Source organism: Dunckerocampus dactyliophorus, chromosome 13 (assembly GCF_027744805.1).
Source record: "Dunckerocampus dactyliophorus isolate RoL2022-P2 chromosome 13, RoL_Ddac_1.1, whole genome shotgun sequence".
NCBI classification, from domain to species: Eukaryota; Metazoa; Chordata; class Actinopteri; order Syngnathiformes; family Syngnathidae; genus Dunckerocampus; species Dunckerocampus dactyliophorus.
Genome location: NC_072831.1, coordinates 24,611,380 through 24,683,357, shown reverse-complemented (window position 1 = coordinate 24,683,357; position 71,978 = coordinate 24,611,380). Strand labels below are relative to the sequence as shown.

At 40.5% G+C, this 71,978-nt stretch overlaps 1 protein-coding gene and 1 long non-coding RNA gene across 2 annotated transcripts in view; one reads left to right on the top strand and one right to left on the bottom strand.

Annotated features, from left to right (window-relative positions):
• Positions 1–2,045, top strand: part of ctsl.1 (cathepsin L.1) — a 4,626-nt gene extending 2,581 nt beyond the window's left edge. Inside the window, exons 4-7 of the mRNA XM_054796049.1 lie at positions 1–109; positions 183–288; positions 1,837–1,940; positions 2,017–2,045. The exon at positions 1–109 is cut by the window's left edge and continues 57 nt beyond it. Of these exons, the coding sequence (XP_054652024.1) occupies positions 1–109; positions 183–288; positions 1,837–1,936 (315 nt within the window). The 3' untranslated portion in view covers positions 1,937–1,940; positions 2,017–2,045. The remainder of the gene's footprint in view (positions 110–182; positions 289–1,836; positions 1,941–2,016) is intronic.
• A 26,016-nt stretch (positions 2,046–28,061) lies between these two features.
• On the bottom strand, positions 28,062–68,256 carry LOC129192534 (uncharacterized). The gene is made up of 6 exons (XR_008573438.1): positions 68,061–68,256; positions 61,224–61,319; positions 61,059–61,129; positions 58,503–58,559; positions 33,809–33,913; positions 28,062–28,742 (listed from the first exon to the last, which is right to left on the bottom strand). It is a non-coding gene; the product is annotated as an uncharacterized LOC129192534 (long non-coding RNA).
• Between the last annotated feature and the right edge of the window lie 3,722 nt (positions 68,257–71,978).

The following is a 71,978-nucleotide window of genomic DNA, read 5'->3' as shown; positions in this document are numbered from 1 at the left end:
GATGTGAAAAAAGGCGATGAGCACGCCCTGCAGCAGGCCGTGGCCACCGTTGGACCAGTGTCCGTGGCCATCGACGCTTCACACGAATCCTTCCAGCTGTATGACTCAGGTGTCTGACATTAATTAGTGTTACCAAATATAAATACAGGAGTTTTGCAATCCATCTTTGTGTGTGTCGACAGGAGTGTACGACGAGCCCCATTGCAGCAGCTCCGAGCTGGACCACGGTGTGCTGGCTGTAGGTTATGGCACTGACAATGGACAGGACTACTGGCTGGTCAAGAATAGGTACATCCATGATGTGGTTTCAGATTTAGGGGCTTCCTCGACAATATTTTCAACTGACAAAAGAATATAAAATGTAGTTGTTATCATATATCTACTTTTTCTTACGTTTGTTTTGCACCTGACTAACAAGGTTGCGCTGTGCTCGACACGGTATAACGGTAAACACGGTAAACGTGATCATTCCGATCAATGCACTTTGGAACAATACAATAACTGACTGAAATGTTATCATAGTTCATCCGTAATCTGTGTACCTTTTTTCTTCACACATTTTTTGAGAAAACGTTTTGATTTCTTGAAAACTACGCTTTATTGTTATAGCGGAAACACTGAAAACGAGTATTTGCAAAAAACAGAGGGCACATTTTACATTTAATACATTGTATGTTTACATGCACTAAAAAAAATATTATTGCATGACTTAGTGTAAAACTAGCATTTAAACACACATGTAGACACCGTAGTTAGATCATGTTTGGCTTTTTAAAAGTCAAACAATCATGCCTGGATTATGCGATTGGAAACTAGTTCTCTGCATCATGCATGTGTGTGCTGCTGGAGCGGAGCAGGCGTTCTGTGCATGCGCCAGTCTTCACGGCAGGATGTAACCTGGAATTAATTGTGGCCAAGTGGGTCACAGAACAGCTTTACACTGTGGACCCATTTGGTGGTCCCTGAAAAAGGCCTTTTTGTATACTTCTGAAATATACATTATTTTTTGGTTTTGGGTAACTTCCCCACTTACTTTTGATAGCAAATGCTAACTGGACGTAATACATGAAATGTATGTACAGTAGTACCTCGCATAACATAAACCTCCTTTTACGTAAATTCCACTGAACGTAATTATCGTATTATTTAAGAAATTCCATGTAACGTAAAGCGTCAAGTCGGTGCAAGTTCAGAAATTCGATTTGAATAGCTCGCGCGACAGAGAGAGGGAAACATTTTCCATGACTAACAGAGTACACTTGGTGACGCCTTCTGATGCTTCACGCTCTCATTGGCTGATTATCGGGGCACCACCTACGCTCTCATCTCATTGGCTGACTTATACAGCGCGTGAGTTTGTGTGAGAGACAGGCTTCTCCCTTCAACCTCCCTTCCTCTTCGTAGCCGCCCTTAAACTAGTTGATTGTTTTTGTTTTTCAGTTTTATTCATTTACAGTAATCTCATTTATGACCTTATTTTATATTGGAATGTTACTCTACTCTGTTTATGCTAACGTTCTCTTATATTTTCCCACCATATTTGGTGGACTTTGAATATTTTGAAGGGCCAAAAGGGTGAGTTTGGGTAGATCTTGGAACGGATTAGGCTATTTACATGTATTTTACGCTTCGTATAACTTAAAAACCCTATAACGTAAACGTTCTCGGACCTGATTATTTACGTTGTAGGGGCGTCTACTGTATAATGAAGACTACACTGTATACTTTCTATGTTGACAGTAGGAGGTAGATCTTTGGGACTCGGTCATCATAAAAGTAGCTCGCAGGCTGACAAAGTGTGAGCACCCCCGACATGAATAATGGTGTGTTTTCCAGCTGGGGTCTCCAATGGGGCGACAAGGGTTACGTCATGATGAGCAGGAACAAACGCAACCAGTGTGGAATCGCTACTGCAGCTAGCTACCCCTTAGTGTGAACAGGTATGGAAGAAACGCTGTTCGTTACTTCCTTTCACTTCCTTTTCATTAACTATTTCTTTGTTTGTTGAATTTGCAGGACCAGAATCAGATGAAAAATCATCGGGATTTGAAGTTGTATTGTTGTATTTCAGACTTTTTTTTTAAGTAAGATTGTAAGTACATGTAATCAAATAAATAGTTTAACCAAAAAACTGGTATTAGATGGTCTGTGGTGCATAAATATCTTCTATTAGAATAGAAATTACAGATGCTACAAAAAACAGCTGTAATCGCCCCTTAGAAAAACAACATGCTTTGATTTCCTGTAAATAGTCTCAATGTTTAAAATAATGAAATATTTCATACTTCTGATGACTACAGGAGCAGCCACATTTCATAATAGAAACACATAGAGTAGACTCGAAATAATCCACAAAGTCAAAGCCCACGGCTTTTCAATGACCGCTGCCAGCGTGCACAATAAACATAAACAAGGAGACTCAGAATAAGACTGGAAATAATTCACAAAGAACCGCTTTGTTGGCACAAGCAAACGAGCCAAAGTATAAAACATATCTGAAGTAGCAAGACATAAAAAGAAAGAAAAAAATACTTAAATTGCTCAAATTGAACAGCTTGAAAAGCATGTCCTTAAAACTTCAGGCTTCATATACTGTAAACTGTTTATAGTTGAAAAAGTACTTAGGGAATATTCTTTTGTTGGTGATTATTCCATAATTAAGGTTTCAAACACAACTTCTTTATTTAAACTATATTTAAACCATATTAACCCATTCTTTACCTTTCAAAATGCAGCTATCACAGATCAAGGAATATGACATATTTTAAAGTGCAGTGTTCCCTCGCTATCGCGGGGGTAGGGTCCCAAAATAACACACAAAAAGTGAAATACGCAAACTATATTATATGTTTTAAGGCTGTAAAACCGCTCAAGATACACTTTATACATTTTCCTCAGACAGACAATAACATGTTGTCACATTTCTCTTTTGTTTAAACGCTCTCAAAACAGTTCACACCTTTGTTTGAATTTTAATGGTCAACCTACAGGTAGGAAACAAGAAATTCACTCACGCGCATTTCGCTCCTGTGACTTTGGGTCCTGGCGCCGTTTCGCTTTTTTGTAGTGTTTTTGTATCCCTGTTAAAACATATTAATAACATTAATATTAATATTAATAACATATTGCTGCAGTACTCTTCCTGGTGCAGTCCTCCTCCTTCGAAACAAACATTCATTTACAAGCTAGCAAGCAAGCTAGCAAGCTAGCTATGACACAGGAGACACGGCAGGGCGGCACGAAGGAGATTGATTGGTCTACAGCCAATCAGGACGCAGAAAAGAGAGAGAGAGAGACACTCAATATCCCATAATCAATTCTTCTTAAAGGGCCAGGCTCAGCCTGTAACACACAAAAAACAAAATCAGTGAACAGCAAATCCGCTAAAGGCGAACCGCGATAGAGCGATGGAACACCGTATTCATAAATATTAAGCATTTGCCCTGCAATGGTACTGAATTTGAGTCATATATATTAATAATGTAATTAAATGTCTATCGAGTGATCTCCTTCCTGCTTTTTTTTTTGTTTTTATGGGTAATCCAACTCCACAGCATCCCTTCAAGTGCCATTATTCTAACTGTACATGGCGCGCTGCATCACTCATCTGTGCTCTATAAAGTCTCCACAAATAAAACCGCAAAAGCTTGAAAAGGATCCAGCTCATTTGTCACGGGCAATTGAGCTTAAGTGTCTTTGATTTTACTGCCTGGCCATGAAACCAGAGTGCACATCAGACCATGCTGAGAACAGTAGTAACACATGATGTTGCATTTCTCAAAGGCTGAGAGGAGCGAGGAGATGAAATGCAATTGCGAATGCAATTTTGTTTGTTAAGACAGCAGGATTACACAAAAATTACTTTACTGATTTTCATTTTGTCAAAATGGTACATCAAAAGTCAAGAGCCCATCATATTCTGATCTGGGATTCATTTTTAACTTAATTACCGTAAGTTCCGATGTATAAGCCGCACCCACTAAATTTAGAGGGGAAAAAACGCATTAGTTCTTATATAATCCGTACCAGTGTATAAGCCGCACGTGTCCACGTCATAAAATGACGTATTAGGGTGTGCACAAGGCCGTGAGGACCAGGCGGCTCTTTATTTGACAGGAGTCAATCATGAGCTAAGAAAAAACTCACGGCGAGCTTGCCAACCCATTGGAAATTGCAGGAGGTCATTACTAGTTTGCGCCAGCTAGCCACTAACTAGCGTGCCTGCTAGCTAGTCACCGCAAAAGATTTTTTAACACATCAGTAAAAAACAAAACAAAACAAAAACGAAGGGTTGGAAGGGCTTTAGATTTTACAAGAAGGGCGCAAAACCTGAGCAGCCTGACCAACAGAGGCGAGGATGGTCACTTCTTTGCTTTGTAACTTGGTTACAGTACTTTGAAATCTAGCATCTTGGTTACCTTCCTTTGTACTTGTACTTATATAGGCCCCTTCTCTAATAAATGCCACTGTTTGAGGGAATACATTAAAAACCGCTTTGTCATTTTGTCATACATAATGCATTTATCTTGTTGACCGAGTTTGGTCCATTGCAGGAGCTACGCTGATCCCAATTAGGATTATTTGGCCTTGGCGAATATCTACGCTCTCCTCGGCGTCGCTGTCATTTTCTCATTCTCTTCTCCCCATGAGGTGTTTGACATCATTTCTAATCACACACGATATTGTAATTACTGGAATCACCTCAAGTGCACATCGCATCAAATGTCACATTGGGTCTGTTGGCGATATGATTGAAATGAAAAATGGGGCGACGACAAGAATTTCAGCAACTTGTTTGACAAAGCGGGACTTTGACACCTCGGTGTGTCCTCCCCGCCTCCATTTGCAAAGAAAGCAGGCCCACGCAGTCAAGGTGATTTCAAGAAAGACTGAAAGTTGTTTGTCAGTTGAGTGGCTTGAAAAAAAAAGATTTTATCAGCAGCGCATGTGACAGCATCGAAGCAGCCAATTAGACATGAAGATCGTTGGCAGTGATCAGCGGCGTCACATTTATTCTCCAGAAGAGACAAAATTAGATAGGAACTCAAAAGGCTTCCAGGAGGAGACAAAAGGAGGACAGGAAAGTGGGCGCGCACCAGGGGAGGCCAAGAATTGGTCTTACTAAATCCCGATCCTCGAACATCACAAGCCAACGTGCTCTCACAAAAGCTCGTTTAGTGCTAATCAATTGAAATCAGCCTGAGCCTTCTCAATTAGGTCGTTAGATGCCGCTTCTTGATTCCCAGCACGGCCGTGGAACGACATGTGGAGTGTCCAATTGGCCCCCTGCAGCGAGGGACACTGCGGGCGGTGTGCGGTGGGGGCGGGGGGCCTGTGTAAACAACAGTATTTGATCAGACAGAGGACACAGGTGATTGGCTGAACGATGTGTGACATGATACCAGCCAATCACCTTCCTCTGCCCACACTGGGGGAATCCAACCTGTTCCACTTCTGCTATGTTCTGCCGGAGTTGCTCTGCCGCCTATCTGCTTTCTGTTGCAGTGCACTGCTTGTCCTGCCGGGGCGGAGCCCTCTGAGCACACCTGTTGCCAGATTGTTACCTTGTCCTCACTCACTCGCTGTTCAACCGCAGCTTCGCGTTGTGCTTCCGTGTGTGTAGCAACTCTGGACGCCTGCTTCTCTAGCGTTTTTGCGTGAGCACTAGTTCCGCTTGGCTTACTCCAGCAGCTCCTTTTGTTAGCTTGTATTTTTGGTTAGCCTTTTGTGTTTTCCCTCTGTTAGCATTTTTGTTAGCTTCTGTTCCTGCTCCGCTTTTTCCAGCAGCGCTTTTTGTTATCCTGTTAGCGTGGCTTCGCCCATTAGTTGGTTCTGTGTTTTTCTATTAATTCTTCCACTCCGTCCGAGTGCGCCTTGTGTGTTGAACTTTTTATATTTACGCCTCGGTTGTGTCGTCTCTGCATGGCGGTACAATTACCAGCTACGCCGTTCCTGACAACGTCTTCGTTAGGCACATGATCACTCTGTTTCCACATGATAGGACCACAGGATGAATGCTTGATTGCGTCAATAAATGTGTTGTGGTAATTAGAGTTAATAACACTCAATTCATTTCGAAAAAATACCATTTTAATTAATCTAATAAAAATAGTAATAATGATAGCAGTAATAACAATATTCTATATGACTACAAGTAAAACTGAATTCAAGCACATTAACAAACCTGCTCCAATAATCAGAATCAATAATTAAGAATTATTCAACTATATTACAATTAATTTAATCAAAAATAATTACATTAATAATAATGAACGATCAAATTAAAATGAAGCACTTTTTTAAAAAATGTCAAGAATTATTTTCAACCTTTTTCAAACACACAAATGAGATTAAATTACCTATTAAATATAGTCTGCTACATACCTTCCCGGACACAATTTTGCAACAAAGAACACTAAGCTTCATAAAACGCAGCGAGAGAAGACATTTCGAGAACTTACCTAAAATTTTAAAAATGTTTTTACCCCCCAAAAATAAAAGATTGGCCCGCCATATCATTTTATGTGGCCCGCGAAAGCCTTGAAATAATGCATGTCAAAAGGACACTTCTTTTAATATTATTTTAAAAAATATTTGTGTATATATATATATATATTGTCATTTTGTTATTAATATTAATTTTGTCTTTACTTTTTTAAGCTTTATTTTTCATTATTTTACTTTTATACTATTGTCAAATTATATTTATTGTATTTTTATATGTATGCTGTAATTTCATATTTTTTTTTACTTCATATAAATATATTTAAATAAGTACAAATTGCAAAACATAAAAAAATATTTTTACAATAATATAAAAAATGTAATATTTAAAACATATTTTTACAATAATTTAATAAACATTTACCGTTACATTTACAATAAATAATAAAATATATTAAAGTAAAAACTAAATTAATATTACTAACAAAAACAACTTAGAAGTATAAATTTTTTAAATCCAAAAGACAATCTTTCTTGCTAAATGTATTTGTAGTCAATATTGACATTATATATATTTTTTTTGTCAAATCCAATTTAAAATGACTATTTTTTGTATTAGTTATTAATGAAAAATTAATGTAATAATTAATTAACAAATTTCTAAAACAGGATTATAAAAAGTGGCCCTCTGAGGATAACCACAACTGCGATGTGGCCCACGGCAAAAACGAGTTTGACGCCCCTGGTTTATATGATCAAATATATTTTTTAGCATCCTCATCAGTGACTGTGCACTTAGTGCAGTGCAGCATGACCCCCGCTAGGTGCCAGCACTTGACTGCTAATAAGCATCCCAGCATCCTGGCCTGGTTTCCATCACTGAAAGTGCTTCTTCAAAGTCACACGTGTTGCTTTGATGATGAAGCCTCTCCAGTGCTCTGAACGTACCCTCGCTTGGATGGCAAATACAACAAACACACAAAAAAACGTGCTGTTTTTTTGTTGCAAGCCAGAGAGGCCAGCGCTCCATTGTTAAGAAGTCACACATCAACACAATGCAAGAGAGCGTCACGCACCATTTGAACAGAATGGCTTGGAGGAAAGTGTCACTCATCACAGCGAACAACCAGGCGCTGAATTTCTGCACCAGTTTTCTTTGCTCCACAATATGCCTTTGGATGAGAGTATTTGTGTAGCCCCCCGAGGTATACTTTTTCCGTAAAACAAGGCAATTCAGCTGGCGGCCCAGGGGCAAAATATGGCCAGTTCAAAACTTGGGAAACAACTAAGATCCGCTCCCGTCAAATGAAGCACTTTTGACAGGTTTTTTTTGCACTGAGCCGTTAAAGACAGAGTGTGCCTGTCATACAGAGAAGATCTTTGACTTGCCTTTTTGCCTTCCTAAAGCACGGGTGAAAAGAAAACTAAAAAAAGACAGCACAAATGGAAACATTAGCAGTCATTTTACAAGAATAAAGTCAACATATTACGAGAAAATGTTGTAATCTAACGATAAAATGTCAGGATTTTACGAGAATATCGTTGCAATATTATGAGGAAAAATAACGTCATGTTAGTTGCATCAAGTTGTGATATAAAGGAAAAAAATGTTTTTGTTGAAATGTTACGAGAAACAAAACAACAAAGTAATTATTTTTGTAAGTCATTTTTGGGGGGGAAATTAGGTTGCCTGAAAGTTATAATGTCATGAGAATAAAGTGAAAATAAGTAAAAAAATCACAAGAAGAAAGTTGAAATAGTTGGAAAATTTAAAAAAACAACAGCAGAAATGGAAAAAATTGTTGTAATTTTACGAGAATAAAGTAAAAAATATTAAGAACATGTTGTACTCTAACAATAAAAAGTTGTAATTTTACCAGAATAACGTACTGTTATGAGGAAAAACATAATTTTAGTTGCAAAAAGTTGAAATATTAAAGAAAAAAAAAAATTTTCTTTAATATTTCGACTTCTTTAAAAGAGTTGTAATAATATGACAAACAAAACAATGGATAAACTTGTAATTTTTGGAAAATCAGGTGGCAGAAAAAGTTCTAACGGCACAAGAATAAAGTCAAAATATTATGAGACTAAAGTCATACAAACATTTACAAGAAGAAAGCTGAAATAGCTGGAAAATTTAACCCAACAGCAATGGAAAAAATAGCTGTGGTTTTACGGGAATAACGTGAAAATATTAAAGACAAAAAAAGTCATATTGGGGAAAAAAAAGTCACAATTTGGACATGCGTGTCCTAAAGTCTTTTAATTCCCTTCGTCATCCTACTGTATTATCTTTGTATCAGACTAGGGCTGTCCTAACTAGCCAGACTAGTGTTTGTCCCACCTAGTCAATGAGCATGAACTGAGATGAATGGATGAGAGGCGAAACGTTTTCTAAGACAACCTGAACAGTCCAGCTGCCGTGGATTCAATGCCCTGAGAATACAATGACCTGGATGAATGGGAATATTCACAGACCAATTACTATTATCTGTGTGTTTCAGGCAAAACGAGATATTCACACAAACAAGCTTTGACTTTGGAAAACAGTGATGGACATTTTTGCCTCTTTTCTGATATGTTGGGGACCAAACCACTAACTGTTTGTGCGTGGGTCATATTGATTTGGTCCGTCTCGGGCCTAACAGATTACTCAATTAATCGAAACAACAAGCTTCAGATTAATCACCAAAGAAAATAATGGTTAGTTGCAGCCCAAGTATCATGTAAATAAAAGATGGAATTCATGCTTGCTTTCATCATTCTGTACAGGTACTTTATGCCACCATGATTTCCAAGGGATTATAGCTCGGTATTGTAGCTCATACAAAGGCTTGGAGGAGGATCAGAGCGGAGGGCTGGCCAGCCAACTTGTCAGTTACCCCAAATGTTTTCTGGGTGCGTCGCCCACTGGGTGCTCTCACACAAACATCATAGCTGCTCTAGCAAGCGCCTCAGAAAAACAGATCAATCCATTTATTTATTTAGATATTTAGTTATTCATAATCTTCCATCCATCCATTTTCTATACCGCTTCTCCTCTTTAGGGTCGCGGGGTAACGTGAAACACAAAAGCACTAAGTCCTACTCTGGACCGTGGAACATATTGCTTCTGTTTTGATGACTTTATGACTTTATTTAGGACTGTATTAGCCAAAAACAGTTAAGAGTCTTACACTGACATTATATGCAAAATAATATGGGGTCTCGCCCCAACAGCCGCCAGTACAAATGACTTTAATGGCTGCCTTGCAAATATTTAGCTGAAGTCTGAAAGGTATGACCTCAGGAACCTCCACTATACTTGCTTGTTTTCTCTGCTTTTGCCTTTTCTTTTCAGCAGGACTAACAAGTAAAGTCCTGCTGTGGAATCAATAGTCTTATCTATCAATTCCGTCCCTCCTTGCTTGATCTCTCCATTGCTGAATTTCTTGGACAGAAACTACGCCCGGCTGCGATCTGAGGGAGTGAAGCACAGTTTGGGGGGGACGACGACACAAGAAAAAAGACAAATCAGCTCTGGAAAGGCCAATTACACCCCGACAAAGCACTTTGCATGTCATTGTGTTCAGGATTCACGCTTGATTGACTGAATGGGTTCTAACGAGGGCTGGCGAACAACATGCGGGGAAAAAGGAAGACTCCCCTGATGGATTGATTCAACCGCGTGCCAAACAAACAAAGACACACACATGAAAGTACAAACACACTCTTCGGCAGGCTGTTAGCGGTGCAAAGGTGTGCAATCACATTAGCATGCATGCACGGAATGGAGAAATACTTGCATACTGATTTCCACACTAAATATAAACTGTGTGCAGAGTGGGTGTACGATGAAGAGGGGATATAACGCAAACTGTATATTGTCTCTGCAGATCCCTGCTAAGTGAACGCCGCACTCCTACTTGCATCCTTTTATAGTATCACTTGACTAGATGGAGTTGCATATAAAAACAGATGGATTGGTAAAAAGCCTCGGCGGGGACGACAACGACGACGCGTTATGTTAATGACGGGCCTCTACAACAGATGTTAGTTTTATTTCTGTGATGTGTTGTGCGCTGGGCTTTGACTCTGCAGAGATTCACATCTTCAAAGTTGCTTTTTTTTGTTGTTAAATGACATTCTGTCTTGTCTATGAAAGCCACAAGCTAACGAAAAGGACGGATTCTCTGTGTGGTGCTTGCGAGACAAGTGAGCAAAATATACTAGAAGAGCACTTGGCGCATGCAGTGGAGAAGACCCAAAGCATTATTGCTGTATTGGAAGAAACTGCAGCGACTAATTAAGACATGGCAACTATTGCAGTAGTGGGAAAATACAGTCTGTGTAGGGCAGGGGTCACCAACGTTTTTCCTTGTGAGAGCTACTTTTACAAAATGAAAATGGCCAAGAGTTACTCGTTTTTGTAACATTTATTTTCAGAGCTTATTTTAAACCCAAACAAAGCGAATATGCTTGTTTTACCAGAACATGAACAAAATGCTGGTGTCCACAACTCACATGTTGCATTTCAGAATGCATTTCTTTCTACTGTTCTTTCATTATTAACTGAAAACCTGAATGAAAAGCAGGCTTGCGGGCACCTCATGTGGTCGTGGGGGCTACCTGGTGCCTGCGGGCACCACGTTGGTGACCCCTGGTGTAGCGTAACAATTCCATTTACCGTGCCTGAAGGAATACAGTAGTCAAATATTTTCATGCTACCACATAGCGCAGTACACTCGATAGAATGAATATATTGATTCTGCCCCCCCATATTTGTGCACGCTAACTATTATATAACTCGGTGGTGGGCGGTGCATTTCGTACTTAGGCCTTCAGTGGGGACTTAATCGGCCAGAAATGTTGTCGGCAGACACTGTGAGGGCCAGTATTGTTAAAAATGACCATATTGCCATCTGTCACATGCCATTCACCCTGACTGGGATTCAAACCCAGCTCCCCTCTACCATGCCGCAGTATCATTACCCACTTGACCATCCAGCCACCTGGGTACAATCATCTATACATAACAGCCAGGTGCTACAGAATATTATCAAAAAGCAAGACACCCACTAAGCCCTTATCTTTGAATAAACACCGACACACCTGACTTGCTTTTCTGCTAGCAACATCGAGCATCACCAGATTTGGCACTCAGCCAATTGTAACAAGCGTAAATAGAACTGTTCTGTGATACATGGCTCAGAAAACCCCAAACCGCTACACGACGTCATCATCTGGATCAGTTCAGAATCAATATTTGTCTAAAAATCATGACATAAAACCTTTAAAATAAAATACCTCTACACACCACAGGTGTCATTTTCTCCTCCTCAGTCAGCCAATGTCTGCGTAAAATGTTTGCTGTGATCAACCAATCAGTGCTGATGCTTACTGTAGGCCAGCTAAGTGGCCCTGTGAGGTAAATCTCAAATCTGATTGGTCAGACTTGCTAAGTCGGCACTCCTTATTCTGAAGGCAGACTAGATTGATATGGCAACACTTAGAAGATGACATCCGATTGGAGCACAAAAACCATCTAACATAGACATACCTGCACACTATTGGAAGCAGTGCAGCCAAGAGACACTCTACGAAATGAAGATAATAGACTGTTGGGAATAAATTAATATAATATTATTAGGGGTGTCACAAGATCTCGCAAGATTAAAACGTGACAAGATTTCTCATCCGTTTCTCGTGGGCACGAGGCCTGGGACACTAATAAATGAATCACTCCAGAAATGAAAATGAACAGGATCATTTTGTCGCCATGTACCCGCGTGTCTCTTTTCCTCGTATCTCGCCTCCAAACAGGCAGGAAGAAAGTTCACTCTGGGCACTGGCTTCAATGCGTTGGCCCGTTGTTCCACAGAACAACGGCATTAATGGAGTGAGCCCTTTTGTCAGTCAGACAGTCTCTTTGTCTCTGTAGGTGGAGGCGGGGCTGCTAGCATACGCAAGGAGTGCAGAAGAGTATAATGTAATAGAAATTAACTTACCAGATTGCAACATATTGTCACATATTTTTTCATTGTACTTTTCTTAAAGTTAAAAGTTAAAATCTTGTCTCACCAACCTCGTGTACTGTCTCGTGACACCCCAAGTGATGATAAACCCCCAGGAGGAATTTAAGGACTTCATCTAGCTTAGGACGAGAATGTTCTCATATTTACACTTGTTAGTAGGTAATAACAGCAATGTCTAAAATTGTTTAAAAATAATAAAAGAAATAATAATAAACAAAAATAAATACATAAATACACAAAATAAAATAAATTAACATAAAATAGAATACATGTTTTTTTCTGTGCAGTACAAGGATGTGGACGGCATCAATGGCTGCGTTTACCTTGCGCCCCCACCTCGACTAAATATGCCCCTAAATATGTGGATTTCAAGAGTACTCTCTGAACATGCAGTGAAAGGTGCAACTCAGCTCAGCACCAAGAAAAGAGGCCTAAGCAAGGATCAAACTATCACAACCCTAATTTCCTGTGACCTTTCATCCCTTTCCTTTCTGTCATGTAGCCACCATTCTCTCATTGCCCTCCTTTCCCTTTCACCGCCCACGAACTGCTGTACTTTGGTCCGACGGATTGTTTAACTCCACTGCTGTACCTCATTGTTTTCTATCACCTGATGACTCTTTACCTGCCAGATGTGACTTGCCCTTTTATATGCAGCAACCCTCGCCCTGCCCATACATGATTGCACGTTTGCACGCATGCATTTCCACCTTGTTACCTTCTCCTTTTTCCTCTGACTTTCCTCCTCTGTTTGACCCTTTTTTTCTCTTCTCCTTTTGCCATCAATAGCACAAGCTAATAAGGCAATTAAAGCCTAATTAAAGGAGCCTTCAGATGCGGAGGGAAGGTCTCGTGCAACTTCATGAAGGGATGGTAGCGCTGTGTTTATTTGCGCCTTGCTCTCGTTCAATCTCTAAGGAGCGACAACAAAGATGTTAAATAAAATCATGCAAGGCTTGAGAGTTAATTCCTCGTTCCTTCATGCGTCAAGGATAGGATAACACAAGGCTGTTTAGTTCAAGTGTGTTTATCCAAGCAGCCCACTCACTGTTGTCCAAAATCAAAGGGCTCGGTGCGTGATGTCAGTCAGGTTGCTGTGGCTTGACGTCCTGAATCAAAGTTGCGGATTACGAGAAGAAGAGAGAGAGAACTGTGTGGTCATCAGTCTTCTTTTGGGATGTGGGCAGCATGTCGCCAAGATTTGTCAATGAATCCGTGCATGTTTTCGCCCACGATGTGTACGAGGTGCATTTGTAGCCTGAAACAAAATCTTTACCCCTGATTTAGAAGGCACTTACGATGCATTAGCCTCGCGGTAATTACTAGAAACTCAATTAGCAGAAGTCGCCCAAGACCACGACCAAACTGAAGGGCTTAAGCTGCAACGCTGGTAAATGGATTGGGAGTTAATTTAGCGAGCCAGAGGGTGAAACAGCCATCGGTGACGCTTGGGGCTGCTGAAACGCCGATGCTCTGTGTGCTACGCTTCTGTTCTATCCGATGCCCCCGCTTTGCTTTTCAAGTGTTTCAATCAGATTTATGTGGAAGCGATCCAGCAATATTAACAAGCGTTCATTCGTGTCTTTTTATGTATGCGATGTTTCGGTGAAACGCGCGTCGGTGGAGGGATTGTGTTTATGGATAGTATTTTCTAAGTTCCTGAACACACACCGAGGCACATTTTAGTGAGTGAGCAGCCACCGTCTGTATCCTGATACATTCAGTATCTACTTCGCTGCTGTTGTGTTGGCGTCAGGTGACATAGCAACATGTGTACTCATTTAACTACAGTGGACATTCATAATAGCCAGAATCTGAACAAAAACTAGCATAAACATGACAAGAGGAAAATCCTGATGTCGATAAACCATAAAACTAGCCAAAAGGCGTAAAATGTCAAAATAAAAGGTAGCCTCGCTAGAAAACCACTTACCATAAATTCCAGACTACTGAGCGCACCTGATATACAGTAAGCCACACCCATCCGTCCATCCTAAATATAAGCCACACCCACCAAATTTAAAGAAGAAATCACTCGTTAGCAAGCAGAAGCTGTAGTAATTCTACACTTGATCAAACTGAGATATAAGCACAGAAAATAAGTCATTTAAGACAAATGCTCGTGTGTTTCAATAAATAAATCTGAACAGGAAGTGATGTCGGGGATTGAGAACTGAGTTTTAGCTGAAGTCAGTACGGCTCACAACAGTAGCCCGTGTTATTATAATTGTGATGATGATGATCCATCCCTCCATTCTCTATACCGATTGTCCTCACGAGTGTCACAGGGGTTGGAGTCTATCCCCAGCTGAGAGGCAGGGTACACCCTGGACTAGTCGCCAACCAATCGCATTGATCAAAGTTACTTAAGATTTGTCTTACTTAAGATTAGCTCAAAACATGATCCCTGCTTGAAAACATGATATTCACGTGCACTTCACTACTTCCTGAATCTGCAGTCTAAGCATTATGGGAACTGCAGTTCTTTCAGCCATAAATTAGCTGCGTCATTGTTTAAGACGCCGGGTTCAAAGTGTGTGAAAAAATAATGAATGAGGAGAGTGTTTGCAGGTCACTTCTATTGAAATTGTTGAATTTTAAAGAGCGTTACATTTGGACACCAGTGTTTCCCATGGGGGCCACTATAAATAGATTTGATGCTACCTGTTTGACCTTGCTCAAAACACATCATATGCACCTGAGAATAAGTTGCAAGAGAGATCAGTGTTGCCGACTGAGCGACACTGTCGCTATATTCAGCGAGTAATCAGACTCCTTGAGATACTCTTTAAAAAAAAAAAAAAAAAGTGACAAATCTAGTGCAGAGACTTTTGGAGACTAGTCTCAAAAGGGTGAGATGTCTCCTGGGACTTACTGGTTTAGAGTGACAAAGGTGTGCGTTCACCGTGAAGTTTGTCTTCAAGTTGGTGCTCTGGCAGCGTTGGAGAACGTTCTGTATAAGTTTCACTTTTGCGTCTCACTGCACATAACTGTGGTGCGTTCAAGGAACGCCGAACGAAGTGTGAAATCTTAATGCTTGACAATAAACATTATCAGCAAAACAGACATAAACATGAAAGCAGCAAGCAGGGGGTGCTAAACCCACAGGTGGTGACGTCTTGTTGCTTTTCATGTTTTTTTACTTTGTCCTCCACAACTTTATCCCTCTGTCCTCCAGTGTCCATCACAATTGAATGCAAATGTGCCAATTATGCAAATTAGACCATCACGCGCCCAACCCACCACCACAAATAGATTGCAGTCCTGCGGGAAACACATTTGCATGTGTGAGGTCTCCAATGTTAACTTTAGCTAGCGTAAAGGTTCATTCTTAGTAGCAGTTAAGGCACTTATTGTAATTTTTCAAGTTGAGCTACATGCCTGTGTGTGGGCGTGCATCATGAGAGGAACGCTGTGGGTGCCAGATGGAGATGGAGTGAGCTTGACCACTTAACTGTTCTTACATCGCTCTGAGAAAGAGAGGTTTTTTTTAGCAGTCTTCAATGCACTATTGTTGTTTTTTCTTCCAAAATCATACAGAAATAGGGACAGGGCATTTGAATATTGGTAAATTTTTAAATATTATGTTTAAAAGAGATAGGAGGACCTCTCTCTGAATGTTCTGGGCAGAATAAAGCTACCTGGAGCTGTGTGGATGCATCTCAACATCCAATAAATTGTCTCCAGACAGTTGAGACTGAATTGACAGCGCCTCTGCTGGTTGCAGCCAGTTACTCAGGTTGCCAGGTACTCCATTTTGCCGCAGGTTCTTCGAGACACAATTCATTGGCCACTTCTAAAACGTCGCACGATTTGAAATTCAAGCAATACATTTGAAAACGTATATATAGTCGTCCCTCGCCACTTTGGGGTTCGAACATCGCTCTCTCACGCGATTGCGTTTTTTCAAAAATTCAATAATTAATAAATAATCGATGTTTCGTGGTTGACAATGGCTTAGTATTAGTCAAAAAATACTGAAAGACATACGTCATACGTAGTATTCTGGCCACTAGGTGTCAGTGATGTTACATTGATGAGACATGACATGACATTACACTACCTTCACACTTTCACCTTCACACAAAATTATCCTCCCATTCTGTGTGGAAGTGGTAAGTTTTTTACTTTTTACTTTGGCCCGCTTCCCCACTCCGTTGGAAACCCTTTCCAAGTTTAGCGCGTTTAATGTGCTTCCAAAGCAGTACGACGACGGTGTCGTCATACGTGTCAGTTCTGCCTTAACTTTTGCCAGTCCGGCGGTTTTTCCGTTTTACAGAAGTTAACTTCTTTTTACACCAGAATTAAGAATGTTAAAAAGTGAGACGCGCAAGACACGCCTGCACCTTGGCATTGAGCCATTATCAAGTAATTTTTTTGTGCGTTTTTGATGTTTGTCTGTACATATAATAGATCTTTTACGATGGCGAGAGTTTGACTATGGAACAGATTATTTTTATTTCCATTGTCTAGTATAGGAAATAATTTGACTAAAATGGTATTATTTTATGTTTAGCAACACAGACACACGTGGAGATCTCCATCTGCATGTACCGTTTGTGCGGCTGTGGTACACGTGCACGCCAGGTGAGTGAAGAAAGCATACGCTGAAGTTTAAAGACATCTGGCTGAGGGAGAGTGGCGCATATTTATGGTGATGTTGTCAAATGTCTGCGTAAAACAAGTTAAGTGCTAACAGGGCCAACTGAGAGGTAGCAGATGCGGTACAAACTGTTACCTTCAAGAAATGACTCGCTCATAAATCTACAAATCGACTTCTTGAGACATTCCCATTAAGCATAAAAACCAGCCACAAAACACTAATCAATCTTTCACGCTTGTATATAAACAATGCTTTTTTTTGCATGCACCCCAGCGTGATAAGTAGTCCCTGAGAACTGCCTCATTATTTTACAATCATTCCAACATCACCTGGCATTTATGTGTCCGCTCAAATCCTGCTGAATAGGTATTAGAGCTTGTTCCTCATTACTTCATAATTGCCGACTTTTTTGTGTGGCCCTTGACAGGAAACAGAAAAATGCTGAGTTAAGCGTGGATTAAGTGTCACTTGGTGAATGCGAGTCCAATATTCCTCCGTCCCTCAGCTCTTTTTTAGTTCTCTATCAAAGGCCTGAGGGAAATATGCGTCCGCTCAGCTGCTAAATGCTACGCTAGGTTGACCAGAGAGTTGCTAACGTTGTTGTTTGGTGCCTTTTACGAGGCCCGAACTTTATTATTTTTCATACAAGCATAGACACTATTTCGTGCAATAAAATGTTAAAATAATCCTTTGATCGCCACACTTGGGTGGCCATATTGACCATATACTACAATGCAAACATCACAACAGACCTGACTTATTTTCCATCCATCTTCTTCCACCAGGAAGTACGCAGTCAGTGCTAATGTGTGAGTCTGTCTCATGTTATTAATTTCTAATGCAAGTGTAAAGGTGACCATAGGGGTGTTATTTCATGTCAACAGGACTCTAATAATGGTAAATCCTGTATTTAGAAGGTCATAAACAAGTTTTCTATGCTCGAGTCTGGAACCAATTAACCGGAATAAATCGGCAATACTGGCCCTGTATTTACTTGGTACTGGATCCATACCAAAATTTGCAGTATCACCCGCCCCTGCTGTTGACACAACCCCCCTGAAATTCCTCTTCATCCATATTAGCTGCCCACAAAAGTGCCTGATGAAAATGATGGCAGCAAAGTACAATGAAAGAACTGGAATTAACATTGCTAAAAAGAAACAGCTTAGCTAAAAATGAAGCTTATAAAAGCATGTGTAACTGTTCCACTTTTGCGAGCATCAAGCAACTTATTTTAATGTTACTAGAACTGATCCCAGGCTAGCTTGTTGTTCTCTTGGTTCCCTTTTGTCCAAATTACACCTGTCCTTAGTGGATAGTTCATGTAATGCAGATAGACTGTGTGTGTGTGTGTGTGTATGTGTGATGTGTATATATATATATATATATATATATATATATATATATATATATATATATATATACGCATAAAGGTCATACATGACTCATAATCCAGAGCTTTGTTCTGCTCTCTGGTGCTTTCTAATTGCTGACAAAATCACACCACTACTTAAAAAATTCTTACTGTTTTAACCTAAGACGAGTCGGAGTCATCTGGCCTTCGCCTGCCTGGTGCGCCAGTGAAGGCCAGTGAAGCGCTTCCACAAGAAAGGGTGGAATTATCATATTCACAGGCACAAAATGGCCCCCTTAATTGCAGCTGCATTGCGCCTGTGTTCTTCACACCTCCTCGCCACCCTTTTTAATCCACCTCCTTCCATCACCAACCTTTTTATGTTATTCTTTGGCATTTCACTTTATTCCTCCTCCAATCACTCAGTCATCAGCTGGCTATTGTGCGGACCGGGCTGGGAGTGCACGAGCTCGTCAGGCTGCAACGACGCTGTCATCATCATCATCAGCATCAGCATCAGCGCGGCAGAACTCGGCTGCTGCAGTACACAATGACAATATCAGGCTGACACACTCGGCTTGTCAATCTTGCTTTTTGTCACAATGTGTCCTGCTGTTCAATTAGTGCGTTTCTGTCAAGTCTTGACAACTTTTGTGCAAAAGTGATCCGTCTTTTCAATTGTTTACTTGTCATCATTTTACAGTTTCTTCATTTCCTCTACTTATATTATGTATTTTATAATTTGTATCATTATCTATTTATAAATTACATTATATATTAACATATAGAATTCTATTTTCTTTAACTTCTTTAATATATTGTGTTTTTTTACTTTTTAGAATCATACTTTGTGTTACTACTGTATGTCACTATGGAAACTGTATTTTTGATCCTGTAAAATCAAGATGGCAAAAATATTGTTTTTATTTTTTATAAACACATTTTTGATCATATTTGTAAATAAATATTTGTTATAAATGATGGTTGATGAGCCATCAAGCTATACTATCATATAAAGGTCTACAACCTGAGTCACAGGGGCCAGTATTGGCACGCAGCAGCCGAAGCAATGGCGCGCAAGCTCACTTTTCCGAGTTCTAATATTTTTACAGTCCTTTGGTGATTTAATAGATTACTTTATTACTTTACTTAATGATTGTACAGTATTTCCTTCAGTGAAACCTTTATACTCATATGTAGGACATTGTCCTTAATTTCCCAGTAAACAGTAAACAATGCATGAATCCTAATGACAGACTTCAGGCATAAGCAAAAGTTGGCATCTATATACCGTAGGTGTACATTGAAGTCCTTGATGCTGGGCCTCGGTGGAGGGCTTCCATCTCACGGTGAGGAGCAGCTAAGCCTTTAGTCACATGCTCTACCCACTCTAAGCAGTGAATCGTGTCTGTGTGTTCGCTGGCATCTACGCTAACAACGTCAAACGGCGTCATCTGCGCCACTGTGTGCTGTCACCGTTGTTGTGCGCCTGTCGTCCGCCGTTGTTACTCGCCTGAAGTGGCGACAGTGTTCATATTCCAGCAAAGATGTGATGGCGACAGCCCCAGTCAGTCACGCTTGTGTTGAAGGGGAAGCTGTGAGCACAAGGAGGAGGGGGAGGGGTGGGGGTGGGGTTGGTTGGAGGGGGGCTCGGGCAGGCACATTTCAGAGTGTAAAAGATTCCCAGGTGGCTTACACCAGTTGTGCGTCTGAGATAAGCCGAGGTCGTGACTGCTGTTAGGTGGTATTTCCATACGGCCAGAATACTCGACGGCATGTGCCGAGACAAATAGCAGGTGGTTTAAACCTTTTGTCTGCCTTCAGCTTCAACCTTTTTTCTAATTAAATAAAACGCAGAACAAAGAAAATGGTCTTGAATAGATGGATGGATGGCGCTAATGGAATTACTCTTTTATATACTGATGGATACAACGCAATACACTTAATTATGCTGCTTTTAATTAACTAACGGTGCTCCTTAAGAGATATTTTTTTTTTGGTAATCCACCATTTAAGAACAATTCTTTAGCGGATAAGAGTACTATGACATTATTTGCCGTGCTGGTTGGCTACCGGCTTGTTCTAATTTCAAACAAGAAATAATGTAAAGTGAATTAATTTGCTGTATTTTCTTTCTAGTGTGCCTCTAATCCTCCTTCATAAAGTGTGTGTGTGTGTGTGTTTTTTTTTTTATTTCCTTTATTATATGCATCGGGCCAATGAAAATTGCCTTAAGACCAGAATGTGGACACAAAAAGTCTATAATGACAAAAATATAAAAACAAAAAGGAAATTAGCATTTCTATTAGTATAATGTTAATATTAAACACACATTTTTTAAAGTTATAATATCTCTCAATTTACAAAAAACAAACAAAACAAAAATTACGTTGTACTTTTTGGAAAAGTAGGATGCGTAAAAAGCTATGTTACAAGAACAAACGGATGGATTGGAACGGCCTGAGCAAGGAACTCAAACGAAGCACCAAGATGAGCGATTTCCAGAAACAACACAAGCAGTTGATGTTTGCAAAATACAAGGAAGAAGAGTCTTGAACCACTGTGCACATGCGATGCTACCATGTCTAAACACTACTACACTCACTACTAACGCTTCCTTCTCGTCTTCCTTCCTTATTACTCTTTATTCTTTTGTGAGTACATGGCCAGTACTCGCCCACTATCCAACTATGTTCTGTTCTATTTCATTTCCTACTCCTTTTGGACATGTGGAACTGCCAATTGTAATATGTGACGTATTCCAACGTAACTCGTATGCATGTTCAAATAAATTAAACCATCACAATTTATATACGATTATATAAAGTCAAATTATTATGGGAATAAAGTCATAATTATGAGAAGAAAATTTACAGGAGGAAAGTGGAAAAAAAAAAACAAAACAGTTGTAACTTTACGAGAATAAAGTCAAAATATTATGAGAAAAAAAGTAGTATTTTAACGAGAAAAAAAGTAAATTTTACAAAAATCAACTAGTAATATTATGAGGAAAATAATGTTATTTTTAGTGGCATAAAGTCGGAATATTATGAGAAAGAAACTAAACAAAATACAGTCATTTTTGGAAAGTTAAATTGGGGAAAAAGTTAGAATATTATGGAAGTAAAGTCAAAACATTATGGGGATACAATTTACAAAGATTATTTATGAGGAAAGTTAAAATATTTAGAAAAAAAAAAACAACAAAAATGGTGACAAAAGAGCAAAGGCAGAAGTTGATACAAATAATAGGCTTCTTCATGGTTATCACAAAGCTGAGATTGAGTTTTTTGGTTGAAATATATACTGTATACAGTCGTTGCTCCCTCCATCGCGGTTCAAACATCGCTCCCTCACTCTATCGCGGTTTTTCAAAAATGTATTAATTAATAAATGATTGCTGTTTTGTGGTTGACTACTTCCTATTATTCGTCAAAAATTAAGCAAATGTTATGTATTCTTGGCCTAAATTAAACATTTTCAAGCATAAAAATGCTACAATACAAATGCAGCTTAAAGCAAAAGAAGATGTTGATGAACTGCCACTAGGTGTCACTATACTAACACGCATCAGACTTGATCGCCAACCACAGGCTTTTACTGCCGGTTTGAATTATCACACAAAAGGAACAACAATAACATCCATCCATCTATGGCGCTTGTCCTCATTCAAGTCGCAGGGGTACGCTGGCGGCTATCCCAGCTAACTTTGGGTGAGAGGCGGGGTACACTCCGGACTGGTACAACAATAACATAACGACAATAATCATCATCATGCATGTTAGGTTAACTGGTGACTCTAAATTGTCCATAGGTATGAATGTGAGTGTGAATGGTTGTTTGTCTATATGTGCCCTGTGATTGGCTGGCAACCAGTCCAGGGTGTACCCCGCTTGTCGCCCGAAGTCAGCTGGGATAGGCTCCAGCATGCCCCCGCGACCCTAATGAGGAAAAGCGGCATAGAAAATGGATGGATGGATCATCATCATCACAATTATAATAACACAGGCTACTGTTGTGGCCGTACTGACTTCAGCTAAAACTCAGTTCTCAATCCCCGACGTCACTTCCTGTTCAGATTTATTTATTGAAACACACAAGCATTTATGTCTAAAATGGCTTATTTTCTCTGCTTATATCTAATACATTGGGTAATATGAGTGTAAAGGTGACTATAGGGGTATTATTTCATGTCTACGGGGCTCTGATAATATTAAAAAGCTTATGTAGAAGATCGTAAGATGGTGTTTTCTCTGCTCTAACTATGAAAATATTTATTTATAAACAAGGAATTCACTTACCGCGTTCTGCTCTGGAACCAGTGAATCGTGATGAACGTGGGATCACTGTAATATCTCAGCATACTGTATCTACATGTACATGTGTTGGTTTACAAAACATCAAAGTTGCCCTTGCATCCTTTCATTTGTCAGTTTGTGGCCCTGGCTGGAACAGGTTTGGCCACCCTTGGTCTAAAGTTTAGACAGATTCAACAGCGCCTCTGTTGTTTGCTACCAAGTATTTTGCCTCAAAGACACAATGAAGCACAATCACTTCCACATCAACGTATTTCACATATTCCATTTACAAAACCTCCGCTAGAATAGACTTTAGGCAGTACATGTTAATGACTCAAATTGAGTCTACCAACTTCAATTATTACTATATGACATTGTTACCTCAATCTTCCGTTTTTCTAATCACTTGTTTGAGGTCTTTGGCGCCCGAGGCGGAAGTTATTTAGATACACGATGATTTGTCGGCTTATGCGGCGACATGCCTCCACGCTGTATAATTTGCGTCAGCGTCGACATGACTAGACTAGCGTGCTCTATTTGTGTTTTAAATTATTTTGGAAAAAGTTGACAGCCTATGCCTTCATTCGCCTTTGTTCAAGTCAGCGCTGAGGGAAATCCTGCGCCAATTAAACGCAACCTGTCACATTTTACTAATGTCATTAGCTGACGCGCAAAGTAGATTTCTACAGCATGCTGACTGAGTCCTAAATATGTTCCTCTCCTTGCCTCATAAAGAATAAGCGATTCCACATGCCTGTGCTCTGCCCTTGTTCCCTCTGACAGTTTAATAGTGTGATAAATTCAGTTAGGGAGATTTGAGTTGCAACGTCATTTTAAAACAGCCGGAGGATATTTACAGCACGCTACAGTAGCACGACGCTGCTTATTATGTATTGTGGATAGATGCAGTGGAAAACAACAACAAACGTGCCACAGCCCAGGCGAACCTCTGATTTAATAGCACCAGGGTGCACTTCATACATCTTGCAGATAAATCTCAATGGTGTTAACCGTGTTCAAATTGGAAGGTCTGCACAAATAGCCTCTTAATTAATAATGCTTGACAGGGCTTCTGGTTGCAAGCTAAAGGCTCATTAGAACGCGCTAACTAGTCCCTGGTAGCAGAGATGTTGGTCTCTAATAAAGAACGGACTAATTGGCTGATTACATTCACAGACAAAGCGTACAAGAGCCTTTTACGTGGACCTCATTTAAAAAGGCCACGGTTTAGAGTACGGGTCGTGAGATTGGGGTCACGCTAAAGGAGGCTTCATGTGAAAGAGAAGCCCACACGCTAAAAAAAAGACTCTTATTGGGGGAATTTAGTAGGATTTCATACAAAAAGTGAAGTCAACAGTAAAAAAGTGGCTTGTACTCACACTGCTCTTCAGCTTTCTCGGCCTGTGCCGTTACTTTTGAGGCTTTCTATTTGTATTGAGAAACTTGGTGGTTATTATTAATACGATTTCAAGTCCTTTCCAGTCAGAGCTTGCCACAGCAAGTCAATCTCATGTTTGATTTGGCTTTGTTTTTACACCGGATGCCCTTCCTGACGCAACCCTCACATGTATCCAGGCTCGGGACCGGTACTGGACATCTTCGGGCGGGAATCAAACCCGTGCCATCTGCACAAAAGGCAGCAGCCATTACATAGACTGTACATACATATTGTGCCATTACACCACAATGGAAATGCAATTAATTACTATATTCACCCCAGTCAAAAAATATATAGAAACATTTTAAATAAAAAAACGTAAATTAAATAAAAATATATAAATTAATACATTTAACAGGTCACTGTTGTGTGTGAGTGGCAGGAAAAAAAGCTCGGGCATGCTCGGGAAAGTCTTTTGGCGCCACCTGTTGGTTTTCAAGGGGGTGTCTTTTCAGACTTTTTTCTTATACTCAGCTTAATACAGTACAGGCAGTCCTTTGGTGACAAACCAGTTCCGTTCCAAGACCGTGATGTACGTTGAGTTTTCGTGTAAGTTGGAACGGAACTTACTTAGCTAAAGTATACCTAAATCAACCCCTAAGTCACTCACACTGGACTCAAAACCAAAGAGGGACGTATAATACAGTAATAAAAGATTAAATACAACAATTCAATGTAGCAGAAGGAAGACTGCAGCCAAGAAACTACAAAATGAAGTCAATAGACCGTTGGGAACAAATTAATATAATTTAATGGGACAAATACTACAATTTAAGTTTGAAATTGAGGTCAGTGCTTCTGTTAACGGTTAGGCCAGCTGGCCCTGACTGGACACCACCGTGAAACAGTCATTAAAAAAAGAATGACTCCTTGTTCAACGTTCCACCTAATTTTCCACATATCTGAGCATTTAAAAAAACACCCTTGGACGTCTGTGAGCGCCATCAGATGTGTACACTGTAGCATCGCACCTGTCCAAAACTTGACAAACCGGAGAACTGAGAATTCTGTCTTATTTTGTGTATGACTGCTTTCAAACAGGCGGCAAGGAGGATTCCACAATGGAGCTTTCTTTATTTTCAACCTCAGACAAAACAAGCCATGGTCTCATACAGGAAACCATCTGAATCTTGTAGAAAAGCCCTAGTTTATCATTTCATTTTCCATTTTTCTTGTCTACCATTTGTTTACCATACCTTCTGTAAATTAGGCATACTTTAATTTCCTAATGTGACTTCTGTGGCACTCAACATCCTGGAAATGTACTTGAAATCGATACCGTATTTGTTGTATATGTGTACTTTTTTTCTATATATAAAAAAAACAAGAACTCTCAACTGACCTTTCGGTTTCTTCAGCAACACAAACTCTGCGTAACGCTTCCGGCCATCAAAATAAAAGCGCGGCAGTAAAACATGCACAATTATGCCACACTTTTCACTCTGGCTTGCTACTTTGGCTTTGCAGCGTGATTTTATAGAAAAATCTCACCCTGTTTTACCTCCGGTTCTTCTAATAGATGAGTAAATCGTCCCAGGTCCTTTCCAATGGCAACTAACCGCTTAGAGGGGGAGCAGCCGCAAAAGCAGACGGTCCGGTGTCGCGTGCAACCAAAAGCGGTTCCTCTGGTTGTGTGTGGTCCGGATGTAGCTGGGCCGACTCTGCATAATAAAGGCTGTGAAAACCTGAGTGAGTTACCCTCGCCCCTGGCTTAGAGGTCTCCATCCCTCAGCGGGTGTACTTTAACCCTCTACAAGGGGAAGTAGTCAGGTAGGGAGGTGCGCCTGCTTCTTGCACGAGGGAGCAAGGGTCGCGCACCCCCTAGGTAACTAGGGTTTAAACAGTTTGCACATACTCCAACAGCCAGTCCACTTTAAAAGAACTGCTTCTATTTTTACTTTAGCTTGGTAAGTGGATGTTGTGCTGCACATTCGTTTCGCCATAATTTGGGGTTAGCAAGTAGCTATACGGCACAGTGGCATGTACTACGTAACGCACTGTTAACAAATTGATTGGCTGCGTAAGTGAATATGTACCAACGGCATCTCATTGGCTGGACAGTGTTCGTCATTGTTATATGTTGTTACCACTTGTTGTTGCTTGTCACTCACTGAGCTCCACTGCAAAATGGCCCAGAATAAATTCTTATGTGTTTATTTCATTTATAGTTCAGGTGGGAATGTTTTTTGTGCGCTGCATGGATTTGCTGTGTGCTGACAGCGCGAGAGCAGTGCACGATTGCGCACGCGTGCAGCTTAGATGGAACATTGCTCCTTATTTTTATCCGTGTGGTTGTTCTACCTTAAAATATTTGCTCAGGGCTAGTGTGGAAGGATGACCTCTCCCAGATCTCCTTGTAAGAATGCACAGAATCCATGACCCCTCTAGCATTCATGAGCATTCAATAATCTTTATCCTTAATGATGTTCATGGCAGTCGAGCAGTTCAGACAAAAAAAAGAGCGGCCGATATTAGTGTCCGTTTCCTCTCTCGCTGAGATTTTTATAATGTTGATTTTCACTTGCTTTAGTTTAGTTAACTAATAAGAGATGTTATTCTTCCTCAGTAAAGCTGAACAGGCACACACTGTACTGTACTGTATTGTTTCGCCGCACACACACGGAAACGGAAACGGAAACTCCAGCCAGTCTCGTGTTTACAGACCAAAATTAAGTTTTTGATGAATTAATGGAAGCACGTTTGTAACCATGAAACGAAGTAACACGGAACCACCTACATGCTTGCACACGTCAGGGCAGTCTCTTTGATCTGGGCCACTTTTGGCCAAATTTGAGACTCTGCTCCAACTTTTGTAGTCCCAGTTGTGAGCTAAATAAAGGAAGGATGAAAGCTGGGACGAAGAGTTGCATAAAAACAAAAGAAGAGCGAGAGTAAAAACAAAGGAGTGTAGCTGACCCGAAAGAAAGTCTTTGACAGGGACCCGTGCGGCAGGCAGCAGAGGTGCAGGACTCTGACACCGGAACCAAGCGCACGGTCATCCATCACAGTGGCAACCCAGCCTGTCAGTGATGCGAGCTTGGGGGACGTAGCGGCAGTGCCGGGGCAGATGGGAAGGGAGGATGAGACCCAGAATCCTCCTTCAACGTGTCTGAGACATGGAGACAGGACGGACGCCAGGATGAGCACACACACGCACACGGACATTAAAGTTAAAATAGGGGCTAAAATGTGTGGCAACCCCTGACCTCTTATGTCTCGGTGTCCAGTCCACAGACACAGGCTGTCTGGAGGAAGAAGATGCAGCACATCCATCATCACAGCCCTCCTGTCGCTGCTGAAAAACAATGTCTGGCTGCAGCTATACACCGTGTCTCTGTGTGTGTGTTGCAATTTCGGGACTTCCTGTGTCCTCAGCCACGGTTATAAAATGTCAGCTTCAACTTTTCATGATGACATTACATCTTGATCTGACTAAAAAAAAGGAAAACATGTCTTATGTTCGGGGTCGAGTGAGTTATAATGCACATGCACACCAGCAGGTGGTGCCAAAGTAGGACTCCATGTTATGAATGTAATAATTTCATAGTTAGAGCATAGAAAACCTGTTTACGACCTTCTAAATATGTTTTTTTAACACTATTAGAGCCCCCTAGACATGAAACAATCTTTACACTCATATTACCCATTACAGTAGACATAATAAGAGTAAATAAGTGATTTAAGACATAAATAAGGCTCGTGCTTGTGTGTGTTGCTATGAATGTGTTCCCAAATCAATCAAGTCCAGTTGCTCTGATTCAACACAATAGGTACATTTAATAATAATCAGACGACCATTTCTTCTGTAGACCACCTTTCTTCCTGGGGCAGTGGATCAGTGGTTTTGTTGTGTCACTGAGAATGACACAAATACATGATGCTACAAATAACAAAATATTACTATCTTCATGCACATCCCAGAATTGACTTTCTATCTGGAAAAAAATGCCATTAAATGCACACTTAGCAGGGATTACTATGAGGGCATTTTAGGGGATTAACACAGATAAACCGCTAGCAACCAGATTTACAAGTACGAGTAAATAACAAGGCCAGTAAATAACATCTTATCTGTGATTTGACATCTTAATAAAAAGCTGCTGTGGTTAAGGCAAAGTCCCTCAGGTGAATTTATTGTTTTTTTTTTGCTGCTGTTACTGTCATCTGCTTATGAATAATTACATTTGTTTTATACAGAATAAACAAGCCACACAGCGCAACATTCATTTCCACCAATTACTCCTCTGTCAGATGTGTTCCAGTTTGTGTCACAGTGGTGCAAGCGGACCACTCCATTTCATTTCGATACAGTAAATCAGTGCGCTTCGACTGGATGGGAGATTAAAATGTAACCGAGTTTATCGTCTCTGTGGGGAAAGGCAATCATCCCAGTGTCTGGTATGGTAGCGCTAACTGTGATATTATTGATATTGCCTTGCTGCGTCACTTTGCACTCACGTAATCCTCTGAGATGATGACTGATACTCCAGGTGCTTCTCCAGTCAAGGATCACTAGTGGGGCAATCCTCCAGGGCCTGTTGGACCGTAGACACGGAGACCAGTAGTATAAAGAAACATGTCGTTATGTCTGGGAAGACACAATTAAATGACATGATACGTATGATACATACAGTGGAACCTTGGTTAGCATTGATTTGTTCCAGAAGGTCAGACTCTAACCAAAACAGATGTTAACCGAATCCATTTTTCCCATAATAAACAACACAAATTCAATCAACCCATTCCAGAAAGTCAAAAATGTTAACACAAAACACGTTTTTATAGTTTTACAATTATAGTTTTACATGCAGAAAACAATTCAAAATGCGTATAAATGTGTTGAAATCTATAAACTGACTGAGGATCTAACCAGCAGCCATCAGGTTGGGAGACAACCACTCTACGACCTGAGCCAAGGAATGTTACATGTAAAAAAAAAATAATTAAAAAACATTCCACCAATAGGGGGGGACAATGAAATTGTCCATTCAGTTTGAATGGATAAAATGTCACAGAAAATATTGAATTATGGACAATGTGGGAATTTTTTTATTTTTTCAATCGAACCAAACGTGAGACGTTTGAACGCAGCCTAAAATGTTGTGTTTCAATAACTTTGCTGCTTGGACATTTTGAAAGACTATTTTGAGTCTGTTATTTACTTGAGAGACTTTCAATTTTTGTGTGATTTACAAACATGAAAACGAAATCAACAAAAATGACACACAATTTAAGTTACTCCCAAACCTTTTATCTATGACTCCACAGTTGGATAGATAACCATCAAAACTAAACATTGTCTAATTTCATTTGCTTAAGGAGGTTGTAATTGGAGTTTCAAAGTGCAAAAAGAAGAAATGAGAGTGACACAAAAACAATTCCGAGCAAGCAAATTGTTGCAAACCACCGTTAAACTGAAAACTCAAAAGTTTAAGACCATAGCTCAATCACCTCAAAAATTAGTTTGGGTATGCTTGATGTCAGTGTTTCCAGGAGGCTAGTGCGAATGTTGCTCCAGGTGGTGAAGATGGCTTCACAGAGGGCATCCACTGTCTGGAACTGATTTCCATTTTTGTAATCTTCCTTTGCCATCCATCCCCAAATGTTCTCAATTGGATTCAGATCAGGGGAACACGCAGGATGCTCCAAAATACTGATGTTATTCTTCTGGAAGAAGTCCTTTGTCAGGCGGACATTGTGAATTGCAGAGTTGTCCTGTTGGAAAAGCCAGTCATTCCCACACAGACGAGGGACTTCAGTCATGAGGGATGCCTCATGCAACATCTCCACATAACCAGCTGCCGTTTGACACCCCTGTACAACCTGAAGCGCCATTGTTTCATTGAAGGAAAAAGCACACCGCTGTGGTGTGTGGAAAACATCTCAGGTGGGATCTCCTGGTCATGCCAGTAACATTGGAAGCCTTCAGGACCATCAAGGTAACATTTTTGAATACAACTTTCTTCCACCTTTCAATGTCCCATGTTTGGTGCTCTCGTGCAAATTCCAAACGGGCAATTTTGTGGCGTTGAAGGAGACGAGGCTTTGAAGAAGTTTTTTCTTCTTGAAAGCCTTCTCTCGCAGATGCCATCTGATGGTAATTAGACTGCACTCTGCACCAGTGACAACCTTCATTTGGGCCGAGGATCGTCCCGTGTCCTGATGGACAGCCAATCGGATCCTCTGGCTCAGGGCCGGTGACATTTTTTGAGTCTACCACTTGACTGTTTTCTTCCATAATCGTCAGGATCTTTGAAGAAGTTTCAAATAACTGTCTTACTGCGTCCAGCCTCAGCAGCAAGGCCGCGCTGTGAGAGGCCTTGCTTATGCAGCTCAACAATCTGACCGCGTTCAAAGAGAGAAAGCTTTTTTGCCTTTGCCATCAAGATATCATGACAGTGTGAACATCTGACACATTTTTGCCAAGACTTTGGCTTCTAAAGGCTGTGATGAACAGCCTACTTCACTTTAATGCTTCTTTCTAACAAATTACTTACTCTCCATTTTTTTGTCTCACTCCCTTTTCGAATTTTGCAGCTCCACTTACAACCTCCTTAAGATCCAACAGTGCCAAATGTAATTTCTTGCAATTTTTTAACTGGTCTTTAAATTTTCATTAGGAGTGTAACTTATCTCTGCATCATTTTGCCAATAATTACAAACATGCTTTAAAAAAACACCCATAACCAAAACATATTTATATGTGAATAACTTATTTGTGTTGCCATACCGCAAGAGGCAACAGCTGGGGGGACATATACTGCAGAGAGTAGATTGCTGTCTTACAAAAAGCTTCCTTGCTTTAAACCAGAAAAAGACTCTGGCACAATGACTTTACTTGTTTGTTTTTTTATTAAAACAAAATTCACAAAATTTGTGGATACTGCTTTTGTTACGCTTTTCATCGTACACTTCACAGTATTTTTCCCTGATGTTGCCACCTTAACACCAAATGTCACTGTCGTCTTTTGTGGAACACAGTAGTATTACAAGAAAATGTGACTACTGTATTGCTTACAATGTGATTTTTTTTTAAACACATTTACTTACTATTTTATTTAAGCCCCACTTCAGAAAATACTGTATATAATTAAAATAAAGTACGTGACAAAGAACACAATTGGTTTGATTGATTGGACACACTTGCTGCTAATTGCTACCATGAAAAATTAATACCATACCACGGAATATTGGAGTTAACACATACATACTTAGGTAGCTGCTGAAGAAAATATCCTGTATTGCTACTATTAGTATGTCGCTCACATCCGGCTGATACACGCTTAATTAGCCTCAAGCTCAGAATGGGCACAGTTCCAATTAGTGGTCGATGTGCCCTTTTCAGCACACAACAGACATTCTGGTGTGAGTGTTGCCACGTGTGCGTGTGTGCGTGTGTGCGTGTGTGTGTGTGTGGTGGCAGCTAGTGACAAAGCGTCAGCTGAGGCTGATTTTTTTTTTCTCTTCGTTGTTCAGGAGCCTCCGTGTCGGGCTCACACATTTACAAGGAGACAACAAATAATGACTACGTCTTAAGTACAGCATGCGACTTGAAGATATTATTACAAAAAAAAAAAAAAAAAAGGCCGCTGACAGTTTTTTCTATTTCATGTTGCTGCTCAGGACAATTTCCATGCAAAGACAAGACATTTTTAATCATCACATGTGACTGATGTAACAAAATACACAATAGCTACATGTAAGGCCATGCAGTGGAATCTTGTAATAATAAAACAAAAATTGGTTTTCAAAGTTAATGTGCATACCTGTAAAAATTTGCATTATAATGTAAGGGAAATGTTTCGGGAAAAATTCAGATTTCCACCACCAGCACCGGGCTGCCTACTGCGGGGAAATGTGTTATTTTACTGGTGTACTTCTTTTATTTTGAAGGCCTAACTTGACTCTACAGCAGTGATTCTCCACGGTGGGTCCCGACCTAGGAGTCATTTTCAGTCATTTTGTCAAAAAAATGTAATGACTCAATGTCCGTGAATGCACCTCACATTTGTGCTATTCACTTGGTACGCCACTACAAAAAGCTCCTGCGCATGTGTGTGTTACCCTGGGGAGCAGCTTACATGCTCCGAGGAGGAAGAGGGGCGGGATATAATGCTTGCAACTAGAGATGTCCCGATACAGCGGGATGCAGCTCAAGGCTGGTTGCCACTCGACTCCCTCCACTCGCAAGAAGAAGAAAACGCAAAACCACCTGTCCGCAGTGTGCCGTGGTGAAGTTAGTTTCAGTTGGACGTTGGATATTCAGCTCTGTAGCAACAGCGGTTCCCCATCACTGTGCCCGGACTGCTGTGTCATGGTGCCGGGAGCTCGCATGGGAAGTGCCGCTGTACAGTGGCGGAGCTACGTGGCGGCCCATGGTGGCCGTGGCCACCCTTGGTCACTCTCCGGCCACCCCGCTGGCCATCTAGACGTATCAACTTTCATCTTATTTCCAACCCTATGTGAGTGATGGTCTCACCTTGGCCACCCAAATGAAAAATTTGTGTCTCCGCCAATGTCGCTGTAACCGCTGGTTGTTTATACGAAGGACCGTCCATAAATTACTATTGAGGAGAGTCTGTAAACCCTAAAAGTATTTTGCACGGCCATTTTTTCCAATCTGATCTTTTATTGGATGGACTTTTATTGGATTAGGGACCTGACTCACAGAGGTTTGTTACAAAAGCCAAACAATATTGTTGGTCATGATGTGTAATAAAAAAGTAAATTCAGCAATACTTTGGTTGTTTGGTTATTTTTAATGCTTTGAAGAGCTGTTTTCATAACTATATTCAATTCCACAAATTCATGTTTGTAACAAAAGCTTATTATTTAAAAAAAAAAAAAAAAAAAAAAAAAAAAAAAAAAAAGGATCGGTATCAGAAAAAAAATCGGATCGGATGCCAAAAAATTTGGATCGGGACATCCCTACTTGCAAACGTCCCTTTAAATTTAAAATGTAAATAAATAATGGAATTTATTAAATAAATACTATCTTTGAGAAGTTGCGTTAAAATTGCACAATTTGGGTCGGCGCTCGTCATTGAAGGATGATGGTAGGGGCTGCAGCCATTTATAAAACAATACCTGTACTGTATCTCCTTATTTATTTCATCTAGTGCACTCATTTTATTTAAAATAATCATACATTTTATCAATAGTTACTAATTGATCAATGTATATACACGTATTATTAGTCCATTTTTATTTTTGGGAAAAATATTAATTGAACTTTGATATTTATAGTATCCAATATTTTCTGCTGTCGTTTTTCTGCTTTTTTTTGCATTTGGCTTCCGTTTTTGGCTATAATGGCCCGATGTTACAGCACCACCTGCTGCTTTGAGATGCAATAGATCAGTGGTTCCCAAACATTTGATAGTTGCGTACACCTTCAGACATTTGAGATGCAGCCTTACTCCTGCAAGCTTAAAAAACAAAGCTTTTGTATCTTAATGAACTTGAAATATTTAACATGATTGATAGCTTAATTAATGTATTGAAGTAACATTTGAATGGCTTGAATTTGAGCTCCTCTTTTTGGTCCACTCTCGACTGCTATGACTTAAGTCAACATATTAATTTGATACCCAATTGAAGGGGAAAGTTTAACAAACATGATAAGCCAGTATCCAAAGTGAAAAAAATACTTACAGCCAGCGATACTGTAGTCTCATTTTACGAGGGAATCCCCACTCTCTCTCATCTGGACACGCGCACACAGTCACAGGTTTTCATCGCCGTACAGTGTGGGTGGGACTGGAATATACATAAAATATTTTAAGTAAGTACATTCTTCAAGATTAAACACTCTTAATGCACAAGATAATCATCACACTTATTTACATGTATTTGTTCATATAATTCACACAGCGCAAGGAACAACTTGATGCTCAGTCTTCTTCCTGCTTTCTGCTCTGTGCTAGACGCTGTAAGCTGTCCAGACGCACTCAGTTGTGAGGGTTAGGCTCTAATTGTTTTGAATTTTTATTCACATACCCCCATGACAATTAGCGCAACCCACTTTAGTAACTTAGGCACTAGATAATCGTTTTTAACTTCATTATGGAGTGAGACTTTTTACACAATAAGGTGGAACACTGGATGGAGATGGATGGACTGTTAAAAAAAAAAAAAAACACTGCAAGAGTGTCAGTAGCCTAAATCTTAGGGAGGACAGGATGCATGTGGAATGTCGGCCCCGAAAAAGGCAGGATTTTATGTCCAGTGTTTGACATGTTGAGAGATTTCGAAGTGTAAAACAAGAGTGTCCTCACCAGAGAAATATCAGTCTCAAAGCCTTCAAGTGACACAGCTGTCATCTGGATGAAAGCGCCTACGATGGGAGTGCTGTAACACTCATCTCGACAAGGATGTTGGAATATTGCATCACCCAGGTGGCAAAGTTAGCTCAGGTTCTAGTTTGTCTCACATCTGCAGTGAAAAAGTATTTACATTTGCCGAAACTGTCAAACATTTTTTGACATTTCATGCACTGCTGTCACTCACCAAGCTATGAATTGTGTTGCTGCTCCTCATGTTTAACCACCTCCATATGTGAGTGCTAGAGGTGTAACTGGACAGGTATTCCTAATCACATTTTTCGGTAAGGAATTCGGTACGGAGTTCCCACACAGAATACACTGTGGGACAGGAAGTGTAACTGCCTTGCCATGTAGCCACGCATCCACAAATACAGAGTGGCCCCGCCTTTGGTGAGCTAGCGTTTTGCTCAGTTACTTTACCAAGAGCTAATTGAACAGTGACCTTAAAATCAATGTACATACCGAACTTTTTCACTTCCGATTCAATTCAGACATTGCAGCCTAGAATATTGGCAAATATCGATCCGATATCAGCATGGAGTGTTGGAAAATGCTTCATCAAGTGATATTACTCAAACAGAGAATAATAGTCAGCAACAGTAAACATGAGAAAAACATTTACTTCTTGATGCATGTGGTGTATAGTTTCATCAACAATAGGCATAAAGTAGCGAGGCTCGACATGCTCAATGACGCGTTTAAACACAACTTTACTGACCACCGCCAGGGTCGCTCTATTCTCTTACAGCCAATAACTTTTTGCCATCCCGTGGGAGTTCTCACGCTTTGCAAACGTGTCAAACAGCAGTGGATGTTTTAGGAAGCGGTGGTGTTGCAAAAATCCTTATGCAAATGCGCGACAAGGCCGGTGGTGTTAAACTTCCCAGGTTCTGTGGCACCACGGAAACTCAACTGCAACTTCTTTTTCGGACTTTAACGAAAAACACAGCCACATTCCTACTCCTTGCTAAACACACTAGCACACGCTGCAGTTGTGATCACGTGGGTTCTGCATGCTGAATAGAAGTGCTGGTTCGGAGTCTGGAATGAACTGCTTGTATCAGAGTGCCGATATCAGAGACACTCCTAGTGATTATGGCGTACCGTTACAGCCCTACTGATTTAGATTTATGTTGGCGGTTGGACACTACTAATTTACTGTTTTCTGGGATTGTGAGACATGAGACAGGAAGCAAACCCTGAGGGGGGAAAAAAACCCCACTGTTGTCGCTATGACACAAAACCACAGAGAGATTTTGGAGGTTTGTTTTTGCTCCTCTTTTCTTTTCCTTGGTGGGTCAGCTCATTCATCTTGAGGCCTGCTGAGACGTCAGAGCAGCGCCCGGCCCAATCGATCAGCTGGTCAACTGCCCTTTATGTGTGTGTGTGTCTGAAATCTGACTCAGGGATTTTCTTAATAGAACTTTGCCTCTGACATATCACTTTTCTGTGTCTTTTCCCTCATCTATTTTACCCATTCTTCCAATTCCATCATCATCATCATCATCATCATTCCATAATCCCTTGCAAATGTTAACTGGCTGCTATTTCAAACCTGCCTCATCTCTCTTTTATTCTGCAATCCTCCCCCTTCTTCGGCTGACAGCGATATGTGACGATGTAGCGTTTCATGTTTCCGTGGTGACGGCTAATTAAGTTGCTTGTCATATGAGGGGGTCAGTTATTCGAGGGAGGGAGGGATGGAGGAAAAGAGGATGGCGCCACCTGGCAGCTTTGTTACAATTGCTAATGGTGGGTTGTGAAAGTGAAGTACAAGAGGATGGATTCCTGGATAATACCCGCCATAATGTTGAAAAATTACAGTGAAAAGTAGGAAATGCCCAATCTCTACGATGTGAGTGAGTGACAAGCGCAGCACGTTTTCACCTTCCGTTGTTTTGGTGGTGGTCCCTGCCAAAAATCCAGTCCATTCTTGTCCTCATTAGGCTCACGAGCATCCAGTCTACATGGTCTATTATTAGTCACAACATCATGAAATACAAGTGATATGTCGTATTCTGGTCACTAGGCAGCAGTCATGACACAAAACATTGAGACATTACCTTACATTACATTACCTTAACACTGCATGAAGTGATGAAGTTAGCCATGGCATGTCCGACATGATAAAGTGAAAAAAAAATTCTCCCATCCTGTGTGGAAGTGGTACATTTTTGGCTTCTTAAGTTTAGAAGAAATACACTCAAGGCTGACTGGTTTGCTCTCTAGCTTGCGGCCACCTCGAGCCCCTGCAGCATAAGAGTTGTAATGTGGTGTAAAGACAGAATAATAGGAGTGTAAAGGTGACACCAGGGGTGTTGTTTCATGTCTACAGGGCTCTAATAGTGTTAGAAACCATATTTGGAAGTCATAAACAAGTTTTCTCTGCTCCAACTACAAAAATATTCCATTTATTAACATTATATCCTACAGTGTATCGTGGAAATCCATGGTCATGTCTGGAACCAATTAACCGCTATAAACGAAGGACGACTGTATCATACTTACAGACATAAAAGAAGCGAAAAGGTAACAGAAAAAAAGAACATTTTCCAGAGAGTTTTAAGGTCCCTTAAGTAAAACAAAACAAACTACAACAAGTCAAAATGCACAAATAGTGCAAAAATATATTTTTCCATAAGCCTAAGGGGCAAAATGTCTACTGAAAAAAGTCATTGCATGTGCAGTGGAAGTGTGATAGCGTGAGCGTGCGCACATTTGCATGCACATGAGAGCGTCGGCGCTTGGTAGCAGCTGCTTCCCAACTCCGCTCATTGATAAAGGATGAATGACAGTAATTAGACCAGCAGAGGTAGGTAATAGCTAGCGTGTGCACGAAGTATACTGTACAGAAATTGGATTCTGCATCAGAAAGTGACTCAAGTACATTCAAGCTTGAAGTTTTGACTGTACATAAAGGACTTATTACTGAGTGTTGCAATTAGTTGGCCAGCAGGGCACAAAAAGAACGTACAGTGGTGTGAAAAAGTGTTTGTCCGCTTCCTGATTTCATTGTTAGTTTTTTTTTGCATGTCACACTTGCAGTCATGGAAGAAATGATTAGACCACACTTGTTTCTTCAGTTTATTGAGCTATTTTTAATGCCTGGTACAATTAAAAGGAAGATTTGTTTGGACAAATATAATGATGATAACAAATACTGTATAGCTCATAAGGCTCATCAGGGGGGGTCAATCACTTTTGCAGACAGAGCCGTGTAGGTTTGGTTTTTTTCTACCTTAATAAAAAGTATCATTTAAAAACTGCATTTTGTGTTCAGTTTTGTTGTCATTGACTGACATTAAAATTTGTTTGATGATCTGAAACATTTAAGTGTGACAAACAGGCAAAAAACAACAACAAAAGGAACACTTTTTCACACCACTGTTTCTCCAAATTCTGTTTTTCTTGTTGGACAGTGATGATGTGTCCACACTTATTCATGTAAATATTGCATGCAGTGGCAACTTGTTGATCACATACTCTACCGCCTGTTTGGTTATTAACTCTTAAGAGACCCTGGAGACATTTTTATAATTCTAATTATAAAGCCTACAATACGCCTTTTATAATGTTCATTGCTGTTATTTAAATTAGCCCAAAGTGGCAAAGCTACACAAAAACAAACCTTGAAAGCTATTGCAAATGCAATTTTTCATCCCACATTCAAGTAATACTTTGTTAAGCTTTCAATTTGGACTCTGGCTTTTCCATTTTTATGTTTGTCCATTAGAAGGTGCTACTTTTTCCCGTACAAAGCATGCATCAAAATTTGGTGAAGGTGTATACAGTATACAGTAACGCCTCGTTGATCGCGGTTAATTGGTTCAAAGCCCAACTATGATAAGAGAATTTCCGCGACGTAGGATTCCATATTTATGATTGTAATATTTGGGTTTTAACATTATTAGAGCCCTCTAGACATGAAGTTTTAGCTTGGCATGGGTTACGGCCTTAACAGCTGCGTAGTGTTTTTATTAGCCATTTTAACGAGGAATTTTTATTAGGGATTATTGTGCCTGTTGTGCAATGATTCTAACCTGCAATAAAAGCCTGTTGTCTGGAATCAAGCCTGGTGTGTGTGTGTGTCTCACATTACAGCAACATTACTGACACCCAGTGACCAGTGTAGACTACTACAGTACGTATCGTTCACAGCATCTTTTGAATGCGTCTGAACGCCCTCTGTTTGTATTTTACTTCATGTAGCTATTTTTATGCCTGAAAATTTTTTCGTACTAATAATAGGCCATATTCAGCCACGAAACAGCATGATATATTAATATATTTTTGAAAAACCGTGATAGAGTGAAGCCGCGAAATTCAAACCGCCAAGTGGTGAGGGAATACAGTACAGTACATATAAAAAAGTGGGTGTGTATTTATTATTGCGTGTTTTACCTCACCTTTGTTAGCTTTTTGGATAAAAACAAACATCCTAGTCCTTAAAGGTCTTTAAGGGCTAAAATACTTGACATGTATATTATATGTTTTGAGTTGAAGTACATCTAAAATAATTGACTCATTTAAAAATGGAAAAAAAATATTAATAAGACTTTTTTTTCATCGTTAAGGACAAATGTGTAAGTACATTTTAAGGACATTTTAAGGATTACATCAAAATTTACATCAAAACAGCGTACAAATAACAAACCTCCGCAACTGTGGTGATGTGTGAAACCCTCAGTTAATAATAAAAGAAAAGTATCCGCTCAAATCCCCAAACAGCATCCGTCGAACTGCAAAAAAGGCTTAGAACATCCAAACACATTACACGCTCCATTAAGTGGTCGTCCAGGACTGTGGGGACAGTTTTGTATGTCGGCTATGAATCACATCATTTCCATAGCTGCGGAAATCAGACATGAAAGAATCATTACACTCGGCAAAGAACGTCAGGGGCCATTAGCACACGTGAGGCTCTCAAATCAGTCAGTGTCAAACTAACTTTAAAGCCCGTCTAATTCAGCTGAGAAAGAGGGGTTGTGATTCAATGAGATCAAGCTGTGATTATTTCCTTTTCAAGAAAGAAACACACAGCAGAATGAGGCTAAAGTGATAAGAGAGATTAGATGTGGGAGGGAGATGAAATAGATGTGCTAGGACAGACTATATAGACTCATGAAAAAGATTTCAGTGTGTATGTGTGTACTTGTATATTATACAGTAGAAGAAGAAGGAGAGGGCATACAGTGTGTAAGACGCTTGGATATAAACATGAGAGGAATACAATGACATTTAAACACACAATTTGACAAGCTCAGCCAGCCATAGCATGAAAATAGTATTGATCAACTTTTTCTTACTTGTACTTGATGTTTTTATGTAACCATAGTTTGCAAGTGTGTTCGTGGCTATTTTGAATGGTGCATACAAATAAAATGTAATATAACCAGATGACGCGGTTTCAGGCTCAACTGAAACACAACATGAATGCTGACACAACCTAGAAATGTGTTGAAATCTATTCACCGACTGAGGATCCAATCAGCAGCCATCAGGTTGGGGCGACGACCCCTGAACGACCTGAGCCATGCCACCGCGCACACAAAAAGCAGAATGTTACATGTAATATGACGTGTAAAATGAATTTCCACCAATAGGGGGTGACAGTGAAACTGTCCATTCAGTTTTAATGGGAAAAATGTCACAGAAAATATTGAATTATGGAAAATGTGGGAATTTTTACAAATGTCCTGACAGATAGTCCACAGTTCCACAGTATTTACATGCGTGGATGAAGACCACTGCAATGCTAACTCTCTTGCGTCGCAGTGGTCTTCATCCATGCATTTAAACACTGGAACACACACAACAGTGGACACGCAGCAGCGCGCAGTGATACGAACGGAGAGAAAGTAACATCGAGCGATTGAGAGGTCTGAGTTTTTTGTGGGCAGCGGTTTTGTGATGTAAACGTATTACTCTTTTGAATGCATGCTTAACTTAAAAGACCCCAACTTCTAGCCATTTTCTATGCCGCTTGTCCTAATTAGGGTCACGGGGGCACGCTGGAGCCCATCCCAGCCCTGGACTGGTCACCAGCCAATAGACAATCATTCACGTTCATAGCTATGGACAATTCCGAGTTGGGAACTACTTTCCTCCACAACGAAAACTGACCAGAAATCGGCTCACGGAACGACGTGGGGGAAAAGTCACTGTTGATGCTGATGGAGTCTCTTTCAACTTCATGTCAAAAAGTCCTAACTATCCCTTTAACACAGCATGGAGTCAGCCAAGGCATGTCCGTGAAAAAAAGTTCCCTTCTCATTCCGTGTGGAAGTGGTACGTTTTTGGCTTCTTACTTTTTCCTTCTGCCCCACTCTGTCTGAAACCCTTAAGTTTAGAATAAAAATATTGGAGGCTAACTAGTTAGCTCGCTAGCATGCTAACTATTAGCATGCTAGCACCTAGCACAATTATTTTAATACACACCAAATGGTGGGGGGATGACTACAAAGCACTCTATTATCAAAAGTGTTGCTGACTATATTATGTTGTCCCATTTATTAATTTTAGTGATCTATTGAGGGAGGCCTTCATTTTTCCACACAACTGTAAGTGACACTTGTGGCGCCCTCTGTGGGTTGTGCACAAAATGCTTTGGAAGACATGACAGCTTGCATGCAATACAGATACAGTATCCTCAACGTTTTATAATCATTAAAGAAATGCTCAATGACTTATGGATACTAAGTCCCACCCACGCCCTGCAATAACATTTTGCTTGATTTCCATGTATTTCGACAACTAAAATTACAGTGGGGTGTTCCGTAGAGCGCATTGAGCTGTGTGAAAAATGTCTAGTCAATCCCACTCATTGCGTCAAAAGTTGGAGTTTAATAACAGTGCCACCCATGTTGTGTATTTGTAATAGCACACGTAACATAGGGGTGCATGTTTTGACAAATTTACACACTTAAGTGTGCAGCATTTCAGTACGAGAAGAGTTAGCGTACACAAACAAATATACAGTCGTGAAACATTTTCATCTTTTAACATTTACATGATGATGAACGTCTCGTGAAATATCAGTACCGCCAAATTGGGTGACGTCACGTGCGAGTACTTCAAAAGCAGAGAACTTATCCAACTTGCGATTAACACAAAAGTGCCTTCATGTTCTTTAGTTTGTGCTTTAACATCCATTTTTTTTTTGCATGTAATTATAGCGTTGTGGGGTTATGAGCTAGAAGATATTCCATTTCCCCGTTGCATCAGCTGCGTATATTGCTGCAGAGCGTGTCTCATGCGCATTGCAAATTCTCTTTAAAATATTCATAATAGTGCACACTCATTTGCTGTCTGGTTTTGTGGCTCATTTTGTCAGCTATTCCTGTTGGCAACCCTTAGATGATAGGATAAGCACACATGCTGTACATCTTCTGTCACTCTCCCCTTTTGTGATATTATTAATAGATAAGCTCCAGCACTTTGATATGTATTCATATTAATGGTGCTGGATGTGAATGCAATGAAGACTGGACTTGTGTGTTTGTTTTGGCCATACTATACTGTACATACAATACGATAACCCAGTGTTTACAATATGTTCATTTATTTGCGTCAGCCCACCACAAATACATTTGGACTGCCACAGATACATATGTGAGCTACCTTTTTTTGGAATATCGGGAATTCGGCAAGTGCCCAAGTAGAAACGATGTTTTGCAATCTTTGCATGACGGGACATTTTTGAACACTGCCACCAAATGTCATAAAAACAACTCTCTGGCGACTCTTCGCGCTGATTGCCTCTCGTTGTGTCGATCATTTGAAGCCCATCCAGCAGCAGATGCACGCTAACACCTTTCTTGAAATAACTGATTTAAGGTGATTGTGCAGCCCTGGCAGAGGTAGGCAGCCACTGAGTGCTTTCCAGATTAGAAATGCGAGGCAGGTGATGAGGCAGAAGACAGCGTTCGCCCATCAAATCAGTCTGAGAGCTGCGGAAATCAGTGGATGTGTCCCATGGTGCAGATCACGACTGCAAATTAGACCGGCTCAACACACCGCCCGGTGGAGATGCAACAATGCAAGAGAGCGAGGCTAAAAAGGAGCAACGTTCTATTTAAATCGCATATACTGCATGTCACTGAATCTTGATGCATCTTATTATTTTCACTGGCTCCTCGAGCCCCTTTCACACTGCTCTTTAAACGCTGACCTTATTCCACAGTCCAACATGGACTGGGAAAGCCATGTGTATCACAGTAGATCAGTGGTCACCAACCTTTTATAAGAACAAGATCCCTGGTCTCGGCGCAAAATCGTAAAACGCAGCATGGCGGACAGCAGAGGACAAGCTGGCGAATGAGAAATAATTAAGCCACCGTTGCGGTCCAGTGTGTGGAAACACCTTGGCTTTTGTAAAGAGGGAGATGTTCTAAATAAGTCACTCACTGTTTGTAGGCTATGTAAAGGTAGAGTAAAGGTCAAGTAAAATACCACGGCGACACGACAAATCTCTCCAACCACCTACTAAGGCGCCATGGGACCGTCCGGGCACCTCTGGTTCCCGCTGAAGCCAGTGTGGGGTTCTGTGAAATGATTCAACCATTGAAGCCATGGTACTAGACACTCAGTCGACCACAAGTGTTTTGTACCAAAGTACTAAGAATGATGTGAAGCTGCTGCTCTCTCAAGCTGAAGAGTACCGATAACGACGGATGGCTGGACGTCATGCTCAAATCAAGGGTATGTGACAATTACCTCTCATTACTGAATTTATTAATAATGTGATATTTTCATGTTGAAAAACAAAAGCAGGAGTAGCAGGTAAACCTACTGTTCAACTGTTTGTTGCCCTGTACTTTTATTGCAAATGTATTGAATGTTGAAAATGAGATCAGAAAAGGTAAACCTCCTGTTAAATCAACCTGAAGTGTTGGTTGCACTTTATTCAAATAAAATGTGAATGCAGTTACCGTTAATTGTTGTTTGCTTGTTTGTTTTTATCCTTAATTAATTTATACCTGGTTCCCTTACAAAAAAAATTAGAATCCAGGAAAATTCACCTGTCCGGTATCCAGATATTTATTTCATTTTTTGGCTAAAAAGTTACTGGATCCATTTAAAGTTACTGAATCGTTTCGGATTGTATCGTTCTAAATGAACCAATATCGTCTTTAAATCATATCAGCAACCGCGAATGATGTTACAAATCAAATCGTTATTAAAACGAATCGTTACAGCCCTACACGTAATGGATGAGAACATGCAAACTCCACACAGAGATGCCCAAAAGGAGATTTGAACCCAGGACGTCCTGATCTCCTGACTGTGTGGCCAACATGCTAACCACTCGGCCACCACATGGTTCTAAAAATGGAATAAAACTAAAAAACAAAACAAAAAAACCCATCAAAAATTGGAAAAAAAGAACAGTAATTTTTACAAGAATAAAGACAAAATAACAGCATAAAATTTAAATATTAAAGACTAAAATGTGTTTTTTTTAAAGCTGTAATATGAGAAACAAACAAGCATAAAGTTGGACGTTATTGAAAATTAGCTTGGGTAAAAAAAGTTATAATATTACAATAATAGAGTAAATATAATACGACAAAAAAGTCAAAATAGTACAAGAAAAAAGTTTAAATATTTCTAAAGAATAAATAAATACAGTAAAAAAGTGTAACGTAAAGGAGGAAAAGTTGATTGATTCTATCAACATGCTTTGTCGTCGATAACACAAAGCAGAGATGCAGGCTGTTTTTTTTTCTTTAAATATAAAAAAAAAAACGGCTGCATATCTACATGGGTTGGTTTAAATACAATGTAAAAGTGGCCCCTGCATCCTTTGATTTTACAGTATGTGGCCCTCTGTGGGAAAAAGTTTGGACACTCCTGCCCTGAAGTTACAGTGGGGGTTTTTGTAGAGGGCACTGAGCTGTGGGAGAAATTTCAAGCCCGTCCAACTTATGGGGCTTAATAACAGCTCCACCGTGTGGTGCGTTTCTCAGAAGAATAACCGCACAAGCAATAACAGCACTGTGAAACAGTGAAATAGCCACTTTCTCGTTTTTTGGAGTAATTAAACCAGACAATAGCGCCTCTGAAATTGTCTGTCTGAAGGAGGCCATTGTGGTTTGCTGACTAGCTGCAAGCCGGCACCCCCGACGTAATAACATAAGAAGCAAGCCAATAGAGCCGCGCTCCTGCCAATCACGCTCACAGTCAATCAAACGTAATTGGCTTTCTGCAATAAGACGTTACAGCTTTGCAGGTGAACATCATTTCGGCATGTGTTATTGTTGGGAAGGCACTTGGCTCTTGTCTAGAGGAGGGGGGGGGGAATTCAAAGTCAGAATGTTTAACCTTTCCAAGCGCCTGAATTCTGCCGACTCTCTGGAGCGGATCACACCTCCACTCTACCTTCTGTTTATTCTCGTCGTGTTCATGTGACTGTGGGAAAAAAAAAGAAGTACTTTTTGTCTTTGACAGGAACTCCACAACAGCTGTCAGAGACATTCAGCAGCAAAAAACGAAATGAAATGTCGTCCACAGTTGAGGGAAAAACAAAACATATTTAGTTTTAGGTACTTGACTCGGGTATGGACGACTTATAAAACAGGAAGCTGTGACAGAACTGGGCTGATTGAAGGTTTGGGAACAGAATATTTCCTAGAAAACTTCCAACTGGACTGGAAAAGCAATGGATTTAAATGAGGGATTTGAATATGCATGTAAACTTTCAACCCTGACTTACTCTTGTTCACACCGGATAACAAAACGTTGTCTCAACAAACGCTGCATTTAAAACATTTTTATTAAAGTAAAAATATGTGAATAAATCCATCCATTTTCTATGCCGCATCTCCTCATTCGGGTCGCGGGGGTATGCTCGAGCATATGCCAACTGACTTTGGGCAACAGGCGGGGTACACCCTGGACTGGTCGCCAGCCAATCGCAGGGCACATATAGACAATCAACCATTCACCCTCACAGTCATACCTATGGACAATTTAGAGTCACCAGTTAACCTAACATGCATGTCAAAACAAAATGTACAAATAGCATTTATATTCGGAAAATTACATTAAAAAACGAGAGCAAAAATGGGAGAAAAAAGAGCAAAGACCTGAGTTCATACTACTACTACTACTACTAGTACTACTACTAATAATGATGATCAAAGTGACCCTTGCATCCTTTCATTTTTCAGTATGTGGCCCTTGGTGAAAAAAGGTTTTACACCCCGTTCAAATTTTTTCAAGACTATGTATTTTTTTTCACTCTTCAGCTCGAAGGCGCTGCGCACACAAAAAGGCTAAAACATTGTCAAAACATGAACCACTACTGTGTTTCCTGTGTTATCATAACTTCTGATAATTACACCGCATGGTGGCGCTGTCATTAAATTGTTATTAAGTTACAAAAACACCCACTGTAACTGTTTTATCTGAATCGCCACAAAATGCGGTACACACTTATACGGCACTGACGAGCACATAAGGAAAATGTGAGCAAGAATGGTTGAAAAACATGGCCGCCATCAAGCAAAATGTCTTTGCAGGGACACAGGGTGGGGCTTAGCACCTAACTACCCATAAGCCATTAGCCAATGAGCTGTCCTCATTTTGCTATTAGACTTTAACCCGAGCATTATGGTGATTTCCAAATCCAAAAGTTTGGCTCCTTGGTATGTGAAAAAACTTTTGGACCAGTTACAGGAATTTGATGCAGGCTTGTTATCATGACAGCAGTAGAGGGAAAAAAAAAAGAAGATGAAACAACACAAAGAGACGTCGGAGCACAGCGGGAAACAACGAGATGAAGAGGAATATGGCGAGACAAAGACATCAAAAGTCAACTTGGATCCATTATATATGGGAAAATAACATGCTACACAGTCATCAGGACAGAGAGCATATTTGTTGAAATGCATTACCATGAATTTCAGGAAATGTTTGCTTGCAACGTCCCATTCCAGGTCATTTGGATTTGCCACAGTTTGGATCGATGTGTGTTTCCACTGTGGAGTGCGCAGGCATTAGCTGCCTCTGCTACAGAAACAAATAAAAGACATGATAGCAACATTTAGCAACAAGTGCTCCTCCACCTCCCGCCCTCCCGCTTGAGGATGCCACACAGGTGCAGGTGTGGAGGAGACTTGGCCACTCCATTACCTTCACCGCCAGCTTCATCAGCAAGGCACTTCATCTTGGAGCTGCTTTGGGGCTTCTTATCATGTTGGAAAAGTGCAAAGGGGCAGAGTTTTCCCAAGGGAGGGCGGGTCATGCTCTGATGAACAATGTCACAGGCCATCCATCCATCTATTTTCTTCCACTTATCCGGGTCCAGGTCACGGGGACAGACACCTCAGTAGGTTTCCCTACTACCTCTTCCAGTTACACCAGGACGAAACTGAGGCGTTCTCACACCAGCTGCAAACATAATCCCTCCAGCAGATCTAGGTCTACCCCGGGGCCTCCTCCCTGCTGGGGATGCCCAGAAACCCGACCAACCCCCCCACCCTTGCTCCACCACCTGCAGGGGTAAACATAAGAGACCAGTGCTATGTGTGTTGGGTGGCAGTCAAGGGACGGGCGCCTGGGCTACCTGGTCATATGTCACGCAGTACGTGTTGGAATTCATGTTTTGCACCATCGAACCGCAGCTCCCCATTGCTGACAGCACTCATGCACCCACAGACCATGACACTACCACCTACATGCTTGACTGTAGGCAAGACACAATTACACTTAAGCCAGGGGTGTGACTGTAGGTGAAAATATATAAACAAATATTCCTATTTGCTCTTTTTCCCCATTTTTGCAGGGTTTTTTTTAATTTAATTTTCCAAATATTTCAACTTTCTTCTTAAATAATCTTTATCAATTTTGTTTTTGTAATGTTATGACTTTATCCTGATAGTATTTGGACTTTATCCCCATAATAGTATAACTTTAACCCAACCTAATTTTACAATAATTATAACTTTTTTTGTTTGGTTTGTTTCCCATAATATTACCACTTTTTAAAAAATAACATATTTTTCATTAATATTTCAACTCTATGACGACATGATTTTTCCTCTTATTACGGGTTTATTCTCGCAAAAATGCACCCTTTTTTCTCGTTAGAATACGTCTTTTTTGTAATATTTTTTTTCCAATGTACTTTATTCCCATACAATTCCAGGTGTCTTTTTCAGTTTTGCTTTTGCTTTGTTTCAAATGTTCCAACTATTTCAACTTTCTTCTTGTACATTTTTTTCCTCGTAATTCTGACTTTGTTCCCATTGGATTTTTTTTACTTTATTCTCATAACATTATAACTGTTTCCACAACTCCATCCATCCATCCATTTTCTATACCGCTTAATCCTCATTAGGGTCGCGGGGGCATGCTGGAGCCTATCCCAGCTGACTTCGGGCGACAGGCGGGGTACACCCTGGACTGGTCGCCAGCCAATGGCAGGGCACATATAGACAAACATTCACACTCACATTCATACCTATGGACAATTTAGAGTCGCCAATTAACCTCACCTGCATGTTTTTGGAATGTGGGAGGAAGCCGGAGTACCCGGAGAAAACCCCCACGCACACGGGGAGAACATGCAAACTCCACACAGAAATGCCCAGGGGAGAATCTAACCCAGGTCTTCCCGATCTCCAGGCTGTTCCTGTGTTGGCCAACATGCTACCCACTAGACCACCGTGCGGCCGTTTCCACACCTCATTTTCCAAAAATTACAACTTCATTTGTTCTTTTGTTTGTTTCTCATATTGCAACTTAAGAAAAAGTATTATTTTATTTAGTATTTAAACTTTATGCTACTAAAATGGCACAATTTTTCCTTATAATATTACAACGTTGTTCTTGTAAATTATGACTTTCTTTTTTTAGATTACAACTTTTTGTCTTGTAAAATTGTAAAATGACTGCTGATTTTTCAATTATTGCTGTTTTTGCAATTTTGTATTATATTTTTAGAATGTGCCGGGGGCCAATAATAATAAAAACAAAAAAAAACAGCTTTGGGCCGCACTTTGGACACCCCAATTGACGATGATGGCTGTGTGGACTCGTTTTCAGTGGAAAGTAAGTCTATACTGATATCCAAGCTGTTCACTGACTACTCTAAAGTGTATCCAAATTCCATTTCCACAGTATTCTGCCTTGAGAAGATACTGTCTCCCTGCAAGTGTGGCAGATGGAGTTCGGCTGTCCTGCCTGCTGACCAGCTGGTGCCTCACTGTAGGGAGGCCACTCTGTCCCCCACTGTTGGTCCACTAATCCCCCTTCCGCCACTTCCACTCGCAGATCTGACCTCGCCATCCCACGCTAGCTATGACAGTCACCTGCCACGTGACGAGAAAACGCGAGCGCTTCAGTGCAGAGATATTTCGTTGGGGGCGTGGGTGTAAAGGCAGGGTATGGCAGAAGGTTGGCAGATGAGTCACAGTCGGGAGTTGGTGATGTGATTTGTGACAGCGTGATACTCCCTAACATGATTTCCCCTCCACCGGCATCCTGCTGTGTCAACACTAAGCTCCTACAGGTTCCAATTCAGCATCTTGATATTTTCTGCTTTACCTTTGCTCCACATCCTCCGACTTACTTACACATTTCTTCACACGCAACTCCTTCTGTCAGCCTGCTTTGTTATTTTTGTCCCTGTAATAAGCTTGTCTATCTGCCTTGTTCTTTAGAAATCAGCTATGGTTTGTTTCAAGCCGCAGCCTCAAATCACAATCTACCCCACGGAGATCATGGCTCAAAGTATAGAATGCAAGCACGGGTGCACAAAAAAAGGAGTAGAAGAAATGAAACAGAAGAGAAATGAGTCTGGGTAAAGGAACCCTAATAATAAGAAGTGCTTTGGGAAGTGTCAACCCATAGTGAGAGATTTTTAATCTTTTGATAAAAAGCGTACATACCGAGACAGGCTAATATCTCTCATAGTAAATTGATTCAATGTCTTTGGGAAAGCCTGAGAATTGTGGCGCACTTGCAGAACAAATGTAGACAAACAAAATTGCTTTTTATGGAACAATCGCACATTGGCTCACTACACCGGCACTCAAAGGTGCTGACACACCAGAAACTGCATTACTGCAGTATTCAGTTCAAATCTCAAAAACTGTCGTATGTATATTGTACAGTCGTCCCTCACTACATCGTGGTCCGAATATCGCTCCCTCACCATATTGCGTTTTTCAAAAAATAATTAATTAATAAATGGTCGCTGTTTCGTGGTTGACTATTGCCTATTATTAGTAACAAATATTGAAAGTTATATGTAGCATTCTGGTCAATAGGCATTGAGAGACATGATGATGGATGACATGGCCTTTCACGCTGTACGGAGACTGGCTACTGAGCCTGCAGAGCCGAGCCGACATGTCATGGCTGAGAACGAGTGAACATAAACGTTCTCTCCTCTTCCGTGTGGAAATGCTAAGTTTTTCACTTCTATGTCCTTCTTCCCCACTCCGTTTTAAACACTTTCTTATGTTTAGAATAAGTAAATTGGAGAGGCTAACCAGTTAGCTCGGTAGCTTGCTATGCTAGCGGCGGCCATCTGTTACAGTATGTCCCTGGAGTGATCCCATACCCTTGGTAATGTGGTATAAACAGAGACTACAGGGTTTCCCCTACGACTTCTTGAAGCTGTTGTGGTGGGCTGTATGGGAGGGCGGACTGCTGCCGCTGGGTCGTGCCTCTGCTGCGTATGCATTTTTGTAAAAATGACAAATAGCAATTTTTTAGGACTTACTTATTTATGAACTTATTTAACTTTTTTCAACAACTAGCAGAACATGCACCGAGAACTTTGCAAAACTGTTAATTTCATGTCAATGTTTGCCAACTGCCAACATTTTAAATTACACTTTATTTACAAAGCACCTCTCCACTCAGTGTGCTCGTTTGTCATTAAATACAGGTGTCATGTTTGAATAGAACACTTATAAAAATACTAAGAGGTGAAGCAAATATTCTTCAACATCAGTTGGTGAGCTACGGAGACCCCTGTAATAGACACACAACTAGACAAGCCATTAGTATTATAATGACAACAAGACACTTTAAAAAAGTAAGTTGTGATGATGATTGATGTGTCGCATGAAAGCAATAGCCACCTGTAGCTCTGAGCTAGCTAGATGCCGCCAGCCAGGCATGGAAACAAAAATGCCACAAAGTGGAATGAGATTGAAACGTGAGCCATCACACACGCTGGCATAGATAGGCTTTGCATGTGACAAGCTGTCGTCAACTGACTACACATTTTACGGGCTATTGTTCATTCTCCCGATAATAAGGAACAAAGTGAAAGTCAACACAAGACATGTAGCGTATCTGGTCACATGCGCAAGTGCCAGCAGGGAAGACAGGCGATTCCGGTGCATGCTTATCAAAATGAAGTGCAGTGAAACATTTTTATGATATTTTAAATCGTTTTCAAACTAACTGTGGTCCACATGTGCGTAAATAATAAGCTATATGTGTATCTTTATAGCCATTCATACAATATATTACTTAAAATTGTTTTCAAGCTTAAAAAAAAAAAGCCTTATTTTTACGGTGTGGTGGCTTTTATTTTGTAGTGGCGCACCACCATGATCAATTAGATGTAGCGGAAACCCTGGAATAAAAAGGAGTGTAAAAGTAACTATAGGGGTGTTATTTCATGTCTACAGGGCTCTAATAATGTTAAAATCCATATTGAGAAAGTCATAAACAGGTTTCCAATGCTCTAACTAAAAAAAAAAAAAAGTTTATTAATATTGAACCCTACTTCGGAAATTCACTTATCGCGGCCGAGTCTGGAACCAATTAACTGCGATAAACGAGGGACGACTGTATTGTCCTACACTAAATATTGACAAAATGACAAGTTAATGTAGTTTATTGACCGTGTTTCTTAACTAGGTGACACCTGCCCCATGTATTCACCCACCACTTCCCAGAGGACAGCATTGTAAAAAAATAAAATAAAATAAAAAGCAGGCTTCGCTACACACCTTAAAATAAACCTCTGCCAACTATCTGTCGGTCGGCTACAGATGTGAGATCATTTTGTTTTTTCTTCAGCCAATATGCTCTGACTTCTTAACATGATAAAATGTATTTATTTTTCCACTGACATTTTAAAGTAAAACATAAATAGTAAATCACAGTGTTTAAAATAATGTTCAAAATATAAAACTCCTGCATTGTAATCCATCCATCCATTTTCTACGGCAATGTAGGTGGCCAGTGCCAACGCCAGCTGTCCTTCTGATGTTTTCCGTGTCAGACACCAACATTTCATTATTATTGGATAATGAGGTAGCAGGTCATTGAGGGGTCAAGAAGTAAACTTCCCTCCTTTAATCAAATAGTCGGCTAGCTAATTCTGCAGAGCAAACCCTTTAGACGAAGAAGATGGCGAAAAGAAAGAAAGATGAGAAGCATCGTGCAAAAGCATGCAGCACCAGACGTCACATTCATGATAAGAAGTATTTTATTTAATATTGGTTAGCTTCAGTATTACAACATGATTAAAAAATACATTCAGAGACATTATATTCAAAAATGGTTGGTCTTGCTTAAAATGCACATATTTAGTTTTATTTAGTGTCTATTTAGTGAAATACATTTTAAAATATGTGGCTTTCATGGCTCTCTTAGCCAAAAAAGTTCCCAACCCCTGCCATGGTATGTCCGGCATGACAGAGCGGAAAAAAAGCTCTCTTCCCATTCCGTGTGGAAGTGGTAAGTTTTCGGCTTTTTACTTTGTCCTTCCCCACTCCCCACACCAGTTCTTAAGTTTAGAATAAATAAATTGGAGGCTAAGAGAATTCATAGCTCCATTTGTCAGGTCCTGAAGCAGCAAAACATCCCCAGACCATCACACTACCACCACCATATTTACTGTTGGTATATGATGTTCTTTTTCTGAAATGCAGCTTTACTTTTACGCTAGATGTAATGGGCCACACACCTTCCAAACTTCAACTTTTTCACAAAGGTATTTTCACAAAGGTCTTGGGTATCATCAAGATGTTTTCTGGCAAAATTGAGATGAGCCTTTAAGTATTTTTGTTTAGTAGTGGTTTTCGTCATGGAACTCTGCCATGCAGGCCGCTTTTTCCCAGTGTCTTTCGTAGACACCTTCACTGAGGCAAGTGAGACCTGCAGTTCTTTGGATGTTGTTGTGGGGTCTTTTGTGACCTCTCGGATGAGTTGTCGCTGCGTTCTTCGGGTCATGTTGGTTGTCCAGCCACTCCTGAGGAGGTTCACCACTGTTCCACGTTTTTGCCATTTGTAGATAATAGCTCTCACTGTGGTTCGCTGGAGCCCAAAAGCTTTAGAAATGGCTTTACAACCTTTTCCAGACTGATAGATATCAATTAAATGATGTTTTAACAGGGGGAGGGTGCAATCACTTTTCCACATAGGGCCGTGTAGGTTTGGATTTTTTTTCTCACTTAATAATAACAGGTTTCATTTAAAGACTGCATTTTGTGTTCAGTTGTGTTGGCACTGACTAATATTTAAATGTTTGATGTTCTGAAACCTGTGACCTCTGAAAAGTGTGACAAACAGGCAAAAAAAAATAAGAAATCAAGAAGGGGGCGAACACTTTTTCACACCACTGTATGTGGTAACAATTCCTGTCTTTACCACCACTGGCAAGCAATGATCATGTTGGCAAATCCCTTATTTAGCAGCTAAATATAATCGAGTCATGTCAGTGCCCATTAGGAGCAGAGGGTGGCAACTTGTTAGTCATGGGTTAATGTGGCTTGAAGCAAGGTTGAATGCAACTGGAGGCCAAGTGCTGACTGACCAGTCATGTTTAACTAACTGTGAATGACGAGCCATCAGCAGAAGGCCCCAAGACTGGCAGATGCATGTAATAATTTAGGATGGTAATGATGCACACACACACACACACACACACACACACACACACACACACACACACACACACACACACACACGCGCACACACACAGTCAAAAGTCCAAATCGAATGCTCATTAGCTGGACTGCTTCTTAAGGGAGAAAACATGTTTTAGTATTGAAATGCAAGTTTGATTTGCTTGCAGGAAAGTCGAGGCATTCCAAATCCTAGTTTCGAAATTAGCAATGACTTCTTTGCTCGTCTTTTCATATTTGGAAGGAGCAAGGAGAAGGTTTGCACGGTCCTCGTGTCCTTAGAGTCTCCTCATTAGAGACTGTCTGAATGGTACATTCACAACCGCAAGTCCTCCATGAGGGAGTCCAAAAATTATTCTGATGTTTTACGGCCGATAGCATCGCTCAAGAAACTGCATCAACATTTTTGCTGAATGACTCATCAAAGTCTCCGTGACATCTTCTCTCTTAGGCCAGGTTGACGCCTCTATATTTGGACTTCTATTTCGCATCATAATTCTCATATTTTTGGATGGAAAGCATCACTTGGGAAGCTGCGTCAAGCTTTTGGCCGCAACATCACCGCCGGATTGACACCTCCTTATTTCAACTTAGTGCCTATGTCTGATTTTTGTCACTATTGACTATTGCTATTTTGACCGGGGGTGCTGCCAGGAATTCTTGACTCCATGAAAAAAAACACCTTGGACCCCTCATCGGGCAGCTGTTGTCACCACATCTCTAGAATCTTAACTGACTTCACTGAAAATGAACAACGAATGCACACGAGACTGACTGACACAAAAATGCAAGTTACAAAATAATCACTTTGCTACTTTCTTATTTTTAGTCCTTTTACTACTGCTTTCCATATTTTACGGGTCATTTCGTGGACGTCACACTGACACTCTTCACTTTCAAGCTGGAAAGCCTTTGAATGAGAGGCTGCTCAACCATGAACGCACACATGCACCGTCACCCCTAAAGAATTTCATTTGATTTCATAACACAACAAAAAAAGCACTTCTACTAAACAGAAAATGGCAAAAAAACAAAATAACGTTTTTACTTTCCTGTACAGTGTTTTCCATACATTCACAAATGTGGCGCTACCTGTTCGCTCTTGCTCAGAAACACATTACAACGAGATTGTCTGCGTAGGTTGTCGTTATGACTCTGCAGCGCACACTGTACTGTAACACTCACATCCCACAGCTGACTTGGTCGTGCATTATCAAGCATCTGTTCATCAATATAGTGAGTTATTAGATGCACAATGACGTGTACATTATCTTAAAAACCAGTGCACAACTACACGGAGCCAAGGAAACATCAACGTTTTTTTGTAATCACCCGCTGCACAAAACAACATTAGGGCTGCAACGATTATTGTCCTAGGATATTCATCTGAAACTTGTTTCGATTAATCGAGAAACTGGTTAGGCCCCAGACGAACCAAATCAACTAAACACAAAATAATTAATGGTTCGGTCCTCAACATAACAGAAAAAATGGTGATCACTGTTTTCCAAAGTCCAAGCTCATGTGCGTGAATGTCTCGTTTTGCCTAAAACACAAAGACAGCAGGTCTGCTGTCATGGATGACTAAGGAAATTTTAAAAATATTCACATTTGAGAGGCTGAAATTAGATGATATTTACAACTTTAACTAAAAAAAAAGATGAATTAATCATGAACTAACTGATTAATCGTTGCAGCTTTAAACAAATCCAAAGCCAATAACGTAATGTTCTGTTGCTATGATGTACAATATTTAGACAATATTTAACGGTCACTTCACTACATTTCACTCTGGTTTTGATTTACCATGGGCGTTAGATTTACCAGTGAGTGTGTTTTTTGGGTAAAATGACAGATTGACGGCCCACATTGACACGGTATATGGCATCTTAAATCATAATATCTGATTCATATCTGTTTTTAATCCACTTTTAGAAGAACTCTGATTCTGAATGATGCATTTTCTCTTTATGCTGCCATAACCCATATCCTGGAAAAATCTGAACTCTGTCATTTGAACCATGTTAGTCCAGCCTTAATGGACATCAAAGCTCATCGTCTCTTGTCTTCTGAGACAATAAAAGCCCGGGTCTGAACTGGCTTCATCTATAATTCACTCTCACCTTAAACACAACCAAAGCAGAACTCTTACGAGTCAATTCATGGACGTCACACCGGCACGCTTGCACTCCTCACCTTCAAGCTGGAGAGCCTTTGAATGAGAGGCTGCTCAACCATGAACGCACACATGCACCGTCACCCGTAAAGAATTCAATTTTAATTCATAACGCAACAAAAAAGCACTTATACTAAATTGGAAATGGCAAAAAAATAAAATCATGTTTTGCCACCAGCACAGTTAAAATGAGTAAAGTTGAACTCCGTAGCACTACAGTATATAAATGACATTTTGTAAGGAATTGCTGGGGGGGGGGGTTATAGGGAACCTTTATAGGTAAAAAGAAATAGGTTAAAGAAATGTAATTTTTCATTCGGCTCAAATGCAAAAGGTCATCCGACGTGCTGCAGAATTAATGCGCCGCCATCGCTGATTGGTTTTTCATTCAGTCATTAAAAAACCCACCATGCTCCAAGGCACAAAGCTAAGATTAAGAACCATTTCCTCTCCCCTCAGTCTGGTCGCCGGTCCTATTTTTTCATGCTCGAGGCACACTCCATTCCGTTTCATTATTTAGTTTCTAATTAAAGCACCTGTAGTTATGCCTGGACAGGCTTCAGTGTCCACTGTACTTCATATCTCCTTGTGGTTTCTGTCGTTGGTTGAATTAATCGGCCTGCTTATCTGCCTTTGCCCTGAAGACGGATCTACTTCCTGTGTTCCTCCTTCTAGATGGAAAACAGAGGCGTATGCATCCATGGTAAAATGTTAGTTGTTACCAGTTGTGGGCGGCCCACGCCAGCAAAGCCTTTTACCAATTTACCAGTCAAGCTACGTTCCTATCCTTCCCTATGTTCATGAGCTTTGGATATGTCCAAAAGGACAACATTGCAGGTAAAGTGGCCAAAATTTGTTTTCTCCATAGCGTGGCTTGGAGGAGCTGGACAAAGTACCCGGGGAGTGGGAAGTCTGGGCTTCCCTGCTTAGGCTGCTGCCGCAGCCACCTGACCTCGAGTAAGCGGAAGAAAATGGATGGATGGATGGAAGGTGACATAAACCACGCCTGCAGATTCATCATCACCAAATTGGGTAAAAATGTCAACAAGCAGACGAAATATTTCCAGAGTTGACCAAAAATGACAAACACACACAAGCTAATGTCTTGTATTATAGTCTCTGTTTTGCTGTGGGGCTCAGTTGTCTTGGTGCCTTCAAGCTCCTTTTGGATAAAAATCATCTCTTTGTGCCGAGAAGTAAAAACACGAGTTGCCCTCCGTTGACAGCGTTTCTTGTTCAAACTGATGCGTACAAAGCGGCATGTTTTTTGCGTTTTCTCGTGACAACTAAAGGCGGTGCTATTTTGGCAAGTGGAGGAACTGAGGAACTGACTTAATCAAACGGTCGATTGAGCTGAACAAAAAAATCTGATGATACAAACAATGAAAAGCCCAGAGACGATTGGCTTATTGGCATTTGCTTGAGCCAACCAACTGTTGGGCACAGTTCCATGCAAAGCGCTCACTAATCAATGAATCATGTTTGGATCGTGCCTAGTGTTAAATGCTGACAATGTATCCATTGATCCGCTTGTTTCTGCAGGCATCGATGATTTGTGTGTAACCTTTAGACCATATGACAGTTTGTATGACTCCCCCTCTCCCCCGCCGCCAGGGCTATAATACATACATATTTATATCCAGGCTAAGATTGTATACTGATTATATTGTGTTTGTGGGCACATGATATCCTCCAAAATGATAATCAGTGGCACCGAGGGAGGGATAGGCTCATAATGACTTGCTAACATGATCGAGTAGATAAAAAACTGTGTCATATGCGTTATAGGAAATGAGTGGCATGTTACTCCAACATGAAGCCAAGCAAAAAACAATGAACTCTAACAATCCGCTGATCTAACAAAACATTACTCTTTTCCAGATGACTCCGTGGTGGTGTTTTTGTTGTGCCGTCTTGGCATTTAATGTGCTGTCGCATCGCCTTACTAATGAACTTAAAGCGTACCGCGGGGACATGACAAAACTTGATAGCCTTGCTCGAAAATGATGCCACCACCGAGAGGTTAAAAGGCCACGCGTTGTCCAAGAGTCTCGCTAATGATGGCACTAACTGCCAAACAAAGCAGACTGGGGAAAGTGCTGATGCAGGCGCTGGTGAGACAGAGAGAACACACAAAGTACTTCTACAGTCGTAGGCCAGAAATGAATCCACTTTGAGGCCCAATCTCCACTTCTATTCAAAGCTTCATGTTATGTTCTGTCATTGCGGTTTGTCTGCAAAGACACTGACACAAACAAGGATGCTGTTGTTCTTGTCAAGTGCATCGCCAAAGCAAAAGGTGCTGCTTAAACCCTTAATCATAAAGTTCTTGTGCCCATCAGCTGCCCCGATGCAGTAAGGTTGCCAAATTTGAACCGTTAATAAAAGGGATTTGTGTTTGCATGTCCATCCGTATGTTATCAGGCCACTTTCACTTCCTGTTCATGGAATATGACGTAGGAGAGGGAGACTGTACCATTTTTGTGAAATACAAAGAAGACAAGCCAAATATTGTGTTTTTTTGTGTCTGCACTAAAAATAGAGCTTAGGAAGAATAACCATTGTTGAAGTTACGTTACAGCTATTTAGCGTTTGTACAAAAAGCCAAAAAATAAAAAATAATTAATGAGGACAAATCCACTTATAATTAAAATAGGAGATAATTAATAAAATGTTAAAACATACATTAAATTCTTCATTAATTAATGATATTATGAAATATAACATAAAATATTCACATTTAACTTATTTACTAATTATTTATTTCATGATCAAATTAAATATTTCATAGCAATTTCTTCTTTAAAATTGTTTAACTATGATAAATATAAAAGTCAGGTCTGGCATCTCCTACATGATAAAGTGGAAAAAAAGAAGTTCTTCTCCCATTCCGTGTGAAAGTGGTACATTTTTTGCTTCTTCAGTTTAGAAGAAATATATTTGAGGCTAACTGGTTAGCTCACTACCTTGTTAGCTCGCTAGCTGGCGGCCGTCTGGAGTCCCTGCAGCATCAGAGTAGTGTCCTGTGATGTAAACAAACAATAACAGGAGTGTAAAGGTGGCTACAGGTGTGTTATTTCATGTCTACAGGGCTTTAATAGGGTTAAAAACATATTTTAAAAGTAATAAACAGGTTTTCTATGCTGTAACTAGGAAAATATTAAATTTATTAACATTGAATCCTATATTGCGGGAATTAATTTATATGGTCGGGTCTGGAACAAACTAACCGCTATAAATGAGGGACGACTGTAATTGAGAATTTATTTGTCTATGTATTTATTTATTTATAAATAAATAATAACTTTATTATTATAAATGATAACTTTATTATTTCACAATTTAATTAATAGTATATTAGATGGTTTAATCAATTATTTAACAACTCAATTTATGTATCATTTAAAACTATTTCATATTTTAATGCATTATTTAATATGGAATTTATATCTTGGGCTTTCATTATCTTATAAAATATTCATATTTAACTTATTTACTAATTACTTATTTCATTGTTTATTACAATATTTCATGGACTTGTATTATGATCATAATTATAATTAAATAATTCAAAAAATGGTCTCACTGTAAGGATTTATCATTCATTTCATGACTGAATTGAGAATTTAATACCTGATTTTACAACAGAACTTCAGAACTTGTTTCAGGATTGAATTGATTAATGCATATCTGAATCAATTATTTCACAATTGTATTAATGGAAAAGTAAAAACACACATTTTAATCAATTAGCTCATATTCCATCAATATTTTTTTATGTTGGCACAAAAAGTCCTCCATAATTATGTGGTCTGTATTTGAAACGATGCTATGTAGTACTACAAAACCACCTACAGGGGAGTGTGATGAGTCAGATTAGCAGACAAGCTGTGATGCAGAAAGAAGAAAATCGAGGGTTTCAGGACCTCCTTCCACTGATGTATTAGCCGATCAATGGCAAGCAGTGTTATTTGGGGTTTTGTTTGTGTCATCCTCTTGTCGCAGCCCCCTGATGATTCTGTTCCGCCATGCATTCATTATCCTCATACCGCTTCCTTCCTCCGCCTGTGTACCCCTCTGACCTCCTTCTATTCTCCCTTTTGGCTCCCATTTGCTTTCTGCTGGTGTGAAACAGGAAGAGCGCGGCGCTGCGATGGCGGTCGACGTGATGCCAGCACACACTCTGTGGAAACGGGTGCCTGCGGGGATCTGTATGGCCTCTCAGATGGCGAGAAAAGAGAGATGTGGACCCTCCAAACACAACGGCCCTCTCTATTCAGAACAGGCGAGGATTTGCCAGCAATGGCCACCTGCCCGTTAACACACACACACGCATACATACACACATGCGTCGACTCTATTGCTTTCTCAATTGCTTCTTTTTATTGGGCGTCACAAACAGGCACAGTGCTGCCATGGCGCCACGTGAAGACGCTTGGAGCAGCTGAGACCCCACATGCACTTTCACGAAATTTCTTCTCAACCAATCGAACGGAAAAACCAATTCATTGCAATTGAAGTATCAAAGTTTTCCAACCCAATGGGGTTCTTTCTTTTAAGCCTATGTCTCTGTGATTCAGGATGTATTTTCTACCAATTTGAGTGAAAAAAAAATCTCCATCCACAATATCGAATTCCAAAAACATCTGGCAACCTGCCATAACAACAGGTGGCGCTAGTTGTCCTGTGGTCTAGATTACAGCTATTACGTTCTCTATTACTGCACACAAACTCCCTCGCCATATAAACACTTCTGACATTTTTGTTGGCCTTCCGTGTGTCTATTGATTTTGATCAAACTTTAATTTACTTTAATTTTAAGGAAAACTGCACTTTTTGGGGGGAATTTGCCCGTCATTCGCAATCCTCATGTGAGACATGAACTTTCTCTTTCTTTGTCTTTTCTGTGCGTTCTAAAGATATAAAAACATAAAAAGAGACAGCTAAGAATGCACGTAATGGGATGCACCAATTCCGGATATAAAGCCTTCTGAAAAACCCCCACCAACAATGCTAGATTTTCATGACCTTCATATTAACCAAGCTACAGTGACATTATTATTATTATTACATTGTTTCGCCAAATAACTGCTTTACTGGCGTAGTGACACCTCGCCTCGCCACACCACACCGGCTAGCTACTAGCCGGCTAGCGACTAACTACACCATACATTCGCTCACAGCCCATCAGCGCTACGCTCACAACGTACCAGGCCACTACCAAAATCTAACGTTACACATTGGAGCTGCTGCTGTGTTTTTATTTCATGTTTGGAAAGGTTAACGCTAGGTGTAGCGTTCCTTTCTATGTTGCTATAGAAATAACGTGACGACACAATGACAAAAGCATGGCGAATATTACTTAGTATAAGTCAGGTTTTAAGGACTGTTATGCCGCGTCTGCGCTTGAAGAACACGTTTCTGTGGCTGCGAATACAAGGTTTAAAGGGATAGTTTGCATTTTTTAACATGAAATTGTATGACATCACCATCAGCAGTGCAGACCAGCAACGGCGACTTACCCCACCGCTTGGTCTCCAAAGTCCAGTTCTGGTCGGATTTTGGTGATGAAGAACGTAGTTCCGCTTAGTTGCTGGGGACATTTAAGTAAAGAGTTTGGCTTCTCAGAACTATATGCGTTCAAAAGAGTAATACATTTGCATTACAAAAATGCCTACAGAACTCACAAAACGCTCTGCGTTATATTGGTCTCCCGACGTACCCCCCCGCGCTCTGTCGCCTGTGCATTCATGTGTGTGATGAAGATATCACACCATTCCCGCCTGGTAAAACAAAAAAAAGTTAGTCATCAATCGGTGGGACACTACTTTGTTTACAGTTTTTAAGGTTTAATATAAAAGGAAACACAAAAATAGTGTTCGTAAAATGGCTAAATCCTACCATGGGCACTAAAGGGTTCATCCGCACAGCACTTTGGTGCCAAAATTGAATCAAAATAATTATAGATGCTGACAGTAAGAATTAAATGATAAAAAATTTGGGGTAAAAAATGTATATTAACCTAGTTATTCATATTATTGATTGAAGATCTTTTAAAATGTATATATTTCATTCACTTTTTCATTCACTAATTTAATGATGCTGCAGCGCATTCAAACGCTTTTTTTTTTTAGTAAAAATATAGTACATTGTTGGCATGGTGGTCATATCATTTTCATGCAAGCCATGAACCATTTATGCTTTACATTGGTATTTGTTCTGTGAAATGAATTGCTGCATATAATTGATATTTAATTAATTGCATTTATCATCTTGCACAGAGCAGTCAAACTACAGTGGTAACTACAGTACCTCGTTTTTTGTTATTAATTCGTTCCAGAAGGTCCGACAAATATCGAGGCAATTTTTCCCCATAGGAATTACAGTAATCCCTCACCTCTTCATGGTTTGAATTTTGCAGTTTTACTCTGACGGTTTTTCTAAACTACATAAATTCATAAATAATGCTGTTTGGAAGTTGAATATGGCCTATTAACAGGAAAACATATCTTTTGCCTAAATTAAGCATTTTCAAGCATGAAAAAGGCTAAATGAACTAAAATACAAATATGAGGCATTGAAAATGCTGCCGTAGTATTCTACACTGGTCACTAGGTGTCAGTAATATTACTGTAATGCGGGGGTCGGGAACCTTTCTGGCTAAGAGAGCCATGAAAGCCACATATTTTTTTAACGTATTCCCGTGAGATCCATAAAATAATTTTTCAACACTGAATACAACTAAATACGTGCATTTTTAAGCAAGACAAACGTGCACCGTACGTCATGATCCCCGAGTTAGCCCGCATGACAGTTTGGTTTATTTTCCCTTTTGTGTCTTAGTTCCTGTTCCATGCCCTTATTTTGGTATGACTTCTGTTTATGCCCCGTTCTGTGTTTAAAATCGTATTTAGGAGGTTGTAAACAGGTTTTCTATGTTCTAGCCACAAGAATATTTCTTTTATACATCAGAAAACCTACTGTGGAAATTCACTCATCACGGTCGGGGTCTGAGACCAATTCACCGCGATAAACGAATGATTACGGTAATGTAAATCGAATTAATCCGAACATATGAACAAATACATGTTCTATCCATCCATCTTCCATGATGCTTATCCTCACTAGGGTTGGGGGTATGCTGGAACCTATGTCAGCTGACTTTGGGCAAGAGGGTACACCCTGGACTGGTCTCCAGGGCACATATACTTGTAGACAAACAACCTTTCACACTTGCATTCATATGGACAATTTAGGATCTCCAATTAATCTAACAGGCACGTTTTTGGAATGTGGGAGGAAGCCGAGAGTACCCGGATAAAACCATACACGCACGGGGAGAACATGCAAATGCCACACAGAGAGCAGAGATTCGAACCCACATCTCAGATCTCCTGCCTGCGTGGCCAACACGCTAACCACTAGGCCACCGTGCAGCCCAACAAAGAAGAGAAGAATTATCGTTTTCCATGCTGGAAACGGTGTGACAACTATAAATGACAAACGGTTGGAACTTGAACTTACAAATGTTGATGCAGACTTATTGTAGACTCTGGCAAGATCAAAATCAATAGTGTTACTTATCTTCTTTATCACGTTATTTGGCCCCATGGTAGGTTATTTAGCACTGGCACACTAAAACTAGCACGGACAGGGAGTCAGCCACGCGTGGGGTGCTTTGGTTGGGCACTCGATTTCGTGGAAAGATCCAGTGCAGGGCAAACTGACTGCTTTGTTACGTGCAATACTGTACCAAAACAAATCAGGGTACATTTTTTTGGCAAAGATTTTCAATGAAAAGGTAATCATACAAAAACCGGAGTGCATGAAAACCGAGGTTTGACTGTAAGCGCCGTTCCAGGTTCTATGGTTATCGTCACACTTATTTTCTTTGAAATCACTGTGGCGATCATCTGTGTTAGCATCACAAATTCCATTGCTGGTAAATTTCAAATTGTCGTCCAGTTTAAAGGTTTGACTCGTGTTAAAGTTGAAAAAAAACCTATGAATGCCCGACATGGACACACATATGCTAGTCAACTCTGCTGAGCAGCTGCATTTGCCACAAAGTGCATCTCAATTTGCATTTGCTTTAAAATGTCAAGTTGTTTGTACATTTCAAAGCTCCCAAACCATTTGCTTAATTCGCCGCATGCTCTTTAAACGTGTCGCCGGCGACGCCACAGCAGCTGACGAATTTGAAAAAGCCAGGCAGCTGTGTGCGTGTGGTTGCGTCAGGAAACATGAAGCATATCTCTTTATGGCCATTGATGTCACTCTGTTTGAAGCCTCTTGTGTGTTTGTGTGTGTGTGTGAGATCGATTTGATGTTTTTCAGGGTTTACCAGGTCCAAAAAGGCACAACTGTGAAGATTGATAGGGGTTATCATTAGAGAACACATCATTCATCAGAACTTGACAAATCCATATCTGACAAAAACACTGCCACCGCCACGAGCAGCGACACCAACCCTGGGTGTGTGCGTTTCAATTTTGATGAAATCTGCCACAAGTGTGTGTGTGTGTGTGTGTGTGAGTGTGTGTTTAGCAGACAGGCTGGCTGTGGGGTCTCTCCATTTGGACGCCAAAGCGGATTGACACAGCGGGATTGGAGAATATTTATCTACAACACAGCTGAGGAAAATAGTTTGTCCCCGGTGACATTTCCATCGATTGAAACATGTATCCTGCCCCCCCTTCCGTCCCCTCCTCTCAATCCTCTCAGCTGAAAAATGACTAATCTCAGGACTTTTGTTCTCCGTCTGGGTCAAGATGCCATGTCCACACAGGGTCTTAGACTCAGGATGTGTTCTTTTTTTTCCCATTTCTCCGTTTAGTTGAACTGGACTGACTCCAATAGGTTTGAGTATGTTCTTTACTTAATAGTATTTTGATCGTATCGTTTAATACATGTAGTATTTCATCATCTGTAGCATATTCAGATCCCATTTACTGGAGTTTGATTTGACTTTTTTTTTCTTTTTTTTTTAAATTCACCGTGATTGTGCTGTCGCTTGAATCTTGTTGTGTAAACCTTCTGAGCCCAAGGGGGTTTACCCTACAAGATCCAATTACAGGGTTATAGGATTTGGAGCAGGGGTGTCTAAAGTGCAGCCCAGGGGCCATTTATGGCCGTGGCTGTTTTTTGGGGGGGCCCGCTGCACATTCTAAAATTTTAATATATATATATATATATATATATATATATATATATATATATATATATATATATATATATACACACAATATACACACACACACACACACACACACACACACACACACATTTGTAACGTAAACCCCTCCTTGTTACAGTTCTCAAAGGAATTCATTTTGCACAAGTAATTGTGTGTATTTATCAGTGGTGTGCGGTCAGGGGAGGTAGGTGAGGCTCATAATGATAACATTTGTCCAGTGATCTGGATTATAAATACATTTTCTGTATTATTGTAATTGTTTTTTTGTTGGTTTTTTTTTACATTTTCTTTAATAAAAATGGCTGAATTTGGAAATGTCTTGATCAACTACATACTCAAAGGGTGAATGAAAATAAATTTCTGGGGATCATAATAAATGAAAACATGTTTTGGACGTCTCATATTAAAAGTATACAGCATAAGGTGGCAAGAAATACCTCAATATTGAATAAAGCTAAATTTGTCCTTGATCAAAAATCACTCGGTACTCTTGACTGTTCTTTGGTATGACCATATCTAACTTTTTGTGTGGAGATAGGGGTAATAACTATAAAAGCAATATTAACTCACTAAATGTGCTGCAAAAAAGATCAGCTAGGATAACCCATAACGCCGCGTGTAGAGAACAGACAAATCCTCTATTTCTAAAATCACAAATTTCAACATTCGCTGATCTGGTACATTTTCAAACAGCTAAAATTATCCATCCATCCATTTTCTATATCGCTTCATCCTCATTAGGGTCGCGGGGGCATGCTGGAGCCTATCCCAGCTGACTTCGGGCGACAGGCGGGGTACACCCTGGACTGGTCACCAGCCAATGGCAGGGCACATATAGACAAACAACCATTCACACTCACATTCATACCTATGGACAATTTAGAGTCGCCAATTAACCTCACCTGCATGTTTTTGGGAATGTGGGAGGAAGCTGGAGTACCCGGAGAAAACCCACGCGCACATGGGGAGAACATGCAAACTCCACACAGAAATGCCCAGGGGAGAATCGAACCCAGGTCTGTTCCCGTATTGGCCAACGTGCTAACCACTAGACCACCGTGCGGCCCCAGCTAAAATTATGCAAAAAGCAAACAATAACCTGCTACCCAAAATGTCATACAATACTTTTCAACAAAAGAGGAGAAATATGATCCCAGGGAAAAACTAAACTTACAACACGTGTATGAGAGAACAACGCTAAAAATCCACAGCATTTCAGTATGCTGAATCAAATTATGGAACGGACTGAGTAAGGAACTCAAACAAAGCACAAAATGAGCGATTTCAAGAAACGACACTGATAATGTTGAAAAAGTTGACACGCACGTGGTTTGAAGACATATTTTTAAATAAAAATACATTTCCTTCTATAAAAGTAGGTCATGACCTTGGGAAAATGGGGTTCCGGGATGAGACCAGGTGAAAACCCCAGCTTTATGGTGTACACAACATATGTATATTCTAAAACATCAAATTTTAAGGTACTTTGTGTGTTTTGCACTTCTCCAAAACCAAGATCAGGAACAGTATACAAGTTAACAAATATAATCTATTACTTTGAGACTGTATGTTCTATTTAAGTTCCCTTAATACACATCTGTTTGTTCATGGACCCCCAGCCCCCAAGGGGACCATGCTGAACAGTTACACTCTCTCTGGACTGGAAGGTAAATTTCAAACAGATGTGGTCGGGGTCAGGTGAGCGCAAAGCATTTGAATTCACCAAAAAACGGTAATGGTTCACTTTATTTTGAACATGTTTAAAGTTATTATCGAACGTCACGTTTACACTTGCACAATTCAACATGTCCGGAAAAAGTAGGAAGAAGCAGAGCTTATTTAATCCTACCAATTGAACTTAATCACAATCGCTAAGCAGCGTGAAATGGACACCAGTGACACAGCTACTGTCTAGTTTAGCTCGATGGCTAGCGCTCTCAACGCTCATTTGGTGAACCCTGGCTCGAGTCCTGGGTGATACAGGATTTAACGAGTTATCGTGGTGTCGTGACCCGGATGAGAGTGAGGTTTAGGGGGTGGGTGTAACAGCACTGGAAGTCAAGTTCACAGCTCTGGCTTTTAGCTCAATGGCTAGCGCTCTCAACTCTCACTGGACCGTAGTTGGAGCCCAGGGGCATGCGCAGACGGGTAACCCGGATGAGAATGAGGTTTAGGTGGGTGAGTGCAACGGATGCCGGCAGTGGGCGACAAGTTGAGAGCTCTTTAGCTTTTAGCTCGTTTGCAAGAGCCATTCAACCAACTGGGCTACATAACTTCCTACTTTGGGTTATGTCGACAACCGCTTGTGTCAATGTGAGCCAGCCAAAGCCAGGGGCATCAACTTCAACGGGTTTGACTGCAGTTGGTGAAATTCTCCAAACCCTGAAAACAAAGTAAAATGCTGAAATGAATTCCTCTGTGGCCCCACTTGCTATGCAGATTTCTATATCTTTCCCTGTTTTAAATGAATTAAAAGCCGTTCTTGTGCTTCCAAACCTGCCAAAAACCTCATGTTTCTCCAGTGACTCATAGAGACGTGTCATAGGTAATTGGTGCAGGGACGCTACTTAAATAAACACCATTTCTATGTCAAACAGAGGTGAGGGAGTTCAGTGTTGTTTTTTTGCGCTGCCACCGAGGGAATCTCATCACTGCTGCAGGCCCATCTGTTTTATGAAACAAGTGACCCACACACACCACAGCTGCCCTGTCACAATCATCTTATTTCAAGGTTTTGTGCCGCCGCCAGCTGCTTGATCAAGACGAAGGTAAATATACTGTAATCTTCATTATTTACTTCTTATTGATCTGCGTGTCATCACAGAGATGGGAGGGGCCATGTGCTTGTGTAATTGTAGTCAATGACGGTGCATTAAGTCACAGGGATTTGAAGCACGCTTTCAACGCATCCACATTCATAATAACTTATTCTCACATCCTCCCAAGCATTTACAACCTTTCTGGAAAAATATATCGGAATCGGTGTCACTAGAGGCCATCTATTAGTGCCAAAGGTGAAAAATCTCCCTGAGAGGCACTCACCTACACCTGGGGCGCCAACCATTTAACTGTATTTTTTTACTTTACTTTGTCACATCAATGTTTTGCCCTGAGATGAATCTCAAGGAAATGACCTCATTCTGGGAAAAGGAATACACGCGGGGCATCAGGCCTTAGAATAAAAATGACACACCATTTTCCATGTGTGCCTTTGCTTTTCCTTTTTACTCCCAAATGATTGCCTTTATTGTCTTTCGCAGACCATTTCCCTTCCTGCCTCTAAGTCATTTCAGCACTAAACTACCTTCAATGTGCCGTTTCCACTCACATAATCAGTGACGGATGCAGACTGTAAGGTGAATACTCTTGCCCTGGGGATGGCTGTCGTCTGCGTATTTAAGGTCTTTTTATGTTTTATTGACAGCTTAGCCGTGGCGCTGAGATGACTCTGAAAAGAAGCGTCTTTGGTGGTTATCTGTGGAACATGAGAGGGCATGAATATAGATTTTTATCCTTTCCACCTTTGTTTTGTTTGTTTCCTATTCCTTTCGTCCGGGCTCACCTTCTCTTTCTCCATCCGTCCTTGCAATAATGACAGCCATTCATATTGGATTTCTCTATTCTGTGAAGGCGATGAGGGCAGAGTACTGAGAATAAAAACAACAACAAAAAAGATATTGGCGGTCTGCAGCAGAAAACAGCAAAGAATCGAAGCGTTTCGTCCTCGGATTGATTCCAAATACAAAGGTAGCAGGGGAAACAGGAGCTGAAATCTTGACCACAAAGGTGGCAACATGTGGAAAAACCTAAGAGAAGCCACTCTGTGTTTGTTCGTCCTCAGAAAAAAGACAGGACGGCTGCTATAGAAAGGGCTGGAGATTTCTGGATGAGTCCGTACACGTGCGTGATTAAAGAAGTCAACTAGGTTGGATTTTGTCCTGAAATTTTTACCTCCGACGTCCCAGAGTGGCGCCCTTGGGGGGATTTTATATGGTGCCCCCCTCAATTGGTGAGAAAGAAATTGAATGGTATTGTTTTTACTGTCGTCTTTCATTTGCATGGTTAACAAAATAAAATAAATAAAAACACATCTGAAATACAAAGTAAATTGCCTTACCACAACATAAAAACCCTGTAAATAAGTGAATACATAAACCTGTTATTCGCCATGTATATTACCACACTAGGAATTTGACTCTGGTCTAACATCACTCTCTCTGTTACAAAGAAAAATTATTAAAAAAAAAAAAGTTACAGGAATAAGCATAGAAATATTAATAATTACAATTATAAATACAATCAACTTTAACCTATTTAAATAAACACAGTTACACTATGCAATAACTAAAAACAATACATCAAATACCTACAGTATACACAACAATATGCAAAACTATGTATGCAAATGGTGGGCGTGAGGAGGTTTGTCATTATTTGTAGTAATATCCATTGGGTATTGCTTTACATTTGAATTACATAATTATAATAATTATATTCAGTGGGAATTTCTCCCGTGTTTTTGGCACCCCTGCTGGAGGCCACAGCCCCCTTAGCATTTGCCTAAATTGCCTAATGACCCAGTCGGCTCTGCCAGTCATTTTTGGGAATTTTGCCCATCATCCACAAGTCTTATGTGTGACATGAACACACGTCTTTCTCTTTTCTGTACGTTCTAAAATAAATATTGAAAAGCGGCTAGAACCAGGCAGCTACTAATGCATGTCACGGGATTCACCTATTCCGTCGCTAAAGCCTTCTATTAAAACACCTAAAAACTCTCCAACAATGTCTTATGGTTTTATATCCAAGCTGTGACCATATAGTAACAGGCACATTCATGGCAACATGTAATACTTACAATATTTTAATGTATTTTTGTCATTTTAAGCATTACTGGAACTTTCTTCCTGGGTGCATTGATTTCACAGAAAGCCGTTACTTCCGTCAACAACAGCAGCATAGAGAGAGTGTTTGCTATCTCTAACTGTGGCAGACTTCGTGGGAGTCGACGACAACCACTACTTTTTACTTTTACTGCCTTAGTCTCTCATGTGCTTGCTCATCCTGCGTTTGTTTGTTACTTTCTATGTTCCTAACCACATGCTACACGGTAAGCATTCCTTTCTGCATTGGTAAATTCAATTCAAACTCACAGGCAAGGCAGAAACTCCAGTTTACGTTCCCTCTCGGTAGTGGTCATGTGGCGTCACTATGCCAGAAAAGTCGTTCTTCTGTGTTAGCGCCTACTAAATCGCTGTAGCTTGGTTAATATGCAGGCCACGTTATGGAAATGGAATGCTGCTGGCGTTTTTTAGAAGGCTTTATAGACAAAATAGGTGTGTCCATTATGTGCATTGTTAGCTGCCTCGTGCTAGCTGTTTTTCTCTCTTTACAACACACAGAAAAGAGACATGTTCATTTCTCACATAAGGACTGTGGATGATGGGTAAAATAAAAAAAAAAGTGCACTTTCCTTTAAATGCTCCAATTAGCACCTATTCAATTAACCACTGTGTTTGGTATAGGTTTTACAGTATAGGTACTGCTGGGGATTCCAACCACTGGAGTTACCAGCTATGGCTGTAGGCAACCTCCTGATGTTTGGGGTTTTTTTCCCATCTACCTCCACATGCACTTTAAAATGTCGGTTGTGCTACCACAGCATTAGTTCTGTTCTTGCAGTGCTGCGCAATGTATTTGTTAATAAATAAGCATGTGGTCAAAGAGTACTACGGTTTCCTTCCCCTTTCTCCTGCACCCCAGATCACTGTTAAAGTTAAAAAGCACTTTTCTATACAGTATAAAATTCCGCCTCTCTCCAATTATCGCCTGCTTCCAACTGGTGCCACGTCCTCTCTGCTGGTACATGAAAAGTGAGTGAGGTTGGCAGCCAAGGGAGTGAATTTCAACTTCTGCGCAAGAAGGCAGAATCTGATGAGAAATGTGAGTCACAGCACAATGGAAGAATGCATGCCGACTGAATTCCTGACTAGTTTTAGGTCGTACAAATGTAAAAGAGGATCATCTTAAAGTTCGAGTCTGTACTGTAAATGCGGTGAAAAAAGCAAAACATTTTTACATCTCTTGTGGTAATTAAAGCTGGATGGAACCCTATCAAGTAAAGCTGCTTATGTTTAATACAGTCGGCCATGCAGACGGAGGGGACGACACCGCCGAGCGGCGGGTGGGGCGGGAGGGTTTGCGACACAGCATGCAGCCTTTGCACAATAATCCTCACACACACACACACACACACACACACACACACACACACACACACACACACACACACACACACACACACACACACACACCAGCATCATGTCCACATGAGAGGCATCATGAGAGAAAGAGAGAGAGAAGGATGGAAAGAGCGTGAGGGAATGGAGGGAGGTTGTCACACTCAAGCATTCAACAAAGTTAAAAAGCATTTCATTGTGTGTGTGTGTGTGTGTGTGTGTGTGTGTGTGTGTGTGTCTGTGAGAGAGACAGAGGGTGTGCGGTGGGGGGTTGTTGGCGTCAGACAGCAAGAGGGATTTGGTTCATGGCAGATAGACTTCACTGGCCAACACCATTGTGCACGAGCTCTGTGGTGTGCAGATGAGCTACTGTAAGAAACCCCACTTAAATCCACTGGCATGTGACACACACGCACACAAACACACACACCGTCCAACACAGCTACTTAGAAACATCTCTCAGTATGACATAGTGTAGTTCTCTAACACAACAGTTGAATTATACTGTAAAAGCCGGCTTTTTCCCACCATTTTGTTTCTGTTCTGTATCAATGGCACTGACACGGAATGAGGCGATGTCTTCTGACGTAGAGTTGTAACAGAGGCGGGACGTCGTCTGTGTATGAGTGTTTCCACAATGCTGGGATGGGAGTGTGAAGTTTAACACCCGGTGCTCACTTCTCCCGCCCTGTTATGTTGAAAATAATTGCTGCTGTCTGACCAGCATCACACCAGACACTGGCGCTACCAGTGTCTCATTAGCTAACTAATGTCGTTGCAGCAATATCCCTCTTTTTCGAGACCCGTTTTTAGCAAAAATGTTTTCAAGACAAAATCAATGACAACAATGTTTTTTTCAAGCATGTTTTCACCACCCATGTATGTGAAAGTTGTCCTTAGAGTAAAAAAAAACAAAACATCTTACTCTTACTCTTACTCTACCAATACCGTTCTTCTAAAGCAGGGGACACCAACGTGGCGCCCGCGGGCACCAGGTAGGCCCCCAC